Genomic DNA, 58,174 nt, shown 5'->3' on the forward strand with positions numbered 1-58,174 from the left:
TGCTACCCTTATCAACATTATGTAATCCCCGATATGGGTTCTTATACACCGTGTGCACAATTATTAGGCAAATTATATTTTGAAGGATTAATTTTTATTGAAAAACTACAATGCTCTAAGGCAATCAAAATGTTAATAAACCTCAAACCTGAATATTTAAGAAAGTGAGGTTTTGGCTTTCTTAGAATATCTATGTCTGCACAATTATTGGGCAATTATTAGTGTGCAGAATTATTATGCAACTAAATGAGAAATGAAAATTTGCCCATCTCAATCAGCAGTGTATGGCAGCAGCCAAAAAAACCAGTGCAATCCTAAATTGCATTAACAAGAGGGATACAATAAGATCAAGTGAGGCACTAATAGTCTAGTGAAGAGAAGGACCAGGGGAGACATGATAGCAGTGTTCCAATATTTGAGGGGGTGCCAAAGAGAGGAAGAGGTCAAGCTATTTTCCAAGGCACCTGAAGGCCAGACAAGGAATAATGGATGGAAACTGAACAAGGAGAAGTTCAATCCAGAAATAAGGAGTAGTTTTCTGACAGCGAGAACAATCAACCAATGGAACAGCTTGTCTTCAGAAGTTGTGGGAGCTTCATCATTGGAGGTTTTCAATAAGAGATTGGATTGCCATTTGTCAGAAATGGTGTAGGGTTTCTTGCTTAGGCAGGGGGTTGGGCTAGATGACCTACTAGATCCCTTCCAACTCTGTTAATCTAATCTAAAGGGATAGAGGGAAACAATGTTTTGTAATTATGAAGTAGAGAAATGCCATTGCATATATTTATAAATGCTGTAATGAAGTTTGAAAGTCACTTTAAACATCTTTTTCCTTGCTTTCAGTAATTTTTAATCTTTTTTTTCTTTCTTGTATATTTTTCATGTTTATTTTTTAACTTTGGAAAAGTTTCTGTCTATTTACTTATGCCTTAGCCTCTGTTCATGTGCTTCATTTCCTAGAACACCCATGGAACATCCTGTGATTGACCCAGAGGGAAAATTTCATTAAAGCTCAGCCACATACTCATCCCAGGCTCTGACCAGCCTCAGGTGAACACTTGGGGCAAACTCTAAGCTCTCTCTGGAATTCTACCAGCTCTATTGTCACTGGGGTCTAACAGGCGAGGTGGGTGCTTAGAAAGTGATACATACATACATACATGTTACCAAAGCACGTTAGACTTACAACCATTTAATATAAACCAATCTACCATGCTTTTCCAAGAAGACCTAGACCAACCAGTCATAGAAAAAGATAAAATAACAATGCCCTTCGTTTCACCTTTTACAACAAACAGCAATCTTGCATAAGAAATGCACTTTCTGTGTAAATACATATATAACAGAAAATAAAACAGGTCAGGAGAAAGATGGAGATCACTAGAACAGACCAGTCACATTTGAATGCCACAAGAATCACAATTCTCCAGTCTTGGACTACTGGCCAGAGCCCATAAAGTGGCTGTCAAGATAAATATTAACTCGATCTGATTTACAGTTAACACATCTGACAGCCAACACAATGTAGTGCTTGAACCGATGGCTCTAGTGAGATCCAGTTTAAAGTCCATCTTCAATCTCTGATCAATCAATCTCTCTCGAGCTAGGCTACCCCATAGGGGCATTGTAAGGAAATGTGAGCAGCGGGAACATGGTAAATACCATCTTTAGTTCTTGAAGGAGAAGCGGGATGTAAAACTAGAAATTTAATAGATAAATCAACAGAAATTACATATAGTTAATGATCACTCTATCACCATTATTTTCCCAATCCCCCAAACTAATTTGGTGAAAACACTGCAAAATTTTTGGGACCTATTGCCATGGCTTTCAGTGTACACAGGGGGCTTTGTCGATGTACAGGTAGCCCTCAATATATCACCCTTAATGATTATTCAAAGTTAAAATGGAACTCCTCAGAGCTACTTACAACCTGTTTTCAAAGTTACAGCTGCACCTCCCCCCCCCCGCCGCAGTCACATGATGACATTTTAGGTGCTTGGTGAGTGACTCACCTTTAGGTGTTTTTTTTTGCATGTTTCTGATGTTTACTTCAGGCTTCAGACAAAAAAACCAAACAGCGATTGCTAATGCCTGTGGTGTTTGCTGCATGGCCTCAAAAAAAAAAAATCTTTAAAAAATTGGGCTGACGTATAATGCCTTGATATATGACCATAATGACTTATTACCTTAATTCTAGACTCATTTATGGTCATAACTGAGTACACTCCCCATGCCTGCCTGGATAACTCAGAACTCACTTAACAGGAAGTTAAAACAACAGGTATACTTGGTAAACATGACTGCACTTTGATATCACAAAAAAGTCAGAGCAGTGTTTGATTGGATCAACTAGCTAACAGACCACTGTCCTTTAAGAACATATGAAAGGAGAGACAAAGGTGTCAGGGTTTGAGACTGTTAGGCTAATCCCATTCTGGTAGCTATAAAATCAATAGAGCACTAAAAGGAAAATAGTTTTTGTCTTCAGTATGGATGTCTTCCCTAGTAAGTAGTATGTAGCCCTGATGAACCCATGTGATTTGAACAAGAACTTAAATTAAATAGGCTCCATCATGATGTCACTACGTTCAACCTTCCATTTTTATCCTAACATAAAACAAATCAGCCCCCATGTCTAATACCATTAGATCTGCACCTGTAATCATCATTGTATTTTACTTAATCAACTTTAATGGTAAAATAGTAAGAAATAGCAGAGTCTTTAAAAACTTACTCTGAATAATGACAAAAGTGAAGACAGCTGACATTTTAGATAACAGCGCAAAGCATGTACATAGACTGTCATGCAACCAAATGATTTGTAGAGCATTAAATAGAGCAGTATGGTGATAAAATGTAAAAGGAAACATTATGAATGATGACAAAATGTCAATTTTAAAATATTGTTATGCTGCTTAAATAACTATATCTCAAATATTACGTATTGCATATTATGTAAATAATTAGAACATGCAAAGACACAAAAACTTCTTAAATTATCCTAAAATTGTTCTTATTTCTAACCTTATTTTTATTTATAAAACAGATATGTTGAAAAAATAGGAAAAAAAATCATAGAAACTCACAATCAAACCATTTTTATTTACCCAAACTGGTAGCATACAAATTTGCAAAGTGGTAGTTATTATCTGAAGCAACAGATGATGCAAACAGATTAAATCTTGAAGGGAAAACCTTGTAATGGTTTCATCTGATTCATTTCTTAATTGAAGTTTTAAAATTTGACATTCATAGATGTCACTGCAGATGTAGATCATGAGAGGTGGACAAACTGTCCGTCAAGAAGTATTTATTATCTGCTTAAAATATGACTCATACTTATTTGAGAGGAGAATGATCACCACCTAAGTTGGTGGTTTTAAAACTTGAATTAGATAGAAAATCAATGGAGCTTCCAATTTATACTAAGGATCTGGACAAAAAAAAAGTTTGAGATAATGACTAGAAAGGAATAAAACTCATTTGAAATCCAACTGCACAAAGCTAGATTTCATTCATTCATTCATTCAACTGGACATCCATCTGTCTGGATGATTTAAGTACTCTACTTTGTACGATGGGTTGGATTAAAAACCTCCAAGATCCCTTCCAGGCCTCTATGACTCTGATTCATTTTAGAGCTACTTTTCTCTGAATTGGCATATAACATTACTAATTACTTGTCAGCATAAATCACTGCACACTACAGACCAATGCTTTCAGGTGTTCAAGTTAGGGGTGACCATTGTAGAGCTTTGTTACACAAAAGAAAAATGACAACTATTGAATGCAAATAATAATATTTAGTAAAGCTTTTTTGTGGACTGGATATTTTTTAAATTTTATGGTCCTATTGATAGGACTATCCCTATTGATAGTGGGATAGAGCAGAATATGGAGACAAATTGAGGAACTCTTTGGAAAATGGGGCTTTGTGGTACAAAATGGTAACAGTCCGTCTTCCACTATTTTAAAAATATATGGTAGTTTGTTGCCAATATCCCCTGAACTATACAAGCAAAGGCAGAAAATCTGTCCAAACCCAATTTCATTACTCAGAATTTATTATTCTCCTCCAATTTCCTAGGTTTTATTTTGTGTCTTGTGTTTTTAAACCCACTTTTCAACATTAAAACCAAATCTTATAGCAGATTCTCCTTCCTTTTTACCTTCTCCTCAAACATTCAAGGGTAATTTTTTACTTGTCTTTTCCAGTTAGATTTAAAGAGGCTCTTAGCTATTGGAAGTTTACCTATACATTATTTTATATTGTCGTCTCTGGATTTTAAGGATGCTACTTGCTTGGAGGGTTTTCAGATGTAACTTGAAATATAGTTGTGCCTAACAAAATGGGAAGAATGCTTGGTGAAGTGGAGTCTGTTTACCCGTTTTTAGTGTTTGTGTTTAGAGAAGTTAAGAAAAGATTCCACTCGTCTATAATTCCTCCACTCACTATCCACCCCCAATTTATTAGCAAGAAACTGCTGGAAAATTTATAGGAATGAAGCATCATTATTTCAATATAGACCCTCTATTTTTCTTTTTCATCCAGCTGAGGAATTGTGATGGAAGTGTTGAACTTAAATCTATTATCCTGGATATTAACATATTAATACTGAACCCAGAAAATATGGAATAGTTAATACTTGGTACAAATCAAAGAGGTTAACATTTTATTTTTGGAAATAATCTCATTCTTTATGTATCAAATCTACTAGGTTTTTTTTTTTTTTTTGAATGTGGAAGAATTATTAATTTCATTCCTTAAATATGATATTTGCGTGTTATCAGTGGACCAACAGCTGTTCCCTCTGTTAATGACCACTCAGGATTTGTTGAATTGGTATGATAGAAGAAAAGGGAAGCAATTGACATGGCACTGCCATTTATAGCAACTACTTAACAAAGCAATTAACAAGAACCTCAGTGAAATATAAGATAGTACAATATTCATCTGAATGTTAATAAGAATCCTCTTCTTACAGAAACAGCCTGGTGAAGCAAATAAACAAGAGCAAGATTTGATATTAATCTTCTGAGATTCACATTAAGCAATTTTTACCTTAAAGGTTTGCTAATGGACAGCTAAAGAGGCCATATTATTTCTTCCTGCCAAATCTGCCACTAAAGGCTCACCCATCATGTTGCTAAAATTTAGTTTTAATTGGAGTATTCCATATAACTTCATCTTTTTCCGGAAACTGTAGCAACTTATTAAATAAGACTTGAATTATTTATTGTAAGCATCACTTGAATCTGATTCACTTTGTAGAGTTTGGCTTCTATTAAACTCCAAAGATTCACTGGAAGAAACAGCAAAAGGAATAAAATATAAGATTGCAGGTCAAAAGAAACTGGAACGTAGTGCTTTTGGTGAATTAGGTGCATCACGACACAAGAACAGCTTTGGCTTGGCTAATATTCTTAGATTAGGAATCATCATACAGTGGATTGTTGTAGTTTCCCCAGGATCCATAATCATGGTCCTCAAAAAGTCTGCCATATGAAGAATGCCTAAGAATGAAAAGAAACAGTATTTTACTTTAATTAGCCATCCTTTTCACTGTGCCTTCATCACCAAAGTTTCTCATTATCATATGCAGAGTAAGACAGAAATTAATAAACATCCAAGTACATGAGGACAGATATGATATTGTTGTTAATACGGAAACTTGGTGAGATGAAACCCATGAAGGGAATATACAGCTAGATGGATCTAAATTATTAAAAAACCCAGATCTAATAAAGGAGGGGGTGGACTTGCATTATATAAGAGAAATAACTACATCTCTACAGAAATACAGCAGAATCATATTGGAAACTCTCAAATGCGTTTGGGTCAATATAAAAGGAGAAAAAGAATGTTATTGCTCTAGGTGAACTATCCTGTCAGAGCTGAAGACGCTTCTCGGATGAGAAGTGAAATATCTTCAAAAGAAAAACAAGAAAGACAAACAAGTTGCCTCCTGAAAAAGCACCTTTCGGATATATATATAGAGCCTTGGTGGCGCAGTGGTTAGAGTGCAGTACTGCAAGCTACTTCTACTGCAATTTGCCAGATCGAATCCCACCAGGCTCAAGGTTGACTCAGCCTTCCATTCTTCCGAGGTGGGTAAAATGAGGACCCAAATTATTGGAGGCAATATGCTGACTCTGTAAACCACTTAGAGAGGTCTGTAAAGCACTATAAAATCAGTATATAAGTCTAAGTGCAATTACTATATTGCTATAAATATATATGGTAGGCCACCCAACCAAACAGAGGAAATAGATGAACTTTTTGTTAACCAATTAACTAAGCACATCATGATAGTAAGGGTGTAAGGGAACCTAACTTTATATCAATTGGGAAACAAACTCTGTACCTAGTGGAGGATCAAATAGATTCCTGACAAACCAAGGAGAAAACTTGTCTCCCAAAAGGTAAAGAAGGAAAAAAGAGGGTCAGCCATACTGGACTTAATTCTCACTAACAAGAGATGAAATGGTAGGTGTTGAAGTTACAGGAACCTTGGGGATGGTTGGGTAGTGATCATGCAATACTGAAATTCGACATTATGCAAGCACAAGCAATAGAAAAAGTCAAACTAGAGTTTACAAAAGAGAGCTGATTTCAATAAACATAGAGAGAGGTTGAAAAGGATTCCATGGTTGAGGACCCTCAAGGGGAAAACAACCCAAGAACCTAAAGAAAATTTGAAAACTGAGATTATAAAAGTGTGATCTAGCATAATTCCAATGACGAAGAAAAATAAGAAATCTCAAAGCAACATGGCTACACAAAGAACTCTCTGATAAAATGCAAGACAAAAAGGACAAGTATGAAAAGAGAATAGAGGGGCACATAACTAAGACAGAATATCAGCACATAGCCTGAACCTTGGAAATATGAAGTCAGGAGAACTAAGGTTCAAATGAACTAAGAGTTGTGACAAAAGTCAAAAATAACAAAAAAGATTCTTTCAAAAAAACAAGGAAAAAGTCAAGGAAATGATTGGTCCATTACTGGGAGAACATGGCAAGAAGGTGGTGAGAAGCAAGGAGAAAGACGAACTGCTTAACTAATTTTTTAAAATCTCTCTTTACACTAAAGGAAAAAACAGTCCAATCTATCAAAAAATGCAGATGTAAAATGAGAAAATGCAGATTAGGAATGCAAGTCAAAATAAGCAAGAAAATGGTAAGAAAACACCTGTCCATTCCAGAAATTCCAAATCATCAGAGGTTCTGAAGGAATTGGCAGATGTGATCTCAGAACAACTGAACCATATCCCAGAGCACTGGGGAACTACCAGATGACTGGAAAAGGACTCATGTAATTCAGAAAGGAAAAAAATGGATCTGGGAAACTATGCATCTATCAACCTGATATCCATACCTGGGAAGATTCTGGAAAAGATAATCAATGAATCTGCAAACACTTAGAGACAAATAAAGTCATCTTTGGATCATTAAAAGATCTTGATGGACTTGAACACTGGGCCGTATTTAACAAAATGAAATTCAATGATGAGAAAAGTAGGGTTCTACATTGAGGCAGAAAAAAATGAGATGCATAGGTGATGTTTGGCTCAATAATAGTAACTGCGAGAGGAAACTTGGACAATCATTTAAATATGAAGCAAAAGTCTGCTGCAGATGCCAAAAGAGCCAATGTAGTCCTGGGCTGCATCAACAGAGGAACAGAATCAAGAACACATTAAGTGTTAATGCCACTTATAATTCTCTGATGAGACCACACTTGGAATATTGCATCTAGTTGTGGTTGCCATGATATTAAAAAAATACCGTGACTCTAGAAAGAGTGAAGGCAGGCAAGGAAAGTAGGAAGAAAGGAAAGAAAAAAGAAAGACAGAAGGAGATGGGAAGGCAGAAAGTTTTGTGGTTGTGCAGAGAAGATCATCACAATATCACAATTCGGGTTGTAGAAAAATATCATAGATAGCAAGAGATAACAGAATAGAATCAGAAGAAAATGTCAGGAGTGCAAAGAAGTAAGAGAAAGTATAAAAAAGAGAAATGTATAAAAACCTGCAGATGAGCAGACTAGAGGTATAAGCTTCAGAATACTAATGGCGCAGCAAATGAAAGAGAGAGAAAAGGGAAAGGCTAAGGACTATTGAGAGGTATAGTAAGGGAACGATGTAAATCCAGAACACCAAAGGATTTAATGCAAGAAACAGTTAATACTGTGACAATGTACATACAAATGGCTGTGATCTTATAATTATTTATACTGTATGTAGAATGAGACAAAATTAGCAATGGTATATGACATGGGGAAGGCACCCACTTTCAGTTCTAAAAACAGTTACAAAGCCCATTTCAATCGTTCAAACAAATGATTATTTTTCTTCTGAATAAGTTTGCCAAATCTTACCTGATTTTTAAAAATGCAGCTATGCCAAATACCAATATAACCACAGCAATTACGGTTATAGTAATAGCTGCAATGCTTCCTGCATAGGAAAAAAATGCATAAATTGGTTGGATGACGTTACCATTTCAAGATATTTTTTTATTTTGGATTCATAACAATACAATTTATTTGCGCAATGTGCTCTGAAATAATATATTTAGCAATGCCAAACTAATTTTTAAGTATACAGTGAGACAAGAATTATCTGGAAAAATGTATTACTACTACATTGTGTAATCTACAACTGTACTGTAAATATATTGTTTGCATACTTTCTTATTGTCTCACATTCTTCAGAAATGCCAGATGGGGAGTTTACTTCAATAATGTAGTATAATCATCACAAATTGTACATACATAATTCAGTAAAAGCTGTTCTGGTAGATCAATATTGTTATGCACATACTAAAAATGGCAGTGTGAAGCTAAGAGAACAGCTTTTTGCCTTAAGCCATGAAATGACGTCACTGTGGTAAGATATAATCTGCATGCTTTTCAATTTCAATTTCAGATTCATATTCTTAATTGGTTGCTAAATGACATTCTAGCTTCTATATTAGCTCAGAAAAGAAAAAAAGGAACTTCAGAAAGCAAGTAGTGAATGATTTCCTTTCTGGAGTCCTGACTTTTTTTTTGTCTTCTTATCTGCTTGCCAAGGTGGAAGAAAAACAGCTAGCTCAACTTCCATGCTTGGTACTCTCCGTTTCATTGGTACTTGACACATACATGTATCTTTTAAAAACTTGTACTTGTTATTTATTCTCTTTGGAGTTATTCCAGATATGTAAACTAAGTGGGGGGGGGGGAGAGTAATTTCTTGACAAAATAGCATCCTAGAATTTCTGTGGATCCTTGTGAACCTATCAGAACCAAAAGGATTTCTTGCTTTGCATTTTCCTAAGCAATCTAACAAGAAAGAACCAGGTTTTATGAGTGGTAAACAATAGGCATAAGAAAAGGACTTCTAAATCACATTTCCAGCTAGTTTGAGTTATGATTTAGTTTGATTACTGAACTGAATATCTATTGTTCATATTCAGAAGAAACCTAGTAGTTTTTCTGCCAACCGACACATTATTTAAGGTACAATATTTTGTATTATCTTCATCATATGCAATAGAAAGAGCGTTGTCTTACCTGAGAATCCATGGATGGGTTGACACATGCCTTTCTGCCCAGAGACTGAGTCCAACTGTTTTTGCCACACCCTTCATCAACTGTCATTCTCCCCAGTTCATGATGAAGGCGTAGCACTCTGTAGGACTCTTCTGTGGCATTGGCTCCTCTGGCCGTCCTGTGCTAGATGAAGGACCTGACTACCTCCCAGGGAGGGAATGGATTCTCCATCGTCGTGATGAGAAGAAGCGTTCAGGTAAGACAACGCTCTTTCTCCAGCACGACAATTGGAGAATCCATGGATGGGACATACCAAAACCTGGTGTCCCTGTGGGCGGGGATTGTGGTCCTGAGTCCCCCTAGCTACATGCATTCTCTGAAGCACCCTCCTCCCAAAGACAGCATCAGCTGAGGCAAAGGTCTCCAACGTATAGTGGCGCACAAAGGGAGATGGTGAGGGCCATGTTGCCGCCCTGCAGAACTCCTCGATCTAAGCCTGCGTCACTCATGCAGCTGTGGTCATGGCGCTTCACGTAGAACTAAGAAGTTCTTTCTCATTGATAAGTAATGGAAAGAAAAGAATACATAATATAATAATGTTATTATACAGAGTCATCTGGATCTGCTTGTAGCATACTTTCTAACCCTGGGAGGAGTAAGGTAGTCAATCATTTAGCTTTCCACAATTTGATGCTCTTTAAATGACTCAGACTTCAGCTCCTAGAATTTCAAGAAAGCCTGACCAAGTATTTTGTAACTATTACTTCTTTTTTTGTACTGCTTGATTTGGGGAGAGAATTAATGACGGGGAGAGAGAGAGAAGGAGGGAGGTAAGGAGGGAGGGAGACAAGCATTATAGGTAGTTAGCTGTATTGGCTCACCTGAACTCAAACCCTGCTGAACCTCTTGCAGGGTTACCTCTGAGGAGAGACTGGTACTGCCAATAGGAGAGGTCGCAACAATTGCTTTACTTGCTAAAGTCCCTTGTGAATATGTAAACTTTCCCACAGAGCTTGATGAGATGGGTGGCTTAGTAGTGACTCCAGACATGGTTCCTTCCATAGGGTGTTTCTTGGATGTCACAGGTACTGTGGACACTTCTGTACTTGATAATTGAGTAACCCAAGAGCTGGTGTAGTCCTCATGAGGAAATGAACTGCTGCTGTTGGATGATCCATTCGTAATACCTGAAGTAGTGGTGGCTTCAGTTTCTACATGGGAAATGTTAGTTATTGCTGAGCTATCAACTGACATCACCGAGGTTGGCATGTGTTCTGTGCTTTGTAATCCAGTGCTTGGTTGTGATAACAAATTCGTTGTTGATACAGTTATCTCTGATGTACTTGATGTGTCATTAGGTGTAGTAGACAATAGGATCGTATCATTTTCAGTAGGTGTCAGTGTAGTTGTAAAGGTAAGAGTAACAGGACTTGTAACTGTTTCTACAGCTGCTGAAGTGTTGTTGAGTGTAGGGGTCTGGTTGGTTACTTCTATTTTATTTGAGATGGTAGATATAGTCATTGAGGAGATGGAGTAGATATTTAGTCCTGCATAAGTGAATAGGAACATTTGTATTAGTAGCCTCCAAGACAACCTATTTACTTACATCATTGTCTTTTAGATATCTGAATTAACACAGGTACCATTATTACTGGGGTGGCATGGTAGCTCAGCGGTTAAGAAGCTGGGCTCATCATCTGGAAGGCTGGCATCCTCACCCCAGCTCCTGCCAACCTAGCAGTTCAATTATGCAAATGCAAGTAAATAAATAGGTACCATTTCGATGGGAAGGTCACAGCACTTTGTGACATCATGCTGGTCACATGTCCATGGGTCAATGGCCTTGAAACAGAGATGAGCACCACCCCCTAGTCAATAATGACTAACGGACTTTTCCTTACCATAATAGTGTATTATAGCTATTTTAAATTTCCATTTGTTTTGCTCACCTTGATTTATTTTCAGTAAGTTAATTATCATTTTCCAACCCTGAAGGTAAACTTAGGACATTTTTTTTTTAAATAAAACAAAATAAAAGTTGCTACCGTATTTTCTCCTGTGGAGAAATGAAAGGAAGTACTTGGATAAATTATTCAGATGAGAAGTAGCTTCTACTAATAGTTTTGCAGTGTACTTGCTGCACACCTAATCTAACTGATTGGCAAAAAAATTATCTATTTCCTCTGTTTGTTTGGGTGGTATGAAGGATGCACCTATTACAATGTCATTTCTTTTTCCATTTATATTAACACAAATACATTCAGCTATACAGTTGAAAGTGAATTATAAATCAAGATAATACTAATCAATTAGGTCAAATGCTTCCCCTTAGTATATATAAAGTTTGAAAGTCAATAGCTACTAGCCATAAGTGATTACCCTCAAGTTCGGCAATGTAAGCTTCCTTAGATCAGGTATGGGGAACTCAAGCCCAAGACTTCCATTGAACTCATCTCCTGCCTAGATTCCCGTAGGTCTCTATAGGAACAAAATTCTGGATTAGAAGTCCTTTGAATTAGTTTAGCATGGTTGGTCTTCTGGCAGGAACCTTATCTTTGAAAAGAATTCAGCATTAAGTCTGACGAAGCTATATTTAACCCTTTCTAAGCAAATGAAAAGGAGCTAACAGGTTTGGTGGCCCTCAACTGAAGTTCAAGCAGGAAGAAGAAGCAAGAGAGATGACCGACTAGAAAAAAAAAATCTATAGTCTTAGGAATGCTGTGTTCAACTTTATGAGGTGAAATCTCATCCCCTGAATTAATTGAAAGAAAGACATTGTAACAGTGGCTGATTGCCCATTGTGAGTTCCTAACAAGTTTTCTTTCCAAGTGGATAACAGTACTGGACAGATAGTGATACTTTGGACATGAACCAGCAGTTGTGACAATTCTTGGAGGAAGTTGTTTTCCAGCCTAAAAAAAGAAATTGGCATGTCTTTATCACAAATACACTGGAAAGCACACTTGAAGAAAAAGTATCATACTAAAAAAGCTGCTACACTTTATCTGGCAAAAAAGGAGGAAGATTATTGTATAAGAGGTGGTTCAACTGTGGGTTGTGATCTCCTGGAATACACCCAAAAATGGTTTCACAAACATTGGTGGCACATAATGATGGGAGTTCTGCCATCCTCACATTCCTTGGCTGCAAGAAAAATTGGCACTGAAGCTGCTTGAAAAAAATATGAATTATGCTATGGAGTGTCACAAAAATGTGTTAATGAAAGTATGTATAAGGCCAACAAATGAAGCACAAACTCCTATAATAGGAGTCGACAAAGGAAATTATTTCTGCATCACTGGAACAGAGAATCACCGTTTATATCATACAAAAGAAACCCCCTAAGGCAGCTATTTTAAGTAATGTATGAACTGTCAGTGCAACAAATTTGCAACACTAGAAACATTTTGATAATAGAATAATATACATACATGCATACATACATGCATACATATAAATGTAGTGGTGGGCTCCTCTCCGCTGGTTTCACTGGTGAAATAGGAGCTGGCTAAATCAGGAATTTAGACTTCATGGCCTTTTCCAATTCTATGATTCTTTATATAGCAGTTATGTTTGGATATTACTTAAAAATATTGTCTTATCCTGAACATTTTGGTTTCAGCTGCCAGAAGAGGTGGCTGAGGAAATCAGCATGACTTAATTCCCTCTTAAGAAATTAGAGGTATATGTCAAAATTTGTTCTCAGGTTATTAGGTGAGCAACAAGCTAACTAGAGAACCACATGGCTCAAAAACCTGTGTGGACAACCTGTACTACCAACAAGCAGCCCTCAGCTTCTTTTTGCAGATCTTAGACACCTATCAAACAAGAAAGGATAAACTTGTTTCCCAGTAATTAAGATAAAAACTATGTTATAGTTTTTATACTGTTTTATGATATGGTATTGTTATTTATACTGTTTTAAATTGTAAAATTTTAAGTTCTAAAACTTCCATATCACAGTGAAAAAAATAAAAATCTGCATTCTGCCCCTAGAATGAATTGTCTCTATAGGCACTGAGTGGCCCTTTCCTACTTTGTAGTTCCCAAGACCTTCAGAAATATTATGAGTGGCCCTCAGCTGCTCAGGCTCTGGGAATGGAATTGCATATAAGTTTCACTAATAAATAAAGATCTTGTAAGATGAAAGCCATATTAATCTATGACAGCAAAAACAAACAAACCCTAATAACACCCTTTCAGAATAACAAATGTTATTAAAAGGCTTAAGCTTTCAGGACCCTTTCCAATAAATCATATATATTATTTGGATGGTACCTTTTCTTGTGACTTTAAGCAGGTTTACAATAAATCCTCATTGTTAAACATCTAATTCCCACTTTACTTGTGCATGTTTTCAATGTAAAATGTTCCATTTCCACATTTCTCTAAGCTCAAGGGAGCTGCTGATAAGTCAATGTGAACAATACTTAATATACTCTGGTTTCTTTGTTCTTAAGCTTTAATGTCTTTGCCATGATTCAGCTGCTTTTAAATGCCAAAACAATAATTAAGAATGCCTCTGACTAGAGTTATTCTGAAACTGACATCTATAAGAAGAAAATAAGCAGTGCCTACAATCAACCAGCCTTGCTTGTGGTTTTTTTTTAAAAAAAAACATGAATGGTGCTTATAAACATTCTTGTCTTTCTAATCTGCTTTCTAGATACCTTTTAAGTTGGCTAAAATTCATTTTTAACATTTCTGTCTTAATTGCAAGAAAGTGTAATGTTTTGCTCTGGGGTTTTATAATCAAATATAACCTCCAGCTCAGATTACTTTTAGGTCATGTTTAACAAGGGAGACTGTTATCAGAGAAAAATAGCTGAATTCAACTTTAATTGCTTCTCATTTAGTACAATCTATTTATGGTTTCTATTTTCATCCTGAGAAACAGAATAATAGAATTGGAAGAGACTTTAGAGTTCCAGTCCAACCCTCTGTTCAATAAGATTGTATACCAGGGATGTCAAACTCAAGGCCGGAGCAGGATGCGGCCCCTTGGGTGCTTAGACCTGGTCTGCAGGGCCACCCTGGAAACAACAAAGGGCCGGCCTTTGGTGCCTCTGCCAGCGAAAATGGAGCTCGGGAGAGCTGTGGGCGGCCCTCTCGAGCTCCATTTTCACTGGCAGAAGGTTGCAGGAAGCCATCGCAGCCAAAAATGGAGCTTGAGAGCCCGTCTTCGCTGGCAGAGCACTTAGGCCACCACAGGCACCCACACACCCACGAGTGATATGATGTCAAGCTGGCCGCACCACCATGGCCATTTCCACCCTGGCCCACCAAATTGAGTTTGATGGACTTCCGGTTTGGGTCTCTTCAGTGACAGACCGAAATCCGCGATCGTGCGCAGTTTCGATCTGTGCTCGTCGCTTTAGCGCCCCAATCCTTTGGATTCGGGGCTGAAACCACCCCATAGAGGTGGTGAAGAGGGGTGAGATTGCTAGCCGAGTGGAGGGGAGCCACATCTCTCCTCCTTGGCTCGTCTAAACTCCCTTCCCCAAAGGTGGTTGCAGCTGTGGTCAGAAATGGCCACCTCAAAGAAGAACCCGACTGGATAAGATTGTGCAGGAGGAAGACAAAGAGGAAAGCAGGACAAACCGGGCTAAACAACAGAGAACATCTAAGCAAGGTACCCTGAATCTAAAAGTACCTAGAGGGATATTTCTGAAAGAAGATCTTTAAGCGGCGAAGGAAAGAGAAAAGGAGGTTAAAAAACCCCTTTTTACCTTTATATTGACAATTACAAATGGTATGGAAAGAAATTTATATTAATCTATTTTGACACTAATAGGCAACCTTAAACTGAAATCTAAGTGTCAAAAGGAGAATAAAGATTTTTTTCTTGGTCATTTTAAAGCCCTAAAAAGGAGAAGAGTGGAGGCAAAAGGGTGGGACTTGGAATAATGGAAAAATGGAGTGCCACCTGGAAAAATAAAGAGGATTAACAGTGGAACTTTGAAAAGACTCCTGAGGATACGTTGTAACTGAAATCTTATTAAAAGATACAGTAACCCACGGAAAGGAAAAGTAAAGGAAAGAAACAAGAAGGAACAGTCTGGGATCATTTGGTGATTTAAAAAAAACAATGTTTTTGGCATTGTTTTTTTCTTTCTTTTTCTGTTTTTACTTAAAGTCAATTGGGTGGTTGTTCAAAAGTGTTTAAAATGCCATCACTCCTGGAGGAACTGAAGATGAGTCTTAAAAAACAGAAAGAAGATGCAGAAAGGGGAGGAAGATCCTTTGGCTTCATATTTGAATTTTCTGAAATGGAGATCCTGAACTATGAAAAGGAAAAGGAAAAGCTTCAAGAGCAAGAAGAAGGGTGAGACAAAGAAGAAGTCATTTTCAATGATCAAATAATGCAAAGTGTGGTAATAAGGGGGAAAAGGGGGAAAGGAGTTAAAAGTTTGAAATCAAAGGGAACAGCCAAAAAGAAAAATAGTCTGAAAAAGAAGTATAACAGCAAGGAGAAGCAGAAAAGAAAACTACAGAAGGGAAAATTAGAGAGAGAAGGGTATAAAGAAGGGGTGAGAAAAAGGGGGGAAAGATAGAAAGGGAAACAACTTATGAGGGACAAAAACAGGAAATAAAGAAAAAGGGGAAACGTACTAGAATTAAAGGTATTTGCTCAGCTAGAAAACACAGAGACAATGGTTAAATTAAATTAAAAGTGAGGATTCTGCAAAGGTACAAAAGATAGTGTTGTGACAGTAGAATACTGTAATGAGTTAGAAATGAAATAAGTAAATAATCTATGAGATAAAACTGTATTGTTATGTAATGGCATGTTTATTTATAATTAATGCAATAATAAAGAAGAGAGGGAAACATTGCAATTGTTTCTAAAGATTGATAAAATATTGAAAAGAAATGTGAAAGATTTATAAGGAAATTTATACCAGTTATTAGAATGAATTTGAATAATTATTTTGCTTATTAACAGTAAATAATTTATAAGATAAAACTGTATGACTATCCAATGGTATGCTTATTAACAGTTAAGTAATAATGAAGAAGGAGGGAAACATTTCAATTGTTCTCAAAGATTGATAGATATTGAAAAGAAAGCGTGAAAGATTTACAAGGTTCATACCAGTACTAGAATGATTTTAAATAACTATTTTGTTTACTAATGTTTATATATATATATATATATATATATATATATATATATATATATATATATATATATATATATATATATATATATATATATATATATTCTTAAGTTTTCGGTACTTTGTATGGTGTTGGCTTGGTTGGTGTATTTCCCGTCATTGTAGTTGTTCTTTTAAAGTTGTAACAGCGTTTCAGCAGAATCTCATCTGCCATCATCAGGCTTCTGTATGTGTCCGTCTGTGAGTCAGACTTTTACAGTGGTTTCAGATTTGAATTTGGGGCAGCCTATTGCTGTGCCAGAATGGTTTTTCTTCATCCTGATTGGTTGGGAGTCTTGGTCTGTGTTTATTGGTCTCGGAGTTTGCTGTGTTCTGCTTGATTGGTGTCTCTAATATCTTCTGTCTGTTTTTTGGCTCTTTTTGTATCTTGATTGGCTGGCAGCATTGTGTTGCTTTAATGGAGGCCTTTAGTGCAGCTTGGCTTCGGGTAAATGGACGGCTATCATTAGTTAGGAAGCTGGGTTTCATCTGGGTTTCATCACATCCCAACCAGGCACCCAGATGAAACCAGCTTCCAACTAATGATAGGCATTACCCAGCCAAGCTGCACAAAGGCCTCCATTAAAGCAACACAATGCTGCCAGCCAATCAGATACAAAAAGACAAAAACAGACAGAAGATATTAGAGACACCAATCAAGCAGAACACAGCAAACTCCGAGACCAATAAACACAGACCAAGACTCCCAACCAATCAGGATGAAGAAAAACCATTCTGGCACAGCAATAGGCTGCCCCAAATTCAAATCTGAAACCACTGTAAAAGTCTGACTCACAGACGGACACAATACAGAAGCCTGATGATGGCAGATGAGATTCTGCTGAAACGTTGCTACAACTTTAAAAGAACAACTACAATGACGTGGGAAAATACTTCAACCAAGCCGAACACCATACATACATACATACATACATACATACATACATACATACATACATACATACATACATATATATATATATATATATATATATATATATATATATATATATATATATATATATATATATTGCTTTTGCTATGTTTTTAGAATTTTTCTTTTTACATTTTCAAGGGAAAGTACCAAGAAGAGTCTGAATGATGAGATCTACATGATATAAAATAGATATTAGAAATTTGAATGTTATAATTTTAGAATGCACAAATTCAATGTTTAATGAGATTTCATATGATAATAATAATAAGTTTTAAAGGTGTTGCACTTCGATTGGCAATCATAGGGGGAATTTTGCTTCTTAAGAATGTTGGAAGAGAACATATGAAATTGTAAACAAGACAGACGAAAGTATAAGTACAATGAATAAAAAGATATAGAAATTTAGGTAAAAGAAATACAATTGAATAAGAAGAAAATGAGATAACCGTAAAAGAAAATTAAGAGAAGGGAGAAATAGTGAGAAGTTGGAAAAAGAGTAATAAGATATGAAGTTGAATACATAAGGTGAATATGCATATGAAATTGTGTCTGTATGGAAATGTGATAACCCGGAACCATGCTGTACTCAAATAAGATGTTTTATTTGTTTTGTTAAAACTCAATAAAACTTTATTTAAAAAAAAGAAATTGAGTTTGACATCCCTGCCCTATATTTCAGACAAATAACTATCCAATCTCTTCTTAAAAACCTCCACTGATGGCGCACCCATAACTTCTGGAATCAACCCATTCTGCTGATTAACTATTCTAACTATCAGGAAATTTCTTCTTAATTCTAAGTTAGATCTTTTGTTTATAAGTTTCCCTCTATTACTTCTTGTCTTACATTCTGGTGCTTTGGAGAATAGGTTGCCCCCTCCCACTTCTTGTGGCGGCTTCTCAAGTATTGCGATACTGCTATTATGTTACCCCTAGTTCTTCTTTTCATTAGACTAGATGTACCCAATTCCTGCAACTGTTCTTCATATGTTTTAGCCTCTAATCCTCTTTGTTGTTCTTCTTTGTACTCTTTCTAGAATCTCAACATTTTTTCTTTATATGGTGGCGCCCACAACTGGATGAAACATTCCAAGTGAGTTTTATAGAGACATTATAAAGTGGTACTAACACTTCATGTGAACTTGATTCTATCTCTCTGTTGATCAACCAAGGACTACTTTGGCTTTTTTGGCAGTGCAGCATACTGAAGGCTCATAAATTTAAGTGACTGTCTACTAAGACTCCAAGATCCCTCTCATAGTTACTGCTATTGAGGCCGGTACCACTTATTTTATACCTATGCAATTGGTTTTTCTTACCTAAGTGTAAAATGTTACTTTTCTCATCACTGAATTTACATAGGGCCAATTTTGATAGATAGGCATACTTATGGCAATGCCATTCTTTTTTCCTTTTATACTGACCCAAATGCATTCAAGACAATTTTCCATCATTGTTCTGCTGTATTTCTTTCTTATACATATCTCCCCCTTTATTAGGTCTGTTTCTTTTAAATAATTTAAATCCTTCTAGCTGCACATTCTATTCATGGGTTTCATCACACTAAGTTCCATTAATGACACCAATGTCGTATCTGCCCCCATTTACAGAGAAAATAGATGAACTTCCTGCTAATCAGTTAGCTAAGGTGTGCAGGAAGCACACTGCAATAATAAAGGGACAATCTTGAAACTGTAACGATTTACATTCATTTACAATGAATTAAGATTTAATCTCTTTGAATACTTGAAATGTTTCTTTCCAGATTCTTCTTCCATCTGGCTATGATAATTTGTTGTTTATGAGGCAACTGACTTGCCTGCTATCTCTCCATTGTTTGTGTCTGCATTCCTGAGCCCCTAGCTTTCCATTGTGAGATTTTTTTTTCTTTAAATATTTTCTTAAAACATTTGTTATTTAATAAAGGGAAAAGAATTCATAGGTGTTTCAATGCAAACTGAAGAATCAATCATACAAATGTAAAAGCATAAAAATAGCATGACATGTAGGTCATTAATATAATGCGAATAGATTAAGAGAGATTGTGCAGAAATTTTCCAATCCTATTTTTTAATTATGGGGAAAAGCTGACGAAAGGATTTTTGCTGCCATGTGAAATGACATGGAACACTGAGTAAGAATTACTCTGACGTGCATTGGTAATTTTCCCATGAAGGTTAAACTTTCTAATATTTATTTCAACATTAAACTCAAGGGTGAAACAGATTTCTCCAGCCTGCATGTCAGGGAACATATGTGTCTGTCAGGAAACATGTGTATCTGTCAGGGAACATGTGTGTCTGTCGTTTGGAGATAGTTGCATAGGTATTCCATTTATATCTGAATCTCCTATCTGAACTTTCTGAAAATTGACACTGATAAGAGCACTTTTGAAATTTATAACTCCTTTCCCTATGAAACCAATTTTGTTTGCTGCAAAACCTGGGTTCTCTCAGATAGTTTGCAGGGTAGAAACAGGAAATGATACAGTGAAGAGAGGAAAATATAGAAATTATATAGAGAAAAAATCATTCCTTGAGGCTTTTCCAATTAGATTTGCTATTTTTTTTGGTTTGACCTCACTTATGTTCATGCCTCTTTTCAGGGTTCAATATGAAATTTCAATTGACATTCAGCAACATATTTGCTTCTGGGAAGTGGCATGTGAATCAAAGTTGGAACAATGGCAACAAAATATTGTTATTCAAACCCTGCGTTCTTTTTGTATGTGTTGTGAATCAATAAAAGTGAATAACTTAAATGCAAATCAGGGTTTGAAAACCTGCACACTGGATTGGTCCTTATACAACAACTTGGGATTGGGCCAGAACTAGTCCCTGATTGGCCACTATTTGGACTATTCTTATTGGTTATTAGTTTGAACTTGTTGCTCATCTCATTGGGTAATAAGGTAGCAGCTAACCCTATAAAAGGGTTACTGCTGCCCATAGCCTTGCTCTGTTCTGTTCTAATTACTGTTATTAAAGAGTTGAAGTCACTGGTCAGATGTCTGGTCTCCATTATTCTCCATACTTAACAGTATGTATACCATTGCATGCATGACTAAAAGAGACAGGGTTTGCATTACAAAGCTCTCTCTTCCTGGGATGCTATTGTTGTGTGACACTTTCTTTGGATGCCCCATTTTCAAAATAAAACCCAAATCATTCCAAAATATTCCAGAAACCATAAAAGTAATCCAGACATGATTAGACATGATGGTACTACTAGTGCACTGGAAAAGAGATGAATGATGTGGTTACCATCTTCAAAACAGGGGGGAAGGATCCAGGTAACTATAGACTAATCAGCCTGACATCAATACCTGTGAAGATCCAGGAAAAGATAATTAAGCAATAGAAGTGTGGACAATTACAAACTAGCAAGGCTATTATTAGAAGTTAACATGAAGTTCTCAAAACAGACCATGCCAGAGAAACATTACTGTATTTTCTGACATGATTAAATTAGTGGAGCAGCGAAATACTGTGGGCATAGTATACATGGACTTCAGTAAGGCATTAGACAAAGTAGAACACAGCCTACTTTTTGGTAATATAGAGCAGGGGTCGCCAACCTTTTGGACCTCAGGGATCACCAAACTCATACTTTTAAATCCCAAGGACCACTAATATGATTTTTTAAAAGCTAATATATTTAATATAAAAATTACATTAAACATAAATTTATATATGTGTGTGTATACACACACACACACACACACACACACACACATTTGTTTTCATAGATTTTCACAGGTACAGGTATGCAGGTTTTGGCGTGTTCAGGTCTTTTCCCGTGTAAGATTGAGAGTATCTTGGTGACATTTCAACAATTCGCCATCTTCAGGCTGATGCTTTCGGCTTCGTGCTTGTGCGAGCAAAGCGTGATCGGAGCTGCCGTCTCTATAAATACTCTATAAATACTCTATAAATACTCTATAAATACTCATTGTCATCGCTAACCTATACATGGAACACTTTGAAACTAACGCTCTAGATAAATCTAAACCCAAACCCAAACTCTGGCTTAGATACGTAGATGATATCTTCGTAATTTGGCCACACGGGAAAGAAAAACTGGACAACTTCCTCACCCATCTCAACAGCCTACACCCCAAAATACAATTCATCATGGAAACAGAAGCCAACAACCAACTTCCCTTCCTGGACGTCCTAATTTACAAAAAACCCAATGGCTCCCTAGGACACACCATCCACCGGAAGAAAACACACACCAACCGCTACTTAAATGCACAATCCCATCACCACCCTGCACAGATCAACTCCGTAGCCAAGACCCTCATCTCCAGAACCAAACGCCTAGCCAATAGACCACCTGAGAACAGAATTACACACCTCACTAATGTATTAATTTCCAACGGATTCCAAAGAAACACAATTACCAACCTAATCCTAAGGGAGACACCCCCCAAAAACCAAGACACAGAACAGGACAACGGTATCGCCCTCCTCCCCTACATCAAAGGCACCACAGATAAAATCAGCAAAGTTCTCCACAAACACAATATCAGGACAGCCTTCGGCACTGACCAAAAAATAGTCAACATCCCAAGAAACCCCAAGGACACGATCCAGCTAGAAAACCAAGGAGTTTATGAAATACCATGCAACAATTGCCCAGCCACATACATGGACAAACCAACAGGAGAATAAATGCACGCATTGCAGAGCACAAGAACGCAGTCAAAAAAGAACAAAATACTTCCTCCCTTGTCCAGCACCTTAAAGCCACAGGACATGAAATTAATTTTGAAAGAACCAAATTAATCTCCAATACTGAACACTTCAACAAGAGAATAATCAGGGAAACCATTGAAATAGAGAAACATCTCCATAACATGAATAAATGGGATGATACCTCCTGCCTACCAGACATCTGAAAACTAGCCTTTATCAACAAACGAGTCCAAGCCATGAAAACCAACACCGGACCCAAAACAACACACGACGCCACCACCAATCTCCCTCACCAGATTCAAACCCAAACCCATCCCATAGACGAAAGGCAACCACTGTCCAGAAACCAGACCATGGCTGCATCACCAGCTGCCACACACCTCTGTTGAGGTAATTCCCTGTTAGGAGAATAGGTGCACACAGGGAAACATAGTGAGAGTGATGTTGAATAACACACGACCAGCACACAGATACACTGAATAGTAAAATGTAGGTTTTACTTCCAGTAAACGGTTAAGCAAAGTCCAACAAACAGTCCAAGTCATACACGGTTAAAGCAGTCAGTTTTTAGTCCAGGGGTAATCCAAATAACAAAGTCCAGTATCATACACAGTTCAGTAACAGACTTACACCAATCCAAGAAGAATGACGATCAGCAACAGTCAATAGGGAAAAATGCAGGAACCAAGAACATCGACCATCAGAACATCTAGCAACTACCAACTACCAACAACAGAACTAACAACCCAGGTTTCTGGCTCCATCTTATGGCCATTTGAGGAACCACACCCAATTACAATTTTAGCATTCCCTTAAAGATACAGTATTAAATGTCTATCCTGGTTTATATATTTCCAACCCAACTGTTAGGTGACTATCAATTCCTAACAGCCCCGACCCCCAAACCAAGCAAACTGACACACGCCATGAACACATAGCCAGACCTCAAACTCGGAGCCAAACCAAAGCTCGGAATGTTGCATCACAGCCACCCACTCAGGATATCACAACACGGAACTCAGGAGGTTACACCACAACACCTCAGAATGTTGCAACACAGCAAAGGACCCAGGAAATTACAGCACAAGACCCAGGATGTCACAACAATAGAACTCAGAAGGTCATCACACAGCCCATTACCCAGGTCATTACAACACAGGAGGCTGACAGACACACAGCCAATACCTCAGCCACACATGTTCTTACGAAAAAGCCAATCTGCAAACATCAACTCCATCAACCAATCAAGAAATAACAACACAGCCAACCAGCCCGCTTACAACAGAGCCAGCACACCACACCTCCCCACCAGTATTTACAGAGAGACGGCAGCTCCGATCACGCTTTGCTCGCACACGCACGAAACCGAAAGCACCAGCCTGAAGATGGTGAGTGGGACCTTGTTGAAACATCGCCAAGATACTCTCAATCTTACACAGGAAAAAACCTGAACACGCCAAGACCTGCATGTGTGTGTGTGTGTGTGTGTGTGTGTGTGTACACACACACTCATTTAATTATAACAAAAATGTAAATGCTTAATGATAACAAAATAAAACATTCTGGGCTGGAAGCCTCCCCCCACCTGCACCTTCCAAAGAAACAGAAGAGCGGAGCTGAGGGGCCTCAGGGCAACTGCTGCTGGGAGAAGCAGAGGCAGAAAGGGGGCTTTGCTCTCCTTGGGGGGCAGTGCCCCTCGGCCACCACTCCAGGGGCTTCCCAGCAAGCATCTGCCTACAGAAGGATTGACGGCCTTGGTGATTAATTGGGGGAGGAGGGGAGAAAGTGGGAGCTCCTTTCAGATCTCAGGTGGAGGTGAGAGAGCTCAGATCTGCAGCTGAGGAAAAGCTGAGGGGGGTTCTCCAGTCTCACCTGGAGACATATCGCTGCCAAACCCATCCACAGTCAGTGATTATTTGGGGTGGGGGAGAGAGAGACAGCATCTCTCGTATTAGCAGGGGACTCTGCCGGTCTGTTTTTAATAGTCAGAAGTCAGCCAGGATTGGCATTTGAATAAGCCTCGAAGCGGCAGGAGGCAATTTTAATGGTGAATTGAAAAGAAATCACCTCGGTGGCTGGGTGCCCTTCTGATTAGCCAGCGTTTGACTTCCCTCCGAAGGAAGGGGGGAGAGGAGCCCCTCGCTTTGCCCCTTCCTCACTTCTCTCCCCCACTTGCTTAGCCAGGGGAGCCCCCCCTCGCTTCTCTTTCTGCTTCCTGCTGCTTCTGGCCTCTTTCCAGCCATCCACATTACACGACGTTCCCTTGGCAATGCCCTTCGCTGGTAATTGCTGGTGCTTGGCGGAGACGGGCTTTCTCCCAACCATGAGGCACCCGAGGGCCTGGGCTGGAATGGTGCCAGGCCCAGCGATCCTTCGGAGGAGGCTCCATTTCCTTCACTTTACTCTCTCCTAGAGTAACCTGGCCTAAGCGCTCCCACACCTATCACCAATCGGGAGGCATGCAGAGCTTCTTTCTGGTCTTGGTGGTGGACACTCTTTGGGGTCTTTGCTCCTCTCACAGAGCCAGGCTGTGGCTTGGCGCCTCCACGTGCTTCTGCCCCAGGCCGACCAGCCTCTCCTGCCTCCTCTTTTCACCTTTTCTCTCTCACCACCACCACCCTTTTTGGAATTCCTAATCGCAGATGGCCTCTGTGATTGGCTGTTTGGTTGTGATCCCGCTTGGGCACTAGCCTGGGCTTCCCAACCTCGCACAGCCCTGGACTGCTTACCCACCAGGCACCTGCTGGCAGCCGCTTTATCCTAGCTTTATCCAGCTGCTTTATCCAGCCCAGGCAGGGTGGGCGGCGTGGGCATAGGCTTGCTCAGCACTGGCAGCCTCCTGGGTTTCTATGTGCAGCAGGGCAAAGCCGCCGCAGTGGTAGCACCTGAGTTGCCTTAGCATACTCAGTTAGTTCAGAATTGCCCTACCCAGAGAAAGTGGTGCTGGAGGAGGAGGAGGAGGCAATAGTGGAGAAGCAAGCAACTCAGGGCGCTACCGCTGCAGCAGCTTTGCCTGCATCTCCAAGGCTTCAATGTTGGGAGAGGCAGTGACGGCTGGAAAAGCAGAGAGTTGCACATGGCTCCATCTCCCTTTCCTTGCCTACCTACACATGGGCGCAGGGGGGAGGGGGAAGCAAAGAGAGAGAGGCAGGAACAATTCAAAATTAGAGAACTAATGGGGAGAGTTAACAGTGGCGTTGGGGGAGAGGACTGTTGTAGCCACCGCCTGAGTGTGTGGGAGCTGGTTGGCACGTGCCTCTCAGGGACCTGACTCTCAGGAGGCACGAGAACTGCACAGCCGATTAATTGCTTTCGGGGGCCATTTCTTCTGTGGCCCATCAAAATTTTTCCATGGACCACCAGTGGGCCGCAGCCTACCGGTTGGCAACCACTGATGTAGAGAACTATGGGATAGATAGCATCACTACCAGATGAATTTGTAACTGGCTGACCAACTGCACTCAATGGAACTACAGTGGAACCTTAGATCATGAACGCTTCTGTTCGCGACCAAATCGGGTGACAACCAAAAATTTGGGAAAATTGGTGCTTCTGGTCACAAACAGATCCTTGGGTGCCAATCAAATACAGCCACAGCAATTTCCCCTGCTGTGGTGATTTTCCCTTCCATGCATGCGCAGAATTGTAGGCGCATGCGCAATCAGAAGTCTGGCACTCCCGCAAATCAGTCATCCATAGAGACATCTATAAATTAACTATAGATTATACTATAGTTATATAACCCTAAATTAACAACATATATAGACTATGCAAAACAGATAATTAACCAGCTGAAAGAGAAAAAGACTCCAGCACATTTCCACTAGTAATCAGCATTCAAATTTGGAGGCGTGCATAAGCGCACCAACGTGCCTACTGTCCCTGTCCTATTGTTTCTTTTATTTTTCTTATATGTACCCATTTCATGTATTCATACCTATGTGTATACTTATACCTATTATCTTGTAAGCAATTGACAAATCAAATTGGCATAGATTAACTCCAAAGTTAACTTCAGACCAACAATCAAGAAAGCATTGCCCCAAACAAGAACTGCCAAAGAGCCATCAGTAAACAGCCCAATCAAAGAATTCTAAGGCTACCCATACCCACACAGACAGGCAAGACATCAGAATATAAATTAACAGCTTATTAGCACTGATGATAATACATAATTAGAATAATGAAAGAAAACAAGCAAGCTCAGACAGCACCAAGGACCCCTCATTTCAACCCTGAGCTATAAATATTCTCCTTTATTGATATCTTTAAAAATGATTTAGATGAGGGGGATACATATGTAGAAGGGGAACTCATCAAATTTGAAGATGACACAAAGTTATAGGAATAGCCAACAATCCAGAAGATAGGCTCAAATAAAAAAAGATAATGACAGACTTGAACACTGTGCTCTATCCAACAAAATAAATTCAATAGTGAGAAAATAAAATCTTAGGTAAGAAAAACCAAATGCACAGGTACAGAATAGGTGAGGGGGATTAAGAGCCCTAGTGGACAACCACTTAAATATGAGCCATCAGTATGTTGCAGATGCCAAAAAAAAAACCCCAATGAAATCCTAAGCTGCATCAACAAAAGATCACTTGAAGTGTTAGTACCCTTTTGTACTACCTTGATAAGATCGTACTTGGAATATTGCATGCACTTGTGGCCGTCACCATACAAAAAAGACGTTGAGTGCAGAGAAGATGTTGAGTGCAGAGAAGAGTAACCAAGATGATTTGGGGCTGGAGACTAAAACACAGTTGCAGGAACTGGGTATATTCTGGCTTGATAGAAGACATCCAAGGTCCCTTGCAACTCAGTTATTATCTGACCCTTTTAAATCAAATTGTTCTGCATTCTGATTTGTAATGGAAGCAGTGCAGAAAACAAATTGTTCTTCATCTGTTGAATGATCTTACTTTTAGAGAAGAGCAATTTCAGAAAGATACCGTATATACTCGAGTATAAGTCGACCCGAATATAAGCCGAGGCACCTAATTTTACACAAAAAAACTGGGAAAACTTATTGACTCGAGTATAAGCCGAGGGTGCGAAATGCAGCAGCTACTGGTAAATTTCAAAAATAAAAATAATTAATTTGGGAAACGATCTCACTATCATGAAAGGTTTAATTGATTCACTAACCCAAAAGAAGATGATGATGACAGCGGGAGGCAGGAGTCACTCTCTTCCCCTCCCTCGGAGGCCCCCTGAGTCAGGAGTCACTACCGCCGGCACGGCCCCAGTCCCGCCGCCTCGGGAAGGGAAAAGGCAAAGCGCTTTTGCCTTTCCCTTCCCGGCTGAGGCTGTTGGGAGTCGCTGCCGCCGGAGGCGCGACTCCACACCATTTTTTTCAGAGGGAATCTGACTCGAGTATAAGCCGAGGGGGATTTTTTCAGCACAAAAAATGGGCTGAAAAACTAGGCTTATACTCGAGTATATACAGTAGCTTATCTCAATATGTGAATACCTCATCACTGCGTTAAGTAATCTTAGACTGCTGAAAAGAGTACATTACTCAAATTAATGGTAGAAAAAGGAGGGAACTGAAAGATGAATCTTTTGATTTGAGGTAGAAGGAATTTTTAATGGTGCTGATGTCCTGCCTTTCCCTATCAATTCCTCTCAGCATACAAGAATTTTAGAATCTTAAGTCTTGTTCATGACAATGGACTGCCATTGGTCAGGACAACCTGTAAGAAATAGCACAAGTAGAAAATGTTATTGGGATGCTACACCCAGAACAGGTTTGATTACTAAAATATCAGTGCAGGTGTAGAGCTAATCATATGGTATATTTGAGACCTGACGCCAGTGTGTTTATTATGCTCTCAGGAGGTTTTAACACAAATTAAAGTTCTGTTAAAAGACCTAAGTATCTTTCAGTCCCAAAGAGAATAATGCTTTTAGCAATGTTTTGGGCTCAACTTTGTGCAAAATGCAAAATGATTACATACATATAAATAAATATTTCCATCAGCCTGCGATGGGGATGAAAGGATGCAGATCTTGAAACATGAAGCATGTTTACTTATGTAAATATCTTGGATATAGTTTACTTTATTGATCAAATAATAGAATGAAATCCTGTCTGTCTGATACCATCCAGAATAGAAGATATCGTTTAAGATGTATTCCAGCTTAGCATAACACAGCTTCCTATGATTCTTTAATACATTAACAGCATTTCTCCATGCAGCATGTGGAATCATATTAGCAACTTTGTGAGGTGTCCAGTATACTACCTAACGTACAGGTAGTCCTTGATTTACAACCACAATTGGAACTGGAATTTCCATTTTAAGAAGTTGCAGTTGTAAGTTGAGTCATCACATGACCAGACTCAATTTTACAACCATTTTTACCAAGGTCATAAATCAATACACACAGTTTTGAGTATGAGTCCAGACTAACCAAGTATTATTATTTTTTTGGCCAGTAACCAGGGGAAAAAATAGCAAATAGCAATCATATGACCATGAGACACTGCAACCAATAAATGTGATGTGTTTGCCAAGCACCCGATTGCAATCATATGAGTACAGGGGTGGAGTGACAGTTGTAAGATCATATTTAGGTTGTAATTGATTTTTTCTGGAGGCCATCATTTGAACTATTAAGCAAATGGTTGTAAGTCAAGAATTACCACACTAGTCGGCTCCTTATGCCTACAGATATTTCACTGAAGTGCGCATAGCATTATTTGTAGAAGATGTGACCTGCTTCCATTGGAAATTGTGTGTTTGTTTGTTTGTGTGTGTGTTTGTGTGTGTGTGTGCCTATGGAACACCAGTTATAATAGAAGCATCAGAATTACTGTTATATTGCAAGATTCAGAAGGAAAACCTCCAATCTGAATGCTCTATAATGCATCTGAATATAACTTTCATCAATCCCAGTCGATTTCTGCCTCCATTGAATGCAGAGAATCCAATGGAGTGAGAAAGGGTTGCACATATCAAATGAAAATAGTGTTGTACAATCACAACACAAATTCTGACCCTTTTACATGTGCATCATGATGTTGCATGCACATATAAAAGAATCAGAACTTATGTTGCAACATTGCTTTAGTTATCTCAATGGAGATTCTCCGTCATCTAGGTTATGGTTGTCCCAAAGGTATTTTTTCAAGAGGCAACTGGACTTTCTGGTTTCTTTTCCTTCTTTTTTTTTTTTGAAGACATTTTGCTTCTCATCCAAGAAGCTTCTTCAGCTCTGACTAGATAGTGAGGAATGGAAGGATTTATATTTCTTGCAGACAGCTGGTCATTTGCATTTTTAGAGAGTTGTTGAGGCCACCTGGAGGTTTATCTGTGTAGTCAGCTGAGTAGTGCAAATGGGTGGGGAACTGTTGAAAGGACTGTGTTGAAGATAGATGGTATCATATCCTTCCCCCTCTGTTAAGGCCATCTATACCAACATTGAACAGATCTCTCAGAATAGAGGGGGAGCGATAAATCTTTCTATTCCCCACTATCCAGTCAGAGCTGAAAAAGCTTCTGGGGTGAGAAATGAAATGTCTTCAAAGAACAACCAGAAAGTCTAGTTATCTCTTTGGGACATTGCTTTAGTTATTTTTACAAAAGCATCAGATCATATAGATGCCTCCAATTGAATGAGCTTGTTGGGAATTTTATCAACAGATAGAATAAATAAATGAACAAATGAAATGCTAAGCTGAAAGAATCAGGAACAAGCTAAGCAAAGAAGCTAATCAAATGTGAATAGGTTTAGCTTGCCAACACACCTGTAGCAATATTCTGTAGTTGACAGTACACATGAAAAACTCAAGGCTGCAAAAAAAGAAAACATAGCAGCTGTAGATCTGAAATGGAACAATTATGCAACTGTTGCTTGATGTGACTATTAGCACAAAATATCACACTATCTAGTTTACATGGTAGAAACTAAAACATTCTTATCCCTCCAGCTTACAGAGGAAACATCAAACAAAAAACTGCCTCTTATCTGTCTTTTAACTCTGTATTTATGAAAGTCTTTGCCAGCAACTTGCTCAAAAAATGTTTGCTGGATGTAGGGCTAAATTTGATCAGAGATTTGACATGCAGAATGGAAATATTTAGCCCTTTCCTCCCACACTGGATCTTAAACTAAAATTATCTTCCTGAACTTATTACTTATTCTGCAGGAAGGGAAGGTGAAGAGTTTAACTCCTCTACCTGCTTATTAGTTTTCCTGCCGGCCTCTTATTGTAGGAAGGAGGTAAGCTTAGGAAAATCATTTGGGAGAAATGTCTCATTCTTCTCACTGACCATGTCTTCATCAAATTAATAACCTCAAACAGCTTTTCTCAATTAAAAAAAAAGTAAGCAATCAAGTGTTTTGTTTTAGAACATTAAAACCAAGTACAAAACCTTTGATTCTAAACCCAAGTCCCATATTCATCCACCCAGAAGAACAGAAGTCATTGATTTGTAAGACCAAAATTTTTCTTCCCTTTCTTCCTATTTATTTATTCATTCATCTATTTATATATTATTTCCTCAGGGCTTGATACCCACAAGCTTAGAATATTTTAAGAATATACCTTTTTTTAGGTGAACATGTTTTTTTCCTTTAAACCTGTCTTTAAGCTCTGCTGATCACTCCCATAAACAGTACTTAGAGTTTTAAATTCGATGACCTCACTACCTGTCCCAAACTAACATTATCACTGTCATAATGCAGGCATCTAGTTCAGAGAATCATATTCTTCAACAGAATCTTGCAGTTTAACACTACTGAAGCAAATAATATGTGTGTGTGTTTACTAAAGATATTGCCTGAAGCTGTTAGATGAAGAAACAAATTTTCTTTTGACAAAAGGATCTTGTTTTGGTGGCTGACAATCTGTTTCTTTGTCTAGGTCAGGGGTGTCAAACTCGATTTCATTGAGGGCTGCATCAGGGTTGTGTTTTACTTCGGAGGGTACGGATGGGTGTGTGTGTGTGGCCATGGTGGGTGGGACCAGGCATGGCTGTGGCCATGGTTGGCGTGACACAGGACTCGAGTCGGGGGCACCTGTGGTGGCCAAGTGCTAAGACAGGACTTCCCTGAGACCCTCCTCTTCACTCTCATTATGATCTTCCTCCCTCCTCATTCTCCTTTCCTCTTCCCCTTTCCTTATTTGTCCTCCTTTCCTTATTTTTCCTTCCTTGCTCTCTTCCCATCTTGCCTTCTTTTTTTCTTTCCTCTTTCCCTTTGTCCTTTCCTGTCCCTTCTTGCATGCTCAAACACAAAAGGGGAAATGTTTCTCCTTTTGTTTTGTTTTTGGAGCAAAAGAAATATAAATTATTTTCCATTTTTACAAAATCCAATGTTAAACTACAGCTATCTTGATCTAGGATCTAATACTACATACCACGCCACCCCATACCTGGGTCCAAAATAACAACTATTCATTAATTTCCCACATCATTAGCTAGTCAAGAAACATGGTCTTTATACAATAACACCCAATCTTTGTTGCTTACTTTGAATTATTTTGGGATGATCAGTTTCTATTAATTTCTAGAGAAATGAATACAAAGACTACCTACTTCTTGAATAGCTTAAATCAGTGTTTCTTAAATCTAGTTGTAGGACCCCTGTGAGTCCCTCAAGGCTCTCTCAAGAATCCCCTCATAATCAAGACCATTTGCCATTTTTCTGCTGAAAAATAATATGTTAAACTGTCCCATTAAACAGTCATGGTAACTAGTAGCAGCAGATAATGCATTAATTTTAATTTCAATAGGGCAAATATAAATAAAACCTCTACAAAGAAAAGCTTTTGGGGAGTCGTCCATAATTTTTAAAAGTGGGTATAAGTCTTGAGAGAAAAATGGTTTAATTCAAACTTGCATCTCAGGCTTGGTGTAGTTCTACTGCTTTTCCATATATCATAAAGTCATATATTTAGAAAGCTAGTTTTTATAGAGTAGATGGAGGTCCATTTATAGAGATCCATTTATTTTCTATAAGCACATTTTTTAAAACTCTCCTAAGTCTGAGAAAGTATAGTCCGGACAGAAGATTATCACTTCACTGAGACATTGATCAATGCCTCAAGAGCTTGATGGCCTTGAATGTTAGATAAAGGCATGTGGAGCATTTAAGTTGCAGCTTGGGGATAGCTATAAAAAGCTTCAATGTATTTCACAGTACTGGAAGAGATGTGGGAGAAAAGTAGAGATTTCTAAGCTTCACTCTCCATAATCTATTTGTTTATGATTTAAAACAGCCTGTATTTTCCCAAAGTAATTGGTTTTCATCTACCAGGAGTCATACATACCTGTCTTCCTTGCATAAATCCTGCCAAGTTCTGGCCAGCTGCTGCTTGAGACCACATCCCTTCACCAGGCCCAAAAGAATTGCCAGTCTAATAAATAGGCTTCTCTGCCAGGCCTGTTCTGTTGAGCCAAACAGTCTGCTTTGTGTCACTAAGTCATTCTGACAAGTCAGCTGATATTTCAACATGCAGTCCTTGGAGGTGATGATGAATGATTTGTTTTTTTACTATACTTCCTGTAAGAATCTACATTTAACATCATCTATAACAAAAGTGCTTCCAAATCCAATTTTGTTTTCAGCATAAACATATTTAACAATGTATTTTAATTACAATTCTGTAATTCCACTATGGTCCTCGGTCTCTGATTCATTTCTTTTCTTTTTTGAACAAATGAACAAATAATTTTATTTCCTAGGATTTCAGAGAATACCAGAAATCAAAGTAAATGCTGAACAAGTCACCTAATAGTCAGAGAAAGGAGTTTAGCTTGTTGTTCTACATAAGAAAACAGCAGGAATGGTTCCAAATATCAATTGTTTTTACAAGATTTGCATAGCTAGCTTAACTTCTATGGGCTACAAAAATCAGATCTTTATAAGAAATAAATGTAAATATCTTGTTTATAGCTACTCTGACTGAAAATTGCACAGTTGTGGATTTTAAATGGAATCTTGAGAGTATTGAAGCTTCTTTCCTGTATAACAGCAACATTTCAAATAAAAAGATTAGTAATAATAATAACAAGCTATATTGAACATAACCCATGACTAGTTGTATTTCCCAGTTGAGGGTACAACAATGTGGAACCAACTATAATTAAGCACATGGTTTTGCAAAAAGACTTAAATTCTTGCCTAGAAGATAAATGGTCAGAAAATTGAGCAAGTTAAATCCTTTGGACATGGTTTTCCATAGCTCTACTAAACACAGTGCATATAAAAACTATGTTAATCAAAATGCCTCCAAAACAGCTGTAGCAATTCAATCTTCTAATTTTTCCCCAGGAGAACAGTTTGTTTGTTTGTTTATTTATTTATTTATTTATTTAATATTGCTGCCTATTCACTCATGGCGACTCAAGGCGGCTTACACAATGTAAAACCATATTTAAAACAAAAATAAAAAACAATAAAAACTAAGAAAAAGTATCAAATAAATTAATAAAGTACAATAGAACAAAATCTGGAAAAAAATCACCCCCAACTCCCATCCCCCACCCCGATGACAGCAGATCTTACTAGCCATTTGATGGGCTCCATCCCGCTCTGGGTTCCCCAGGCCCGCTGGCAAAACCAAGTCTTCAGTGCCTTTCGGAAAAGTGCTAGAGAGGGGCCATTCTAATCTCTGGGGGAAGGATATTCCAGAGATAGAGAGCCACCAAGGAGAAAGCCCTTCTTCTGGGTCCCACCAAGTGTATCTCCCTCAGGGATGGGACCCACAACATTCCCTGCCCCCCCCCGCTCTAATGGGTTGGGTACATGTGACCAGCAAGAGATGTTCCCTCAGATAACCTGGTCCCAAGCCATGAAGGGCTTTAAAGATGACAACCAGCACCTTGAATTGCACCCAGAAGCAAATCGGCAATCAATGCAGTTCCTGCAGGAGAGGTGGAAATCATGTAATCCAAATACCTAACAGCTATAGGATGCTCTATCCCAATGATGGTGAAACTTTTTGGCACCGAGTACCAAAAGTGCACGTGTATGCATATCCAAAATGCAATGCATGAATCCCCCCTTGCATGCACACGCCCCACCCCTGCATGCGCCCCGCCCTCCGCACATGCGTGGCAGAGACCCACAGACCAGCTGGCACAGCATGCACATGTGTGGTGGAGCCAAGCTGGGGCAACAGTGCACATGCCCACAGAAAAGGCTCTGTGTGCCACCTGTGGCACACATGCCATAGGCTTGCCACCACTACTCTATCCCAAGTGTAGTACTAAGGAGGGAGGAAGGATTATATAATGTAGAAACAGGTACATGAACTTACATTTTAATGTATTGATTAAAATTATTCTTTTCCCCTACAAGTTTGAGACAATTATTAATATAGAAGATAATTATGAATCAGTTTAGGACCATTTTACAAAAACTCTGGTATCTTAGTTTCTCCAGGGAAGTGTTTCTGCTGATGGGATATAAGTATGTACTTAATGCATTCAAACAACACACCAAAGATCTGGAAATCCAACAAGAGCAATCCCCAAGAAAGTTTTTCTGAGCAGTCAAACTCTACCTTTTAAAGCAGCAAGATACATATATCACATAAATATCTCAAAAATCTGAAGAGTATTAACTTTAATGCACTGCAATGCATTCCCACAGCAGTTTTGGAGGTCCAATGAAAAAAAAACATACAAACTGAGATTGTGCCCCTATAGATAAAGGCTATCAAAACTACAGCTCATGTTCTATAAGGACTCGCTGACGCCCCTCACCTAATAAAACATCCAGGAAATGCTGGCCTCTTCTATGTACAACTGCTGTTATCAAATTAATGTGGCCAAATTTTTATACTGTATACAAAATTAGGCAGACTTTAACTGCCCACCGATATAATCCACCACTAATTGTAATATATTACTTTGTCTGTTTTTTACTTTTATTACTATTACTTTAATAATATTATTTGTAGTTTGCGACCATAATAAAAATTGATTAATTGATTGTTTGAATGTAGATGTCACTCTGATGAGCATGTTGATTAGTAAATCAAGGGACAAATAATCTACTCCTTTCCTGAGGATGGAAGCAAATAAGCCATGAAACTTTGTTATTCCTAAACTGAAAGATGAATGCCTTTGAGTAAGTCTCTTATCCTTCTGAACAATGCCTCTAAATATGAATGCAATTTCAACCACCATTTCATAACCTAGTATGCTCAAAAATCCCTTAATTCTAATTTTCTGTGCAGAATATCTATCTATCATCTATCTATCTATCTATCTATCTATCTATCTATCTATCTATCTATCTATCTATCTATCATCTATCTATCTATCTATCTGATATAGTGATATATATAGATATATATAGAGATATAGATATAATACACATATACATTTAGCAATAGTACTTAAACTTATATACTGCTGCTTCATAATGATGTAAGTGCAATCTAAGCAGTTTATAAGTCAGTAAATGGGTCCTCATTTTTATTGACCTTGAAAGGATGGAAGGCTGAATCAACCTTGAATTGGTCAGGATTTACTACTCACCATTCTTTATTATGCTGTTTTCTGACAAAAGTAACAGCTGAACATTTTTACTTATTTACTTTAGCCTATCTCCTCTTACCACTTAGAAACTTTTGTCATTAACAAGGATTGGTCTTGCACAACCTGATGCCCTCCAAAAGGGCTAGGATTATAACTCTCAGAATTCGTCAGTTAACATGGTTTTAGAACTCCTGGTTGGGGAATCTGGGGAAGACAATAGATTGGGGAATGATGTATGGGTTATGATGTTTTATTCATGTCTACACAAGTACAATTAGAAATAAAATGAAATTTTGCCTAAGTGTGATTAATCCACCAGTAATTATAATATATTATGTCTGTTTTTTATTATTACTATTACTTTAATAATTGTATTTGTAATTTGTGATCATAATAATAATCAAAAAAGAGAGAAAACGGTTTGAGAGTACAAAATGGCTTTCTACATGTCTTCATTTTATAACTTGCCTTCTCTACTTCTGAAAGTCCTGCTATGTTGATGGACCAAAAATCTCATGGTGAAGCATACATTTTACCTTTGAAAAAGAAGTATGGGGAATAAAGAGAGGAAAGTAACAACTATGAGATGATTCCTACTGTATTCTGGTTCTTGTTAAATTTCATATACGGTATATCTTATGAAAAGAGAGGAGGAAGAGAAAAAGCAGGTCTGAGCATTATTTTTCCCTTGATTATTTTCTAATGCACTTCCCCAGCTTCCTAATTCTTCAGATGTTCTGGAACACAATTCCCATAATTTCTTGTTCTTGCTGGAATAAGGCTGCTGCAAAGCTCCAAACAGAATTAAGTACAGTAGCCCCACATGGCTTAAATTATTACATGCCTGAATAAAATTAGTAACAGCAATTATGTTCTATGATCAGTGCATACTCTGGACTGAAAGATTTATTCTAAAACTATATACAGTTGTATACCCAGTGTATAAGATCTAATTACACATAGATTTAATTAGTCATAGTTCCTACAAATACCATTTTCTTTGTATATTTTCCAAAACGGCAAAGACAGATGACTTTCCATGTTTAAATAAATAAAAATTGTATCAGATCCACGATGAATCTTTGTGTAACGTATTTACAACTTAAAGTCAGGATCTTGATTCTCTATGAATTTTGAGATAAATTATGTTAATTGAGCAAGTTGCCCCAATGTATGCCTTATCCTGCTAATTTTAGACAAAGGAAACACAATGATACTGTATCTATGTTGGTCTGAATAATTCCTCAAGAAACGCACATTGATAGGAAATAATGAAATAATACCAAGATTACATATTGGGCCACCTGTCAGCCTAATGTGCTTCCTTAATTCCAGCCATTTCTTATATTTAATACTATTGCTTATGACAGTGCCATCTAAACTCACGATCTTCTTCTCTACTGCTGTTTCAAAAGCTGGTCCTGCCCTATGTGGTCAAATATGGTAATAAAGTTTACCTATCTATCTGCTGCTGTCATTACTGTCTCTTTTGCACCACAGCTTTTTCAAGTAACCCAGACCATAATTTCTATGGCTGCCACTGCTGCCTCTTTTTCTGGCTTTGCTCATGCTGCCCTAATTTCTAAAACAGCCACAGCTTCAAAAGCATCCTCAGGAAAAGCATCCTCAGAATATCTAGCAAATGTATATAAATAATTCATCTACTCTTTTTCAAGAACTAGGGCTGCAACCAAAGACACAGTTATGGCACTGCAACAACTGGAGACGCAGAATTGAGAATGCCTAAGCAGGAATGCAATTCAAGATCCAGAATGTGAGAGCACCAATCTGCTGTTTTTATATTGATGCTTGTGGGTAAGAACTTGCCAGCCTGGGACTTAAGCAAACTTAAAGCATTTAAAGTAGGTGATCTACCTGGGTCTGTAGAGTTATTCTTCATCTGACTTCTGAACCTGGTGGAATCCTCTGATTCCAACCATGTGAAGCAAAGTAAGAATATTTTCAGTAGTAATGCACTATGTTTGGAATTGTTTCCTCACAAAGCTAGCAGTACTCAGGCTTCTGTGTTCTGCTAAGCAAGGTTATTTCTATTCCTCTCACTTTTGAGATTGAACTATTCTTTCAACATGTTTTAGCCTGGAGGTCGTGTGCAAACTAAGAATTAAAATACTGTTAATACACAAACCATAATCACATCAGTTAAAGGTTCCTTAATGGATAAAACAGACATCCCATTAATGAACTAAAAATAACCACTTTCCAGAAAGTATTTATCATAACCTAATTACTGGTAGTCCCTGGGTTAAGAATGAGCCCCATTCCTGAACTCTGTCTTTAATTTGAATTTGTATTTAAGTTGGAAATCGTACTTACAGACTGCCTATTACTAGATCTGGTGGACAGAATTAAAATGTGTGTTCTTGAAAGCATTGACAGCTTCAGCGCTTTGTCAGCTTGAACGAGAACACTGCCCGTCATTTGTAGTAATGCTATATAGGCAATCCCTTTGCATCTAGTCGTTTCCTTAAGTCAGATGTTCTTAATCAGAGAACTGCACGTATATAATTATCCCTACGCCTATAAAATACTTTGGCCCTTGGAGATTTAGCAAATTTTCTTAACACTTCTTGAAGTCCAGCAATTTTTCAAAGTTGATATGTCTCTATAAGGAACATTTTATGTGCAGTTTGATTACAGCTTTCAACATTATTTGACATTTTATGCTGCATATTGTGAAAGTTTTGATCTCTTTTGTTTCTTCACATTACCTCTAGAGTAGACAATAAAGAGAATAAGAAAGCCCCAAAATTTAAAAGGTTATGAACCATTGCTTATAAATGTATAACTTATCATGTAAAAGGATCAGCTAATGAGAAAAAATAGCTTTAACTAAAAAGGCACTGAAATCTTCTAAAACCAGCTATTTAATTGTAAGGTCAGTTGTTGGATTTGATACACTCCAAATTTTATCAGCAGTGCTCTTTTAGCCAATGTTCAAATGGTACACCATGAAAAAGAAAAGATATAACCTTTCCTTTGTATATTTCCAAAACGGGAGGGATCAACTTAACATCTTTGTGACTGTAAAAGTAAAATTCCATTTACTATACTTGCCAAAGATCATGCGACTTGGTTCACACATCTAAGGGGGTCTATTGCATAATGGACTTAAGTTATTTGTCTTCCATCTCAAATGAGCTGGAAATGCAGCTGGCATAAGAAAGGCTCCAAAGTTTCCGTCCATTCTCCAGTTTGACTCTTCTGGTCATATGTTCTGCCTGGATAGAAGTTACCATAGCTTTTGACAGGTAATTTCCCAGTTTTTCTGCTATTTGTGTCTGAAAAACAAGCCCGAACTGCTTTTTTCCCCCTTGGTAGTTCTTTCAGGACTGGTTTCCATGGAGAAACCTTCTATCTCACTCCCTCTTTGTTGATTTCCCTTCAACTTTGATACCTTTTGATTTGGGATACCCACCAAACCCTGAAAAACAACAGGGTCACTTTGCTCCCTATCTCAAAAGAGAAAACTGCCAGAACTCTATCAAGTTCATTTGTTTTTTTTTAAGATACCATTTCACAGAAAAGATGTCTAAATTTATTATCCATAGATGGGGGTGGGGTGGGAAGTCTAGTGATCTATTGTTCCTTTCTGACTGCTTATTACTTCCTTATATTGCATGACTTGTGACTAGCAAATAGGAGTGTTTTACTACATCACTTATCTAGAAGGAATTATGCAATAAGATGAGACTTAACTCACAAAGCACAGCAGACTTTCAGTTTTACATGGGATATTCTTCTCAGATAATGCATATACCTTGAAAATGGCTGTGACGGCAGCATGTAATGAGCTGGGAGTGTTTCAAAAAGCAATGTTCAAGGCATGTTTTCTTTCAATGCTTGTATATTTTTCTGCTCCTTAATTGAATGGACTTATTTGGTTCACCCTGCCAGCCTAATCTTTTAAAAAAATACCTAAAACCCACCTTTACTTGATCCTTTGCTGTGTGTATTCTTAATATTCTCTAAATATTATTTTAAATGTATTTGTCAACAAGATGTACCTGTCAGGTATGATTCTGACCATAGAACCTGATGTACTAGAAAACATTATTGAGCTTACTGAGGTACAAGATACAGATTATGCATTAGCCTTTTCTCTAACAGCCTCTGCATTCTGAAATCCACCCAACCAAGTTAAATTTGGCCTCCTTTCATTCCAAAAGTCTCTGAAGACTATTTTATTTTGAGAGTCCTTCAATTCTTATTATGACTGTGGACAACAACCAAGTTAGTTCTTGATTGTTTTATTGTGTTAAAATATTCTGACTTTTTTAAAGAGTCACTTTGGTCTAGTGGTGAAGGCATAGGCTAGAAGCCAGTAGACTATAAGTTTTAATCCTGCTTTAGGCATGAAAACCGGCTGAACCAGTCACTTTCTTTCTCAGCCCAGTACACCTCACAAGGTAGTTGTTGTGGGGAAAATAGTCGGAAGAACAAGTATTAGGTATGTGTGCCACCTTGAGTTATTTATAAAAAATAGTAACATTGTGATAAACAAATCTAAAAAATGTTTTGTTTTTGCTTTGCAAATACTTTTTTCCCATACCGATTTGTGTTTGTCGGAACTATAATCTGGTAGCATGGGTCAAAATGCCTAGGGCCCTTCTAATTAACTACCAATATACTAGGCTTAAAGATTTCCTGGCATTCCCAATTAGCACAGGAGAAGACATGTTTTTTCTTTGGACCTTGCTCATATGACCTGGGGAGGAAAGTGTTAACACAATACAAGCTAAGAGAAGTAATTGCTGCATTACTTTCCATTGCCTGGTTGGGTGGGGCAGATCTGCTGAAAGAGAGAGTTCATTACAGTGAGGTCTGAAGGGCATAAGATAGAAACATACCCAAGACAGGAAATGTCTGTTGCTGGATAAGAAATGAAACTACATGTCTAGAAGAGAAACAATCTAAGCCCAAACCCTCCTATAAAATTAAGTCTGAATACCTTTTATTCAGTCTAGCAAGAAAGAATATTCCCGAATCACATTCCCATGTGCCAAAACTTCCCCTCATTATCAATTCAACTCAGAGATATCCTGATGAGTGACAAATGTAACATGTAGGAAAGCAATAAAAGATCTGGAATAGTTAATATAATTTGGAGTAACTGACCATTAGTTGATGGTTAATCAATCAATCCACACGGTTCTATTCAGTTTTCTAATATATTTAATAATCACATACTATTTGTCTAGAAATTAAGGTTTATAAACCTATAATTATTACAATCGGGATGTCAAAAAATTCAAGAGGGTGGTTGCAATTATATGACTGAAGCCCCATTGTCTTTTATGTGTGACATGTAGCCTTGATTTCTATGTTCACTTTTGCTACAGATGATTTTTTTCAGAACTCCACTGTTACAAGAAACTACATTGACTATCAATTTAAAAGTATAAGAGATGGGGCGTTGGTCCTACCTGAACGCTTCTTCTCGGGGAGCCGAAGGGAGAATCCAGGCTGGGTAGTCTCTGGTCTCCTAGCTCTGCAGATCGAGTTGAAAAACTGAGGACACACCCTTTGGTAACGGTCCCCAATTCTGAACAACGTTGAAGCGAATTCAGCTGCTCCTTGTCTTCAAACAGATAGTTCATTGATACTGCGAAAAAAAGGGACATTTCCTCCCTATTCCGACCAGACAGAATACAGGGTGGGACTGGATTCTCCCTTTGGCTCCCGAGAAGAAGCGTTCAGGTAGGACCAACGCCCCTTCTCCACTGAGCCGAAGGAGAATCCAGGCTGGGACATACCAAAGCTGGCTGATGGCTGTCCTACGGGTGGGAGCTGGATTGGTCGGAGGTCCCCACCTCTACATGCATACCCTGCAGGACTTGTCTTCCAAAGGACGGCTCCGCTGAGGCAAAGGAGTCAATTTTGTAATGTCTTATGAATGAGGTCACTGATGACCAGGTCGCAGCTCTACAAATGTCCAGAATCGATGCCTGTGTTGCCAAGGCTGCGGTGGTCGCTGCACTGGTTGAGTGAGCTGTGATCCTCCTGGGCACAAGAAGGCTCTGTAACTGATAGGCCCTTGCAATGCAGGCTCTGAGCCAGTGACCTACTGTGGAAGGTGTCACCCTGCAACCTAAAGTTGATGGCTGAAAGGAAACAAACAAGCCTTCCGTCCTCCTAAAAGAAGACATTCTTTGAATATAAATATGGAGGGCCCTCCTAACGTCCAAAGTGTGCCATTTTTTCTCTAGTGCATGGGTAGGCTCAGGGCAGAAATTAGGCAAAATCAACTCCTGTGAACGATGGAATAAGGAGTTCACCTTGGGCAGGAAGGTAGGGTCCAACCACAGAACCACCCTGTCTGCATGGAATACGCACAGATCTTTCCTGATGGATAAGGCTGCCAACTCCGAAATACGCCTGGCCAAGGTAATGGCCACCAAGAATGACACCTTGCACGTGAGAAGGTGAAGGCAGACTTCATGTAAGGGTTCAAATGGGGGAGAAGTTAGCACCTGCAGGACCTTAGGCAAATCCCAGGTAGGGTAGCGGTGGACCACTGGTGGCCTCAGATTCGTGGCCCCCCTAAGGAAGGCTTTCACCCTAGGATGTTGGCCCAGAGAAGTAGAGCCCTTGACCGAAATCACTGAGGCCAAGGGAGCCACCTGTCTCTTCAAGGTATTAGGGGCGAGACCTTTATCCAAGCCATCCTGCAGGAACTCTAATACCTTTGAAACAGAAACCCCAGTGGGTTCCAAGTGGTGACAAGTGCACCAACTGCAGAAAATCTTCCACGTTGCGTTATATATCCTGGTCGTGGAAGGTCTTCTGGCCGCCTGGATGGTCTGAATGACCTTTGTGGAAAACTTCTCCCGTTTCAGGATCCCCTGCTCAAGCGCCAGACGGTTAACCGAAACCAGGCTGGATCTAGGTGCTCAATCGGGCCCTGGCTGAGGGAGATCTTGTGCAGGAGATTCTCCAGAGTCTGGCGACTGACAGGCCCATCAGGTTGGCGAACCAAGGACGCCTGGGCCAGTAAGGGGCTACCAACAGAACTTCCGCCCTTTCTATCGGTACTTTCCTGATTGCCCCCAGAATCAGGGGAAGGGGGGGAAAGGCATACAATAGTCCCAGGGGCCACCTGCACCAGAGAGCGTTTACCCCTTCTGCTCCTCGGGCAGGAAATCGAGCAAAGAACCTCGGGAGGTGCGTGTTCTCTGGTGATGCAGAGATCCAGAATCCGGCAGCCGAAGCGTTCTGTCATCTCCTGGAATAGACTGGGATGCAGTCGCCATTCTGACTGGTCGACTGTGGCCCTGCTCAACCAGTCCGCCTGCACGTTGGATACTCCTGAGATATGTTCTGCTCGTAGGGACAACAGGTTTCTCTCCGCCCACCTGCACAATTGAGTTGGTTCCTGCATTAGAGATCTGGAGCATGTGCCGGTTTTTGTGGGCCTTGGTAGCCACATTGTCCGTGAGGAGAAGCACATATCTCCCCACCACCTCTTGCCTTAGATCCTTGAGCGCTAAGCGGACAGCCCTGAGCTCTAGCCAATTTATGTTGTGGGCAAGCTCCTCTCATGACCACCTCCTCTGGGTGACCTGGGCTCCCAAGTGGCCCCCCCAACCATAGAGACTGGTGTCAGTGGTGATGGTAATCCTCTGGGGTTCCCTGTACAAGCATCCCTTATCCATGGCTCGGGACTGCCACCAATGGAGGGAACAAAGAACTGGCAAGGGGACGCGAACCGTCCTTGGAGAATCGTCCTCTGGTAAGGGAGCAGGAACCACTGAAGGGTTCGGGCGTGGAAGCGGGCCCATGGGACAATCCCTATGCACGATATCATCTTGCCGAGAAGTTGAGACAGCAAGATGATAGGTGCCTCTCTGGAAGACAGGATCAGTGACGTGACTTCCCTGATACTATCTCGGTGCTCCTGTGAGAGAAAAACCTGTCCGGCCAAGGTGTCTATAATGGCCCCCAAATGCAAGATCCGAGTCAATAGTACTAGGTGGCATTTGTCCAGGTTTATCGAGAACCCATGCTCTCAAAGAATCCTGATCCTGAGTGCATCTTGAACCTTCGGTAGATTAGATGTCTGTTGAGCCCTTTCAGGTTGAGGATTGCTCCCCACCCCCCACCCCCCAAGGGCTTTGGAATCACAAACAACATTGAATAGAAACCATGTCTCTCCTAGTCCACCGGAACCGGCTGGATGGCCCGAATGTCCAGCAGATGGTGTATTGCTGATTCCATGAGATCCCTCTTTGAGGGGTCCTTGGAGATGGGGCAGCACACAAAGGCTCTTGGCGGGGGAGGAGAGAAACTCTAGAGAGAGACCCGACCGTAAGGTTGATTAGAATCCAAATGTTTGTTGTGGTCTGTTCCCACCTCTGCCAGAACAGTCCCAGATGGCCCCCTATGGGGGATGAGGCTCGGGCATCACTTGTTGCGCCTGAAGGGTCTGTTGGAACCCTAAGGACCTTCTGCCCTCTTGCCTCTGATGCCCTCTGGCGGCAAAGGCCTGTCTATTGGCCTCAGAGGAGGATCTCTGGAAAAAGGGCCTACTTTGATGGGGAAAGCCTGCCCCAGCTTCCCCCTGTTTAAAGGAGGGCTTCCTGTAGTAGAGATGAGACCTGTAATCAAAGCTCCTCCACTGGGAGGGCAGGATCTTTCACTTGTCCCTGGTTTCTGTCAAAAAGGGATCCAGGGCGTCCCCAAAAAGCCTCTTTCACATAAAGGGAGTCGACGCCAGCTTCCATTTGGTTCTGATGTCCATCTGCCAATTTCTTAGCCAGAGAAGCCTGCGTGCTGTTATGGAAGAGGCCAAGGCTCTGGAAGAAAATTTGGCTGACGTGAGGATGGCATCAGCAGTCAGTTGAGCTGCAGCTATAATCTTATTCAGGTCCTGATGCACCCTGAGATCCTCAGATGGGATTCTGTCCTGTAGCTGCCTCAGCCACCACAAAGAGGCCTGAGTAAAAAAAGATGCGGTCGTCGATGCTTTGATGGCCCAGGCGTCGGCTTGATGAGCTCTCCAGAGCGCCATCTCCTCCTTCCGGTCCTCTGTCTTTAGAACACCCTCCGCATCAGGTGGGATGACAGATGAGGAAGCTAGGGCTGGGCCATCTACCTTTGGCACTTCCATAATATCCAAAAGGTCTTTGTCCACATTAAATAAGGTAGACAAAGACCCACTGGGGCGAGTGTACATCCCAGGGGACTCCCACTGCTTTTTGATCAGGTTCAGAAACATCTGGGGCACAGGTACAGCATCCACCACAGATGCTTTCTCAATGAACAGGAAATCCTGATCCTCTCCCTCAGTGGGAAGGTCCTGAGTGACCGTGTCCTTTTTGAGATGAGCCGTGCTCTTGGCCTTAACCAGCAGAGTCTTGAAAAGAGCCAGCTGGAAAAGGCCTTTAAAGGAGGGGGGACCTGCTACCTCCGACTCCACATCCGAAAAATCCCTTTCTGGAAGGAGGTCCCTTTCAGAGCCATAAATTTGGCTGCTTTCTGAAGGGGAGGCTGAGCGCTCTCTGAAGTGGACCGGCTGTTTAGCAGGAGCCTGCCCCTGCCCCTGCATGACTCCTCTGCTAGGTTCCAAATAAGACAGCTGGCGCAGCTGGTTGATCTCTGCCTGCTGTAGGTGTAAAGGTGGCTGCAGGTACAGGTCTGGCTCCACTGGAGACTTGGTCTGCAGGTGGCGCCATCAAGATCCCCTGAGGCTGCTCAGAAAAATTGTGAGAGGTCTCAGCCCTGATTTGGAGGCTACTTTGCAAATTGTGGGTACTTGAGCCCCCCGGAGATCAGGCCGTCATATACTGCCTATCTGCCAGTTGGTCTAGTTGCCTGTCATCTTGAGGAGGCAAAGTTTGAGGGGTGGCCTGTATTCAGCCATCCTGGAATCTCTCACTGCCCTGTCAAACTATTTGTCTATGGCTTTTTGTCTACGCCTGGCCTGTCTATCCTCAGCCCTAGAGGATCTCTTAGGGGCTATCTCTTAGAGCCCTGGCTCTAATCCTAGCTGCTGCCTCCAGACCAGTAGACCTGGACTTAGGGGATCCCTTTACAGCCTTCTCTCTACCCTGCTGAGGAACTGACAATTCTTGATCAGTTCCCTTGGCAGCCATCTTTGAGCCCGCCAAAAATAACTGTCACTTTCTCTACAGGGGTAGAGAAAGAGAGAAAGAAGTAAAAATAAAATAAAACAAATAAAACAAAAAATATTCAGCCTAAGCTGTCAGCTACAGCCACAGTAGCTGTCCACCACTTCAGGAGGCTAGTGTGACCCAAAGTGGTAAGCTCAGCCCAGCTCCGCAATTCAAAAGCCGGGTCAAGGAAAAAAAGTTGGAAAAAATGGCTGCCTCTTTGAATTGCAGCAAGCCCTGACAGGTCAGAGGCTTTGCGAGCCTGGCGCTGGCTGTACCGCAATTATCAGGGAGACCCAAGCGTCTCACAGCTGCCACGGTGCTCTGGGGACTGGATGGGGGGGTCAGGATTTAATCCCGATGGCCAGAACCCCCCCCCCGGGGACAATCCTGGAGACGAACTGCAAGATTGTCCCTGAACAAAATAAATGGCTGCTGCCGCCGAAAAGGGACAGAAGCACTTAACGGCAGCTGCGGCTCATCCCAGGCAAGGGAAAGTGGATCGGGAGGAGGCGAGTTAAATAAGACGCCGGCTCCCACCCCAGCCCGAGCCACACAGGCTCTCAGGGTCACCTCCACTCCAGTTTTGACAGAAAACAAAACAAAAACCAGTCCACCACCAAGGAAAGTCAAAAGTTAAAATAACAAGCGAAAAAAACACGAACTGGAAAAAAGGCACGAAAAAATGAAAGTGCTATACCGGCAAGCCGTCAAACCTGATCTAAGCCTCTCTGAGAAAAAAAGCTTAATCCAGGGGGTGAATATTCTTCTACAATCCTAACTATTCAGAACCCTTAAAGGGAGGTCTGAACACACTGAGACCGAGTGAAGAACTGGGGACCATTACCAGGGGGTGTGTCCTCAGTTTTTCAACTCAGTCTGCAGAGCTAGGAGACTAGAGACTACCCAGCTTGGATTCTCCCTTCGGCTCAGTGGAGAATGCCAGAATCAAATCATTGAGGTTGATTCTATTTTTTGTTTTAAATACGTTTTATTTGAGATTTTGTAAAATAGCTTTGAAAACTAAAATTCTAGAAAATGGGTCTGTATTTAAAAGATAACAGTAGCCAGGGATTTGTTAACTATTCCTCCCTTTTCAATTCAATGAAAAATATAAGTGGATTGATTAGATGTGAGCAGAATTAGCTTCCTTAAATCATTTAGGAACATTATTTTATCTACTTTATTAAAAATCCAATCCCCAAAGAAGTGGCAGTTGTAATTCAGTAACAGTTAGAAAGGAGCAAATATAGGTGATTCTTGACTTATAACCATAATGGACCCAGATATTTTGGTTATAAGTCAAGGTATCATGTGATCAGATTCAATGGCAAATTTTGCTTTTGCACTTTGTAAAGCAAACCACTGCAGTTAGTTGTAAAGTGAAATACAATGTCATCAAGCAAATCCATTCTTCTGAATGGAAGATTTTTGGTGGAAACTGGCAAAAAAAAAAAAAAAGCAAATCATGGTCACATGACCAAAGGATGCTACAATCAGTTGTAAATGTGAGGCAAAACACCTGAAATACAATAACATGGCCACAGGATGGGAAGTGGCAATTGTAAGTTTGAGGATGGGTCTTAAGCTTTTAAACAGTCCATTACAACTCTGTCCAGTACTTAAACAACTGGTTGTAAGTCAAGGGCTACCTGTAAGGAATGAGTAAACTGAATGGCCACTGCCATGGCCACTTACCCAAAGGTCTGTTTCCTATTTCTTTTTTAAATGGGATACATAAAGAGATTTAAATAAGATTCACAAGTTTCCATAAGGAAGAACTTATTTCCTCCCTGTTGAATCTTGATCATAAACATTTACCAAACCTATTGGATGAATGACCTAAACAGAGCAGTTAGCCAGCAAAAATTAAATTGCAGTATTATATAAAAGTTGAGTTGAAGCAAGATTCAGAACCAAAACATCACTTTAAGAGTCTTTTGAAGCCTGGAACAAATGAATTTAAGGCAATAGTTCCATTTTTAAAGGCAGAATGGTTCATGTTTTCTCCTCTATGAGTTTTTGTTTCCCTCCCAAGAGAAAATACAGAAACTTTTATGTAAGACAATGTACAGTATCAGATTATTATACAGTACTTCCTATACAGAAGACAAATTATATAACTCTCAGATGCAAGGCTTTCCCCTACTTCTGAGGGCTCTTCTAATAAGGACAATAAAGTATCAAAGAAACTTAAGGATGGATTGTTATTTAAACTTCCATGAACTGCATGTCTGAAAAAGCAAACTTCTATTAATTTTTGATTTGTTTGAAACCCCATCCCATATTTCCAATTTCTTCCAATTACTTCAAAATTACCAAAAATGCAACCTTCCTATACCTGATATTTTGCAGATGCATTGGGGTGTCAAATGATTCAAAATTATGGGACCCACATTCATAATAAAAGCCGTGGTGGTGCAGTGATTAGAATGTTTGATTCTTACGGCTTATGGTTGATTCAACCTTTCATGCTTCTAAGATTGGTAAAATGAGGACCCAGATTGTTGGGGGCAATATGGTGACTCTGTAAACTGCTTAGGGCTGTAAAGCACTATGAAGTGGTATATAAGTCTAAGTGATATTGCTGTAATATCTCTTTAGTGTGCAGCCTGTCCTGTCTTGCTATTTATTTAAATTATATTCCATCTTTTTATAAACAACTCCTTATTTTCTTATTTCTTATTTTCTCCACAGCAACCACCCTGTATTATAATATTCAGAATTATTATAATACTCAGAATTATTATAACATTCAGTTGGCAGATAGACACGCATGCTTATTTCAGTACAGATATAACACTCTTTGGCAAGAGGAAATAAAACAGGAGTTGCTAGATTAATCTCCTATGCCACTCCTATGTTGAATCCAAATGTATGCAAGAAGAACTGAGTGACAAGAGCAGATTATCTGAGAAGTATAACTAGCCGTCTATGTTCGTCTGTTACCTTATATAGCACACCAGAGAGAAAGGAACCGGTCTTAAGCAAGCATGTATAATTCTGGGGGCCTGCAAGGACTATTACACTCTCTTCACCAAATATGCCTTCTCAAGCCTTCCTGAAAGTCTTGTGTACCAAGACTGCTTTATATACAAAACAGCAATATTGTCATAACACAGGTAAGGACCAATTACTCCAAATTATGGCAACAAGCAAAAAAGCTTTTCTGTTCCCAGGCAACCACGACATCTTTATAAATTTTAGCATAAATATTGAAAGGATACTGTCATGGCTGGGAAACTGCTGTGAAAAATTGCTAAATTTTTCACTTGGAGATGTACAAGCAGATCAGATATCTGTTGTAAAGATTTCAATAAACGTCATTAATGGAGCCTGATCACAGACTGCTTTGGATAGGTCACTGTTCATAAACAAACAAATACATTATTCAGCAGCTTTGCTGCTTCTGACCATTTTAAGTTTATTTTTTAATTAGTTTTCTCTTGCCTAGTTTTTCTTTATTTAGTGCAAAACCATATCTGGTGTAAAGGTTTCACTGTTATATTTTCTTATCTTATTTCAATCTTGAAAAGGTCTGTTTGTTTTGGAAGCAGCAAGGATGAAAAGAGGAATGGATGCTTAGCCTTGGTGTCCCTTTCTTTGCTCCTAATCTAGCCTCCCCTTTCGAATCCATCTCCAAAAGCCAGCTAAGCAAAACAGATGGAAAGGCAGCAGGGCAGGATACATGTGCCCAGCTCTTGCCAACTGTCATCTGAGGCAACAACCACCTTAATGGCAAAATTGTTCCTTTCTCCATCTTTCCCTTACAGGATGGAATACCAAAAAGTCCTTGGTAATAAGCAACATTGGCAAAATATAGCAAAAAAAAAAAAAAAACCACTACCAGCCTCCAATAACTAAGCTCACTATTAGGACAATTGAAACCAGGAAAATAATAGACAGGAAATATTATAAGAAAATAATTTCCTTGGACTTTTGCCCTTATTAAAACCTGCAATCTATACACAGGCACCTGCCATGAATTAAATAATGTCAATTCCTGGCTTCAAGAAAACTGTAATAATTCTTTTAGTACTCAGATGAACATTTTGATTCACTGCTGTAATATTAGTGATTTTCCAGAATTTACTGGATATTTTAAGCAAGGCACATAGACAATCCATGAATTCTTAAGGGAGAAGGAACAACTTTCACAGTAATGGGTACTTTAATCCATTATGGTGACGTTAAAAGCAATTATTTTCTATATTGACTGTTAACATCCAATAAAAGAGTGATTCCTGTGGCATTGCTCAAGCATCTGAGAAAAGTTTTGTTTTTACCTCAAAGTAACATCAATTATGGGGGATGCATTCTGGGTAATTTCCAAACATAGGTTATATAAACCTCACTTTGCAAGGTCCTTGTTTAGCAATTGCTGGCTGTTACAATGGTGACAATGAGAAAATAAGTACCTTTATAACCGATAGTCACATTTACAACTTTAACAGATCTATAAAAGCAAAGTTGAAATAAGATAATAACTTAGCTGCAGTTTTACTTAGTTATTGCTTTGCTTAACTACCAAATTGTCTTTCCCAATTGGGATTTCCAAATGAGGACCTTATGTACTTCCTCTATGCTTCTTATAGTTCTCTTTCCCACTTCATTACTATTAACTCCTGGAGGTTCTTAGCTGTTATTTGCCTTCTTTTTTAAAAAAAAAGTCTCCTAATCTTTCAGCACTTGCAAAAATCAAAGTTACTGAACAAGCTTTCTTTAAAGCCAGGACAGTTCCTTTGCATGTTCATGAAACAAAACTCAAATTATGCAAGTTCATTAAAAAGCAAGGAAAGGTAGGTAATGTTCAAGCATAATCAAGTGGTGGAGACTGATGGTTGCCTACTTCTACAGACTCATGTCCCCAGTACATCTTCAACCCAATTAAGAAAATCTTAAACAGTTCGATAAGTGATTAATGCTTACCCAAGATAATGCTGTGCCATCACAGATGTGATCTCTCCAGGCACACTTGCTAGCTATCAGATGGAGAGAGCTTTTCTATCTCTGTTATGTACAATTCCATGCATGTCAGTCTGATTAGCTCATTATCCTCTGAAACAGTTAAACTCTCCAAATTGTAGGAATACATGGGGAATGTGTCAAGTAGAAGGTGTTTCACATGCAGATAGATGTCTACTTAGAACCATTCATTTAACAACGGTTCAGTTACTATGGAGATGAAAAGTTTCTTACAACCAGTCCTTGCACTTACAACCATCTTTTGTAGATCCATTGCAGTTCCCCATAGTCACACAATCAAAATCCAGGCACTTGGCAACTAATATGTATTTATGACAGTTGCAGTGCCTCAGGGTCATGTGATTGTCATTTGTGACTTTCCCAAGGGGCTTCTGACAAGCAAGTCAATGGGAAAGCCAAATTCACTTAACAACCATGTGATTTGCTTAGCAACCATAGCAAAAAAAAGCTGTAAAGTTATATCTGATTCACTTAATGATCATTTCCTTAGCAATGGAAGTCCCAGTCCCAGTTGAGAACTATCTGTATGTGCATATCACAGAGTGTATTTATTGCAGAAAATGCTAGTGAAAATATAAGGAAATACAACTAGTGTATCACAGTAAAATAGAGTCTTCAAGACATTTTCACGAACAGAATCCAGATGTTTACATATTTTTACAAGTGCAATATTGGACTATACATATGATTGCTAAAATCCATTGTTTCATCATATGATATAAAACTTTAAAATTGATGCAAACTAATCTGGATTTATAAAGAATAAATTAAAATATGTGTCTGCAGTAACACACCTATCAGACAAAGGCAAATATATTAGACAGCCAATTCTCAGCAACAATTTATCTTAAATGGAGACCAAACAGAATGTTTGTACTTCTTCTTCAAGCCATCTATATCTCCTGCTCTCTACTACTCTACTTGCCTTTCTAATTAAGAATGTAGTTTGGAATGGTTAAGTTTTGGTTTTTCCCTTTATCTTATCTACCTCCTAATTTCTTTGTGTTGTTTCTTTGAAGAGCTTTGCCCTCCCTCCCATCACACACTCTCTTTTTAAGAGAACTTGAAGCAACATATTCTTTTTACATTCTCTTTTCAGTTCCAGCATTTCCATTAGGAAAGCATATTCGCTTGGTATTTCTAACCAACTATTTCAGTGCCTCATACCACTATGCCTGATACTTAGAATCATAACTCATTTTGAAGAACAGATCTCAAACAATACATTTGAAAAAAAATCTGTAACTTGCAAGCTTTAAAATTAAAAGAGGGGGAAGCATTTTCTATTTTTTTTAGACAACAAATCAACTGAAATGATCTTCAGATGATCCATGCTGGCTAGCAGCTTCAAAAATTTCATTTATGTTATGTTACCAGAGAAAGGATGAGAATTTTGGAGGCCATCAAGTCTACAGTACTCTATTTAATGTAAGAGATCCAGAAATACTTGTCCAACAGATGGCTGTTTTATCGAGAAGGGGGGCAGGGGCGGAGAGCAGAGAAATGCATCTTCTGTGGTAATTGGCCGCATAGTTGAACAGTTGCTACCGCTATAAAGTGACCCCCGCCCCCCAACAACCTTGCCCAAACCCGCGCAAGAGGCTTCGGATATTGGCAGAATATCTGCCATCCAGCCTCACCTTTCTATCTCCTCTCTCCCCATACTTAATAGTGCCCAGTTCAATTTCACCTTATAGGCTTTGACCTAGCAGCTGATCTTTACACTTCTAAATTTTTAACTTATTTGTACGATCTTCCCTCACTGCGATGTACCCACTCGGTTCCGCAGGAGTCTTCGGAGGAGTTATTATTTCAAATGACTTCGATAATAAGATGGTCTTAATTCAAAGTAATTATTAGCTTTTCTTTTTCGCCTGCATCGAACTGCTGACTCACGTCAAGCTTTTGATCAACTCTATTTATATCCCGACCTGTCCAGAATTGGTGTCTCTGATCTGCAACTTTACGCTGACACGCTAGCTGTGTTTACATGACGGCTTGAACCACAAATTAACAAATTAAGCACAGCTGTTATACACTAACTAATCCAGCCGGTTAATTTATGGCTCGTCGCCGGGTTATGAAAATGCAGAAGGCTGATTGGAACACAACACGAACAAGCTAAACATAAGCGAGTAGTGTGAACACAGGCCACTTGCTATGCTTTGCCACTTGCAAGGCTTTGCACGCGAGCGGCTTCGCTGGTAAACTTTCTTTAACAAACTGCACTTCCCGCTTCCTTACCGGCCGCTATGACAATCAAGCAAAGGAGGGAAGGTGCCCTGCCACCTTCAGGAGACATAGTCGTGCCAATTCCCCGGCTGGAGCTGAAGTCCTGGAACGGCAAGGTGGCCTTGCTGGCTTCCGAGTCGCTTTCTTGCGTGGTTTTGAGAGAGGCGGGCAAAGATCCTATCACCCGAATTGTGAGCACTTCCTCTAATCACTTCAAGAAGCGCGTTTTTTCTTTCGTCCAGGACTGCAGCAATGAAACGCCTCCCTCGCTGGGTCTCAGTCCACCGCCCACTGCCACTTTCCGCCCTTCGCGGCTACCGCCGCCGCCCGCGCTCTGTTCCAGGGCGGCCTCTGCTGGACGGTGCGAACAGATTTAGCAAGTGCCCATAGGTCGAACCAGGCATTGCCCGTCTCTAGTCGGGAGAATAGGTGGCCATCATAAAGCCCTGCCACTTGTTCCGGCTGATTACGTCTTCGCATTTTCGGGTTGCAGAGTTTCATCCCCCGTCCCCTTCAGCCGGCTTCGTAATACAATATAGTAATATAATTACCTGGCCTAGTTTTGAAAATATTTTTGAAAAACGAATTGTCAGTTGTCTCAACTTTTCACTGTCATAAATAAATGAATTAAAGTTGGTATATTACAGTTTATTAAGCCTATATGCAAATAAAAATAACAAGTCAGCATTTGTAATGTGATATTGAAGACCTTTGTCTTTGCAAGATTCGGCTCGCAAATGATGTCTGCAACCGATTTCTCTTTGCTGAAAGAGGGGTTGATTGCACAGCTTTGATTGCTCCAAATTTCTATAATATCAAACAAATTTATTTTGCAAGCTTATACAAAAAGATTAGTATTTTCCAATTTGATAGCTTACAAATTATAACTAATATCAGACTTGTAAAGCATGAGCATATAGCATCCCAGAGTGTTTTCACACCTACTCATTTGCATGCCTGCTGGTGCCTTTTGAAGATGGCAACTATATTAGCTCTTTTCCAGTCCTCTGGTTCTTCCCCGGTGTTCCAGGATCTTTGAAATATATGGTCCAGTGGTTTTGAGATCATGTCAATTCCCTCAGAAATTTGGGCTTGCTTTGGTTTAGACCAACGATAAAAATAAGATTCTTATTATTACTTTTGAAAACTGCCCTTTGGCATTTGTATACAAACTTGTGTCTTCCTGGAATTCACATTGACTCTTGTCTCCCCACAACGTGTTGAACATTGGGAAAGATCAGCAACTGAATAGTTGCTGTTTGAAGGGAAATGCTGCAAAAATAGTATGTTTCATGTTGTGGGCCCAGCTGCAGGTTAAATGTCTTATTTATTTACAAGTTTATAGAATCAAAAACACTCTAAGCTGCTAACAAAACTTACATATAATGCAATACAAAACTATATAACATTTATTTATGTGTTTATAGAATTTATACAGCTGGCCAACTCAAACATTGCAGCCCTGGGTAGTGTACAATAAATCAAAAACAGAACAAGATAAAACCCAACCAGATATCAAGAGGCACCCGATGACTCACATTCCTCTATCCCCCCTCAGGATAAGAAACCCAGCACTCCTAATCATAACACTGGAGGAAAAATGATTTTCTGAAGGGCAACAGGGGGGACTGAAGTCTCTCTCTCTCTCTCTCCTTCTCCCTCCCCCTCCCCCTCTGTATATATGCGTGTGTTATAGTAGTATAAATTAATTTAAATGAATACTGAAAGTTTGTTCCAAAGCAGAAGTACTACAGAGAATGCCTACCATGGTTCCTGGGAGGGTAGGTGGGACTTTTCAAAATTGATTGGCAACAATAGGCAGAAACTGTTGAAGAAAAATGGCTCCTAGGAGATCTAGATCCTAAACCATATAGGAATTTGTTGATAGTGCACCTTGAGTTGCACTCAGAAACCTAACATTTAATTTAATTTTTATTTATATTACATTGTATTAAATTTGACAAATCTGGGCAGAGTACAACATTCAAAATTTAAAACAGAACAGTCCACACAATACAGTATATATATAAATGGCAGACACAATATCCAAGACCCGTCCCCAGTCAAAGGCTTAGGAAACAACTAGTTCTTAAGGGTTCATTTTAATATCGACAGGATAGAGGCTGCATAAATCTCTGGGGGAGATACTGTCCAAGAGGGGCAGGCACTCGTGTCCAGTCACCTGGCATTGTTTAATTGATGGGTTCCAGAGCATGCTGGTTTTGCTGGATCATATAAGATTGGTAGCACCTCCTAGAAGACAGGAGGTCCTCAAGTAACCAATTCCTATGCCATAAAGGGCTTTATTTAGAGTGGATAACTCTTGAATTTTACTTATTAAATTTATAGTCACCCATTTCACCATCCAAAATGACACTTGAAAGCTGTGGATGCCACATGAAAATGGGATGAGCTTTTGCATGTTTTTCGGGGGCTCTGGTAGCTGTGCAAGAGTGGGATGACCTCTCACATGGCCTCTGCACTCTCTGAAAGTTGTGTTAGAGCAGGAGTGTCAAACTCAATTTCATTAAGGGCCGCATCGGGTGGCAAGGGGGCATGACCAGCTCGTCACTTTTGTTGGGGATGAACGCTCTGCCAGCGAAAATGGGCTCCTGAGCTCCATATTTGCTGGCAGAGGGTTGCAGGAGGCTGTTGCAGCCAAAATCAGAGCTTGTCCTCCTGTAGCCCTCCCGAGCTCTGTTTTCACTGGGAGTCCTTCACTGTTTCTAGGGCAGACCCATAGGCCAGATCTAAGCACCCCATGGGGCGGATCTGACACTCCTGTGCTAGAGAGTCGTGCATTTGCAAAAAAAAAAAAAAAAAAGCATGTAAGCAGAAGATTTTGTAGAGATTTGGCAGCTGCAGAGCCTGCAGAGGAGTATTCTCTGAAGGCACTTCAAAAACAAAGATCTTGTGCAATTTGGAGCAGCCTTAGGTAGGCCTGTCAATGGAAAGAGAACATTACCTGAAAATAAGTGGCACGCACATCCTCGGGAGCACTGTGCCATTGGGGGGAGGCAGTAGTACAGTTCCTCAAGATTTGAATGCCTTGAAGAGTAGCACAAGGTGGGCTTTTTGAATGACACCTGTGCCTGTAGAGAGGAAATTGTGGCCTGAGCACCTACTTCAGGCTCAGCCTCAGTGCTGCCACTGTATGCTGCTGTTCAGGGTGGCCTAAATGGAGATTAGATAGAGAATTGTTTCTGTTTTGTTTGGGGATGCAGGTTATGATATGTCAGTTTTTTCCAAAACATTTTCCATATTTTTTTATCCAAAAGGTTCAGATGCTGACTTTCATAGCCTCTCCCAATATCCTGAGTGAAAGATGTATAACTAAATATCTCACTTTTTAAAGATATTATGCTTATATAATTGGTCCTGTTACATTACATAAATGTGTTAGACAGTATTGCACTGTAAGAATATAAAAAACAATAGTATAAAAATCTATAATATAAAATTGCCATTATGAATGTTGCTGCTATTCATATATTTGAATCATATGATTTCATGATTGTCACTTTAAAAACCAAGGGTATTTCAGGATGAAATCACGTTTTTATTTTTTTGAAACCCGGTCTTTCTCAACCTCATTAATTTAACATGAAAGGACTTCAACTTCCAGCACAGCATTGGCTGAGCAATTCTGGGAACTGAAGTCCATGCATCTTAAAGTTGCTGAGGTTAACCTAATCAAAAGGAACATTGAAAAGAAACTATATAAAATGCCTCAGGAACTCTGGGATTCCATCTCTCTATCAGCCAGCAGGATAATCTCAGAAAACAAGGAGAACTGATCCACTTTGAAATATATGAAGAACCAACCAAAGAAAGATCAAATTAAAATAGAGAAAACTCTCAACATAATGCCTGTGGGAGAGAGGCAGTTAGTTGCTCCATTCTACCATCATCATCATTCTCCTCCTGGTTACATGCTGCAGACTAAGAGCATATACAATCTGCTCATAAACACCTGCAGATATAACACAAGAGGAAAGCAGAAACACACACAGGTGCAATATATTATTTTGGTGCACTGAACAAAACATAGATACTCCCTATACCACTGCTGATAAGAGTGAAAGAATTCCATATGCTGTGCTGTGCATGTTGCTCCACCTTAGTTTTTAAGAATATGTTGAAAGATGAGTTAAGATCTGAGAGAGCCTCAAAGTATAAAAACAGCAAGTTGGCCTTGTGTTCAGTGTCAACAATGCGCAAAGATAGATTGCTACTGAAAGACTGATGGAAAATGGATGCATAGACATCAAGCTTTAACATACTTACACATTTAATAAGATAGTCCTCAACTTACGACCACAACTGAGCTTAAAATTTATGTTGCTAAGTGAGAATTTATTAAGTGAGTTTTGCCTCCATTTTATCACATTTCTTGCCACAGTTGTTAAGTGAATTACCACAATTGATAAGTTAGTAACCTGGTTGTTAAGTGAATCTGATTTCCCTCTTGAATTCGCATGTCAGGAAGTTGCAAAAAGTGATCACATAGTCCCAGGACACAGCAATGGTCATAAGTATGAATCAGTTGCCAAGCATCTGAATTTTGATCATAGGATCATTGGAATGCTGCAAAGGTTGTAAATAAGAAAAATGGTCATGAGTCACTTTTTCAGTGCCATTATAACTTTGAACGGTCACTAAATGAACTTTTAAGTCAAGGATTACCTGTAGTGTAACCAAATTTTACAATAATAACATGTTCAGACAACCTTCATACTGTGATAACAAGCTAAAATCTCACATATTGCTAACTTGCACAGTCAATGGTATCATTCTATCCACATCATCATAAGTCCCACAAAATTAAATGGGCCTTATTCTTAGACATATGTCCCAACCCAGGGGTGGGATTCAAATTTCTTAACAAACAGTTCTGTGGGTGTGGCCTAATTTGTGGATGTGGCTTTGGTGGTCATGGGCCTGGTAGGCAAGGCTTGTATGTAGATATTGTATAATTATATAAATATT

General features: G+C 39.4%; 1 protein-coding gene across 2 annotated transcripts; it reads right to left on the reverse strand.

The window, feature by feature from the left end:
- Positions 1-3,088: 3,088 nt before the first annotated feature.
- On the reverse strand, positions 3,089-53,516 carry PARM1 (prostate androgen-regulated mucin-like protein 1). Of its 2 annotated transcripts, XM_026679889.2 has the most exons (4): positions 53,198-53,516; positions 10,420-11,085; positions 8,384-8,462; positions 3,089-5,517 (listed from the first exon to the last, which is right to left on the reverse strand). In XM_026679889.2, the coding sequence occupies exons 1-4, from the start codon at positions 53,253-53,255 to the stop codon at positions 5,433-5,435; spliced, it is 888 nt and encodes a 295-aa protein (XP_026535674.1). In that variant the 5' UTR covers positions 53,256-53,516; the 3' UTR covers positions 3,089-5,432. The 2 variants fall into 2 exon arrangements, with proteins under 2 accessions (XP_026535674.1, XP_087801980.1); XM_087945854.1 differs by lacking the exon at positions 8,384-8,462 and having other exon boundaries at positions 53,198-53,487.
- Positions 53,517-58,174: the final 4,658 nt, after the last annotated feature.

Source organism: Notechis scutatus, chromosome Z (assembly GCF_049901735.1).
Source record: "Notechis scutatus isolate UNSWTSFEM ecotype Mainland chromosome Z, rNotScu1.2, whole genome shotgun sequence".
NCBI lineage: Eukaryota > Metazoa > Chordata > Lepidosauria > Squamata > Elapidae > Notechis > Notechis scutatus.

Bases quoted from the DNA above. Each gene is read 5' to 3' on its own strand.
- PARM1 (XM_087945854.1), bottom strand. From the start codon at position 53,255: ATGTCTCCTGAAGGTGGCAGGGCACCTTCCCTCCTTTGCTTGATTGTC. The intron at 11,086-53,197 runs GTAAGGAAGCGG...TCACTTATGCAG, and splicing joins CTTGATTGTCATAGCGGCCG to GACTAAATATCTACTCCATC. The intron at 5,518-10,419 runs GTGAGCCAATAC...TTTCATTCTTAG, and splicing joins TCAGCAGGGTTTGAGTTCAG to GCATTCTTCATATGGCAGAC.